A 72,089-nucleotide genomic window follows, 5' to 3' on the forward strand; every position below is an offset into this window, starting at 1 on the left:
TTTGTCTCACTAGTAACAGGGAAAGATTTATCTTTTTTTCTCACAACTTTTTACATGTTTGAAGGCTGCTACCATCCTTCTGTAAAATACCCCAAAGTTTTCCATAGCCCTCCAGTCCTTCTTGCTGCACTACCAAGCAACTGGTTTTGTTTGTTTTTTTGTTTTTAATTTTAAAAGAAGTACAGTGTCCAAAGCTGAACATGTTGCTTTGTTTAAAGCTAGTCCCACTTCTGCTGAGTAGGCTGGAAGGGCAGTGTTATTATCTCACACCTGTCACACCTATTTATATGTTCTCGTCTACTTTTCCACAGCAGCATGGCACTGCCAACTCATTTATAACCGGTGATCCACTGTAACACTGCATTCCTTCTTTTTACAAAACAACTATCCAATAAGTCATTTACCACCTCATATTTGTGCAACTTGCATATTTGTGCAACATACTGAGCCATTGCTCTTGCTTTTGCTTGTCTGGAATGGCCTTTTACTTATCTACTTATCACTTCTCTAGTGTATCATCGTTGTTCTGAATTTTCATCTTTTTCTTCAAAGGGCTGGCTGGCATGACCTACAAACTCAGCAAACTGACTCTCTTTTTTCATAAGCAAAGTCATTAATGAAAATACTGAATAGTACTTGACCCATGAAAGATCACAGCGGAGTCACATTTAATTCAACTTAAGTTTGACAGTGAATCACTAATAGCCACTCCTGGAGTACAATTTTGCAACTAGTTTGAGCACAATTTAGAGTAATTTCATTAGGATCCTGTTTCCATACCTTGTTTATGAAAGTATCTATGAAGCAGTCAAAAGCCTAGCACAGTAAACCTAACATGTTCTCTCTCCTGTTTATAAAGAAATGCCAGCCTGTCAGGCTAACACAATATAAAAGTCATTGGGAATGTGCTTGGAGATCCATTGTGGCTTTACACGTTTTTTGCAAATAGAGTATGGGTAGCAACTTTGGAGAAGCTGAAGTTACACTTACTGACCTACATTTGACTTGATCCTCTTCTCCATCCCCTTTTACAGTACTGTTTCTGCATTCACCTTTCTCTGTTTGTCATAGCTCTGACTTTCTTTTTTGAACACAGTTAACAACCCAAAGATCACCTCAAACACCTTCCTAAACCATTTGAATAGATTTTGGAAAGACCCACTGATGTGAAACATTCAGTTCATATTCTTTTAGTATTCCATTCTGAGGCGTCGTTTCTTTTTTTCTGATCTTAATTTGTGCAGGTGTGCTGATCAGGAGTCCAACCAAATTTCCAGTGGGAAAGTTTCAAAAGGCTCTCACTAGTCAGATGTCTACAGAGGAAAAAAAATAAAAGAAACTTATTCCAAACTAAAAAATATCTTTATATATATAGTAGCATATCTTTTTAAACTTTCAAGATATTTTTTAAAAATAGTAAGTTAAAATTGTAGAAGTTATAAGTCATGGCTGTTTTTACTTACTTGAAATATAAAAAATGTCTTTGGATAAAAAATAAGCATAAACCAACCTGACACAAAAAACATTGTGATTAATATAAGAATTTAGGATTTCTTTCATTTTTTCCCTACGACATGGATCACAGAAAACCTACTAGCAGAAATTTTCCACTTGCATACCATCCTCAGTACTTAGGCTATAGTTTCTACATGATGAAATAAGACTGACAGGCCCAAAGTAGAGCTAAAAATTTATGAGCAAAAAAATCTCCAGAGACCATTACCTGAGCTGTCTTATCTGTGGGTTATACTGGATCCCTATGGCAAACTATTGCTTTCCCCACATTAGAGCAGAAAATAAAGCTGTATAATAAAGGAAAAGGCATTGCAGAAACAGTCTTTTCAAACATATCACACTCCAGAAATAGTTCAGCAAGAATAGGTGCTGCAGCTGCATCTCTCACACACACATTTGTCATAAGCCAGCTTTGTGCTGCAGCTGCAATCACCTGAAGCACTGAGAAAGATCTGTGTCTGAATACAACATGGCACAGTGATGAACTGCAGAGTCTCTGACCGAAATGGTTGTGACACCATCCACTACAAGATCTCGCCAAGTGACCAAAACCAAAACAGTTCTTTTTATATTTCTGTGCACACAACAAAGTCTCTTAATAAGTAAGCACACAGCACTTCACAGAGGTATGAGCACACCACCCTGCTTATTGAAAGCAGAATTTAGGAGAAACACATTTATAATTACATTAAAGAAAATAAGAATGTAGCCTGCAACTCCATTATCTCAAAACAATACCCAGAGGAAAAAAAATCAGACTTTGCAGGTGAGAAAATGAGAGAACACATCCTGACATGATTGTCAAGTTTGGACTCCATATGTAGGACAATTTCTCTGGGAACCCACTCATGTATGAACACATGAGTGACACAGGGGTCATGGATATATTTCCACATGCAGGTAGTAATGATCTAGGTCATATTTAGGATTTATGCTTTATTGTATTTGGTAGATAAAAAACAACATACTCCATAACATCTCAAGATAGTAAAACTTGAACTCTCTCTCCCTTTCCACTGCAGTGCACACACCTGCCTTTTCACCAGGACATAGTAGGAAAGGGAGGATGGGCACTGCTACTGCAGTATCTCGGCCGCCCCAGCTAGAAAGAGATCCACCTTCTGCTACACAAACCTTCGGACAATAGACCTCCTAGCACCTCAAGCTCCTTAAGTAGGATATAAAAGTACACTTGTAGCTGTCTTGCTTCAAATAAACCCATAAAGTTGCTCAGAGTCATATTTCCTTTCCTAACTTTTCCTGGAAGGAAGTAGCAGCATCTACTCCTCACAGGGCAGTTCCCATCTTCCTTTGTCCACCACCTGAGGCAGAGAAGCATTGCTATGTCTCCACATCACCTCCGTGCCCACGCTCATGAGCGCAGAAGAGATGTCTGGCCTAGACATCACACCCAAATCCAAATGTGTATTTGCTTCTCAGCAATAGGTAGGAGATGCATTGTTCTGCTTTGCTCCTTTGGGCAGATGTGTAAGCCCTGGGAATAATCTAGCCAAAAGAAGTTAATTGTCTGCAAACAAGCCTTTGCAGGGGTGTGATGATCCTCTCCATTTGTGGTTTCTTAGGGTTTTTTTTTTTTCAACCAAGCATTTTCAATGGGCTGAGGAAAGAAGGTGTGGGAACTGGCAGAGGAACTGAGCTGTGGGGGTTGATTACAGAGTATTTTTAAGAAAAGGTTATATTTACTACCATATCAGGTGTACACAAATAACACAATCTCAGAAGTCTGAAATGGAAAAAGTAAATAACAGGTCAGAGGTATCCCATCCCTCTGCTGGCACCAGATTGTTATCTGCAGTTTATTTTCCATCTTCATTTTTCATGGTATAGGTGATTGCTCACTGCCTCTGAAAATCAGGCCCTACTGGGGCCTCAACTACTTCCCTCAGGAGAGATGAGGTAATTGTTCTCAGATATCAATAGACAAATGCAGCATCCAGAGTTCAAAAGGACTTGATGCATCATACTGCAATTTCAGTCATAACAGTTAAAATATTTTCTAATTCTGATGGTGCACTGCAGAATAGTGAGCTCTGCAGACCAAGCACCTCCAGTTATTCAACCAACCCTTCAGAAGTACAAGTTGCACCACCAGGAAGTTATTCCCAAAATTCATCTTTGCAGCTTCTCTTTTTTAAAATTATATTCTATCACTTATATCTCTTTATCTTAGTGATATAAATAAAAAACACCAACCCCCCTGACCCCATTTATCAGTAGTTTTGATCGCCTTTCTTCCCTTGCTCCCCAGGCATGGATGTCAGAGTTTCAGAGATCCTTGTGACTCATGTGACCTCACCACCACCCTGTGAGGACACTCACTAGTTGGAGGTATCTTTCTCAAACGAATACCCTGTGTTACTGACGCCCCAGAAAACTCAGCTGTGCTGCTTGGCAGAGAGTTTGCAACAACCCTGGACTGCCACATTTTGTGTTAGGAGAGTTTCATGCCCCAGTCTCACTGGTCCCTGGAGATTTGTGCTTTGCTAAGCATAGAGAAACCCTTTTAAGGCCAGAGAAACATCATTACAAAAGTAAAACACAAAGTTATCTCATCCCTACAAAACTAAAAGAAAGGTGTGCTAATTTATATATTTATACACATCATAGGTTCTCATACACGTGCACAGGAAATTTCTCCATGAAGCAGGTGATCACTTGAGGTTTCACAAATGGGCTCACACTGATCTCACTGAGAGAGCTGTTAAAGGGTAGGAAGTACTCTCCCATTCCTGTTCCTCTGACACCAGGTTTCCAATTGCTCCCTTAAGATGGGACCAATGATCCTCTGACCCCAGCATATGGAGATGTAACAAAAAGACTTACCCTTCCCCATTTCAGAATAACTTCTGCCTCTGGCAGAGCTGGTACAAACACTAGGCACCAAACTGGCGCAGAGAAACAAGACAAGGGAGCCAGGGCTGCCCTTTCAGCAGGATTTCAAGTCAGCTTGAACAGGCTGTGGCTATTATCTGCAGTCAAGCTCAAGGTGTTTCACATGGTGGATGAGCTGGGACATATGTTTGTGATAAGGCTGAATTTCCAGCCTTGCCTTCCTCCAAGCTGAGGAAAGTCTTGCTGGTGTACACCCTTTTTGGGGTGGGGGATCTGCTTAAAACCTCTGTGGCTATGGGTCCTCAGTAACTCTTAACCTTGATAACCAAACAAAATATCAGTTTTCAATAGCTCTCCCACAGTGTTGCTGGTTTTTACAGTGTGACTTCTTTTTCTGAAACATAAAGAGTCTTTAAAAATGCTGATGACCCTTGGGCGTAGCTGCATGGAGTTATTATCTTGTGAAACCATTTATTTAAGGTGACAGCAAAGCTTATTAGCTGGCTTTGTTCTTAACCTGAGTATAAACAAATGTGTTATCCATGCACAGTGAATTAAATTCTTTCTACACACCAGGAAAAAAAAAATGTTTTAACACCACCACATAATTTTTCATTGTGCGTGTATTTAAAAATTGCATCAGATGAAAAGTCTGGGGAATTAGGAGGGCAAAGTGTGTATGTGTCTTACAGTGGCAGCAAAGTAAAAAATTGGATTAGCTTTATCATCAAACTCTAAACTGTCTTGAAAGTAAATAGAACTTTTATTAACCCTTCACCTCCAAACCTACTGGAAAAGTAAAAAGTGTCCATAAGGGAAATGTGATTGCATGACAGCTGCTGGGTATGCCATGTGTCCCCATGCAGAGTGCCCTTCTATGTGAAATGCCTCCTGGCATGCCAGTGATTTCAGTCTGAACATGCTGAAATGTTTCACTCATGAACTATAAAATACTGAAAAATATTGGTTTGGCATGAATAACTGGTGAATCATCGGCATTTGTAATTGTTTGGGGGTATGGAGGTAGTCTTGGCTTATTTGTATTCTGATTTCACATGAGAACATTGATATGAAACAGCAGTAATTGAATCTGATAAGCTCTGGTGAGCCTTTCCCCAAGAGAGGAGGTATGATTTAGAGAGAGATATAGGAGTACAGAGGGAAGGAATTCTAGAAGGATGCATGGAGAGTTGCAGGTTGCCTCACATCACAACCCAGAGATTTTATACACTCCTAAAATGAGTGATCATCATCTCAGGCAAAGCTAATTACCTGAGACATTTTGATTCTATCTGCTTTGAGCAGGATGAAATTCAAGGTGATCTCTTTTTTTTTTTTTTCCTTTTTTTTCCTTTTTTTTTTTTTAATTAATTGTCTGTCTATTTAAGCTTTCTTTGAAAATGCAGGGATCTTAGACAGCATAAGATTCCAGAATGTGAGTATTTGGTGGTGAATGTTGTTTCTCCTTCTGTCAGCGTTTGAGCACAGGCTTCATGGGATGATTGCGTTGAGAAGCACCATAGTCTACAGCAGGCTGGGCAAGATCAGACCTGTGGTGCGAGCCTCCATCCTCTCTGAACTTCAGTGACTCCTAAGAGAGCCCCTAGTTACAGATTTGGGTTGCGCTTGTGAATTTCCCCAACTTGGCAAATTAACAGCCCATAAAGATGTGAACTGGAGCCAAAGGGTTTGGTCTTAGCCCATGAAAGCCAACTCAGAAGACAAACACTTTATATCCTCTTCCAGGGAAAGGGGAGTTTCCATGAGTACAGCCAGTGATGTTACAAACCTCACCACTTGGGAAAAGGGGATGTGGGAAAAAAATGGAGGCAGAAGCTGGCAAATAGAGAGCAAAACTGGCAAGACTTGAAGAAGGGACAGTCCTCTCCCAAGCCACTTCAGTATCTCCAGCTGGCAGCTGTGTCTTAGCATCTTCATGACAGCACCTCCTCCAGGAAGTTTAGCAGTGCCAGTAATCCTCTGACCTTTCTGCACTGCTCACAAAAGAATTTGGGATGCATTCTTAAAAGTCTTCAGTCTCCCTCTGCCTTGGCACATCTGAGAAATGCAGATGAAGGTGTACAGTGGCACTAGACTTCAGTACAGAGTGAGTCCTGCAGCCTCCGCAGGCTGCAGCATGGATTCAAACACAGCACTTCTTCTCACCCACAGGTTGAGATGAGGCCATCCTGTGCCGTTCCCTAGGGAGCTGTGGAGTACAATAATCCCTTCATCACACAATGCTGAAAGCTGCATTATTGTCCAAAGCTTTCAAAACACAGACAGGAGCTTTAGAAAGCAGTTTTAAGTTGTTGTATTCAGCCTCTCAACATACTCAGGTATAAGAAGGATGTTTTCACCATCTTCATGCTGTGAAGGTCTCTTCACCACTCCTACAGAGAGATGGGGAGGCTCCTCTGCAAAATTCACATGATGTGTCACTGATTTATTTCCGCTTTCACATTTTGTTCCCAGGGACAGTATAAATGCTAAATAAGGAAACAAAAATTTAGAAAGAAGAAGCTAGAGTTCGCCTATGTGCTTTGAAATACCTGGTACAACCATACAGATGATTCATCTCCTTCTTCATGTCCCGTGTTGAGATTGACTCTTATTGTTGAATTTCAAACCAAGATGAAAGCAAGGAGGGTATCACACCACACTGAATACAAAGGGGACAAATTCTTCAGCAGCTTCTGTCATTTTTCATAATTGAATTTTTTTTAGGTATACAAGATGATGCAGTACACACATTACTACAATTTCTTGTTCTTCTAAAAGTTATAATTAAAACTTGTAAACACTAATTTATGTTTAATTTTTGCAACCAACCTCTGATGGAAAGACTATAAATAGACTGACTTGGATGTTATTACATTCTTTTGCACATACAACCTTTGTATTTCCACACAGAACTTTTGGTGCATTAAGACCTTGTCATCGACTCAAGTTCCCCCTGCTTTATTTGCTTCTCTCCCTATTATTTTCTCTAACTCTCAAGGACTGAAGGAGCTAAGTATCTGGGGAAAGGCTGGTTGTTGGAGAAAATTCTTGGTTTGCGCAAAGTTTAGGACTTAGATTGCACTGTGCAAAGCTTCATCGGCAAGAGAGCAAATACTGAAAATCCAGATAGATAACCTATCATTCAAATTATTTTAACTAACCCATTTACTGGAAGTTATTAGTATTGGTAATTCTTAATCACCTTTTTTTTGCTCGTTTCACTTACCAGATTTCACTTTCACAAGATTTCACTTACCTGAGGCAATTCTCACTTGTCCTTCATGCAGACATGCATCCAAATTTATATCACATTAAGATGTAGGCAGACTGTATACAGCACTCCTCTTATTTATTCTCAATTTACATAAGATTTGTAAACTGAATTTTGCCTTGAATTTTTATTTCAGGTCACCTTAAAATGCAGCTGAAAGCTGAAGTTTCCCTCAATTTTAAGTGGCAACTAAAGAAGAGTCTCGGTTTGCTTGGAGTTTTTTTGTGCACTTGTGGGGGTTGTTTTTGGTGTGTTTTTTTGTTATTGTTGTTGTAGTTGTTGGGTTTTTGGGGGGATTGGGGTTTTTTGTTTGCTTGGGGGTTTTTTGTTTTGTTTTGTTTTGTTTTGGGTGGTTTGGTGTTTTTTTTTTTTTTGTCGGGGGAGTTTATTAAGTGCGCACTTATTTGCATGTTTACAAATAATATTCTCATCTGTGTTTGTCTCAAATATTGGCCTCAGCTTGCTCGAAACAAAAGCTCCAACCATTTACTGGAAAACCAGCTGTGCGTATTTAAATCTAAGTCTGAACTTGCCTGAAATCTAGTTCCAATTCCTTTTGAAATCTAGTTTGGGACTCCCAAGTTCTCAAACTATGACCACTCTTTTGGGACACTGATTTTGCATGCTAAACATGGGGTTTGTACCTGTGCTCGAAATTCAAACATTCTCCTACTTATGTGGACATAATATTGGAGCCCCTTTGAAATTACAGGTTCAAAGATAGACAGATTCAATACAGGCTGAACACTCCTAGAGCCACTATCCTCAAACACCCATATGCATCATTTCAAAGGCAGGGGAAGCACTCACTTGCTTAAAATTATGCACGTTTGCAGATTATAGAGTGTGATGGTGTGACTTGTCCCATTGCAGTGAAGCTCCTGGTTGAGATTCCAGCCCAAGTCCAGACGTGCTGGCACAGCAGCAGGCTCAGCTCTGTGGGTCAGACTGGCTGCTCCGCACCACCTCGTGCTGCCAGCCCAGAACACCCAGCAGGACACCACAGGGGCTACAGGATGGCCCCTCGCTGGCCACACACGGCACCCCTGCACCCAGCTGGCACAGCTACAGCCCCCAGACTGCAAATGCCACACAAGTCTGCCTGACTTGCTTTTAACTGTAAGGCATTTTTACTTTTTTACCTCAAGCTGCAGAGCAGATCAGGAGAGATGTCCCCTTTTCATAGCCACCACTTAGATGGAAAAACAACATGAAGGATAGGATTTCATCGTTTTAGCTGCTTTGATTCAGTAAAGGAAACGTTCAGTGTGAGTAATGGCATCCTTAATCAGCCTAGCTCTTACACACACTTCAAAATACCTTGAAGTTAAATCAGTGCTGAAGTAAGGCCTTTGTTAAGTTTAGCAGCCAAACAAGGAAGGCAATCTAGCTGTGTTGACATAATCCATTATTTCAGTGAGGCTTGGGAGACATAAAACAGGTTTGGAAGCCCGGTATCTTCACAACAGATCAGGTATTCAACATACTAGTAAATTTAAGCTATTGGATTTTGTTGTAGTTACAGCAGTCCTTTCATCAATATTGAAATATTCTTCGGTACTGAAAGAATTCACATTAGTCACTTCCAATCACAAGACATAAAAAAGGGAAGATAAACATTAATCAAATAATTTCTTTCATGAGTGTTTTATTTGAATTTATATCATATTCACAAAAATAGAAACAGTCTTTAGAAGTATTTTGTGAATACATTGTCTCCAAGCTGAGATTTACAATAGCAATAGTGAATATCTAACTTGGATTTGGTTCCACACGTAGACATTGAAGACGATGCTGTGAGAAGCAAGCAGGAATTATGCAATGTGCTGCAGAAAGGAAGATGAAAATGTAACTAAAAATTTTAATGTTTATGTAGTTCAACAGCCTACATACAGTTTCTCAGGATGTTTTTAGAGCAAGTTGCTCTAATTTTGTGCAGAAAATATTGAGAGTGCTCATGCCAACCCTTTGACATTGTGATTTGCATGTAACTGTATAAATACAATATACTTTCCTATCTAGAGCTTTATACATATGAAAAATTATGGTACAATAAAAATCTATACACATGGTGCTACCAGTTCAGCAGCTGCTAACTTAAAGGATACATCTAAAAATATGATTGCTCAGTCTCTGAAATACAAAATAAAAGAGCAATCAGAAATGCTTTTTGTTTAAATAGCAATTTACATAAAAAATTCATCTCTTCATTTTCTCCGTTTGCTTAGGCCTAGTAAAAAGACACTCTTTGGTTGGTTGCATCTGTCCTTGGCAAGAACTGTAGTTTTAAACAGTCCTTTGTGTTTGTCTTAGGCAAAGGTTAATATATTTGTAAAACAGAGTAAATGTTGGCTGGCTTATATTCCAACTTTGTGCTATTGTAATGCTGAATGACAGGTACCTACTCCACTGCAAAGTTCTGCAGGGTAGAAACAGAAACTTGCATGACTTCCACATGCTGAAAGATGTGACAGTGGAAGACCATTTATACTGCACCCCAAAGTAAACCACTCTCTCAATTTACACAGTATGCTTCTAAGTACAGTTTTATCTTTCAAAACCTTTAAAAGCAGGTTTAGCTGCTGCTCAGCAACCAAGTGATGACACGCATATATCACAGGTTCATTTTATCTCCCAAGAAATTGTGTGACAGAACTAGAAAGCAAATTCAAGAACTATTACAATCCATTGCTATAGGATGTATATTAACCTGAGATAAGGTACAACTACATTGCAGATCTGTGATTGTATCACCGATCTCAGGTTCTCACCCAAGGTGTGGAGGTGGTATGAAGAGCATAGAGCAAAGGGCTACAAATAACCATCAGGCAGGGGGAAGAAATGGTCTTAGGAGCAAAGCGAAAGTGCTCTTCTCATCTGGTGGCCTGATTCTTGTTATATGAACTACAAAATGATGGTAAAGGAAGTGAAATGTAGCAAATTAAGCTAAAAAAGGAAATTATTGAGTGGTGCAAAAGCAAGCAAGGCTAGCACAGACAGTCAAAAAAAAAAAAAAAAACCAAAAAAACACCCAAAGAGAGATAGACTGAGAGAAAAAGAATGCTTTGAAGTGCACAGGCTTATTATTTGATTTGTAAATAAGATGAAGCTCTCTCCACCCAGGTTATGAAAAGTAAAAATTGTCATGTATGGGTAATTGATGGTGACAGCTCTGGCTTACACAGTGTAGGAGGTGGTGTTATTGTTTAACATGCCCTACATGTGTAGATAACAAGTCAGGCTTTCATGTTTGCCTACAAATTGTTGCTAAGCACTTTTTATACCCTTCATATTGATACTTCTGTTGTCTCTTGGTTTCAGCTCTATTTCCTTTTATGACAAACAAAAATGGAATATTCTGCAACCTCCAGCTGTATCTTGCTGTATTTCAAACTAATATGGATTCAAACCCATGGGATGCCTCAGGAAATAGATAATGGATGGATTTAATATTCCTAATTTTCCTTTCTCTTTCTTTTTCTTTTTTTAATCTTGGACTTCTCAGTCCCTGTTATTGCCTTCCAAATTCCCAATCCCGGAAAAAGTGACTTGAAATTGATCTTGGCTTCACCTCTGTTAACAACACCAAGACAATCCTGTTTCTAGACTCCCACATCTTACATACTCAGTGACCTGGTGAAGTGCTGCCTCCTCTAGTTTTTATTTTCCTAAGTTCTGCATATGCTCAGTGCCAGCAGAAAGCATTTGTGAGTTAGAGAAAGGAAAAGCTGCCAATGAATGCTCAGCGTCTGCATAGAGCTGCTAGAGGTGAACCTAAAATACTGACCCAGATCTGAATGCCCCTGAAATCTCAGTGTCTTTTTGTTGATGGGATTTTTCCTCCAACTAAGAATCCCAAGCACAACTGACAAATACAAGTACAGCATTGAGTTAGACTTGAGGAAAGCAAAGGGAACTAATATTTTACACACGGTTTAGCTTTGCATTTCTCAAAGGTTTTTTAAAAGTATCTGTCCAAGTGAGATTTGACCTTCCAGGGGACCACACAGCTTGAAGTAACTGGGGAGATTGCTTCCTCATGCCAAGGGATTAATAAATGTTCTGCTTGCCCACCACCTCACTGCTCCATATGGCAGAGCTTTGAAAGCTTTAATTAGATGTGCAAGAGGGTGAGAGGATTAGTAACATTCCTACTGGGAAACCAGTGCCTTTTAATAAGTTTGCCCAGTCAGAAAACAATCTTTCTTCAACAGCTTTTGGTCCCCAAGACCGATGCTCTTCCGTTGACGTTCACCCCAAAGATATTAGTGAACAAAAAATAGCTTTTTTCCTGGGGTGAGCTGAATGTTCTTTGAAGGTTAGGGAGGACACCGAGTATCAGGTAAGGTCTGGCCCCAAACGTCTGCCCAAAAAAGAAGGTCTCAGTGGTGGAGGTAGTATGGGTTCTCCAAATAAATGCTGACAGCCACCTTGCAGAGCCACTGTCCTTGTGGCTGGGATAAACCAGCTGAAGAGGAACCCATTGTCTAATTCAATAAAAGCAGCTGAAAGCTAGCAAAATATTAAAACACTCAGAAATCAGAGGAGGGAAGGAACAAGTGGTATTGGCCAAGGAAAGCTATAAACCATCTGACTATGGAAAAAGGCTACTTGGCTCAGAGATGCTTTACTGTTTCCTCCACTTATTGTTGCCTTCCAAAGTGGATTATCATACTCCCTAAATGCCCAAGTATTTAGCTCCTTCCCTTTCTTTACATGACTCATAAATCACATTATGCCTGTATGATTTAAAAAAAAAAAAAAAAAAAGAGGAAAACTTCACAAGAAGGGAAAAATAATCATAATTCTATAATGTTAACTTATATCACAGAAAACTGTGTACATTTTTTCCCCATACAGGACATACTTCAAATAAAATAATTTTAACACCAATAATGATAATGTTTTTTCTTCCCGACAGAAGTAGAATTGTTTTTTCACCCCAGTTTGGTACATAAATATAAGAAAATAGTCTTTGAATATTTACATCCATGTGTTTTAAATGTTATTTCTTGATATATATTTAATTTTCATTTTCTCTCCAACCACGGGCATTCTTTCCAAATTTATACACTAATCTCCGACCATCCACGCGCTCAAGGATTTCTCTTTTGTAATAGTATCTGTTAAAATAAAAACAGAGAAAGATATAAGAGTAAATTCACCTATGGTCCACCACTGCCAACTAGACAATCCCTTAGCTAGCTTAAAAAGTCATTATTTTCTATTGATATATACATATCTATATATATATATAAAATACCTAAGATCATTATAATTGAATGTCAGAGAAGGAAAAGGGGTGTTTTCTTTTCTCCTTTATATTAATTAGCTTCTGAGTTTGAATTTCACCATGTTTCATGTCAAAGCATATTGCTAGCTTTATCACACACTCTTATGATATTTCACGGGGCTTTTTTCCAGATAAGCCAGGATCTGAAAATCAGACTGGGAAAGAACCTCAGCCATTGAAACATTCTCAGGCTTCTGCAACCATATTCCCTCCCTCCACTGGCTGTTTGGACGGAGCAAAACAAAATTTATATATGTATAAACAATTATTTGTGTTACATGTATCATATAAACTACAGAAAGAGAAGAAAAGAACATAATGCTACAATCTCCAAACTAGTCTGAGACTGTCAAAGAAAGCAACTGCTGCTGTTGACAAATCTTTTTTCAAAGTCAGACAAATTCTCCATCCAGTTGGTCTGTGTTTGTGCCACAGTCTTCCTCAGCAACATCCAGCTCACCTCATAGCCCGGCTGAGTTTCTCATAAGTCATGCTGCTGTTGTTCTTCTTCTTTCCCCACAGCTGAGCCACAGCTTCAGATTTTAAAAATCTGAAGACACCTTCTGATCGGTCTTCCCACTTGATTAATCCTGGGTTTTTCTCAGGATTGAGAAGAATATCTCGAATAAATTCCCAAAGATGAGTTCCTCGAGGGTCTGAAAAAGGAAAAAGGGTAGGAAGGAGTGTCTCAAGAGCTCTCTGGGCTATGCTTGCAATTTTTCTTGTCATCCACAGAGGGTGAACACTCAGGCCATAGTTTCTGGAATACAAGACCCCCACCTCAGAGATATACAGGTGAAAAACACTGGCAGCCTTTCAGCTGCAGGTAAGTGTTGCCTTCCAGCAGTCTGAGCCCTGTGGCAGGCACGTAGGAGCCCCAGCTACCAGGGGAAGCAGAGTCCAAACCACCCACTGCTTCCGTCTGCCTTTGGCACTGCACTGTTTCTGCCCTAAAGAGAACATATTTAAGCCTTCCCCTCATCTCATTTGCCCATTTCTCCTGATCCCTGTCTACAGCACAGCACGTAGCCTGGTATTATTGTGTGGCACATGAAACAGCAGAGATTACCATGAAGGAGGCACTGAACCTCCATGCATTTAAAAGACAGACAGAAGGCATGGGAGGTGAACTGCCATTCTGCATGAATGAGTAAGTAAGCAGTTGTAGAGTGGATAGAAAGACAATGACAAAACTGGCCAGACAAAATTGTATGTAAAAAGGGAACCAAAAAGTTTGACAATGGTGTAGAAAAGATGAAAACAGATCTCCAAGTTCAACAGGTAGACCTCTCAGTTTAAGCACAAATACGTCTCAAAGTTACTATAAAGACAGCACCAGAAAGTCCAGGTCAAAAAAAAAAAAACCAATTAAATAAATCCATCAAGTCATATGAAGTAGTTTACAAATGAAGAATAACAAACACAGTGACAAGGTGAGCCAGAAAGACAGCAGTCCTTTGGTCTGACTTCAAAAGTATGCAATTAGACCGAATTAAGAAGGAAACAAGCTAGTCAAAGACATGAAGGTAAAGACGTGAAAATGGGTATACAGTGCAGTATAAGTAGAATTAGATTTCAGTCAACTAATCCAATGTTTTTCTTTATTGTTATAATTGTTTTCTGGACTTGTTTAAATGTGGTGGACATAGCTTATCAGTAACTTATGGTCATGATATCGAGCAGTACTGAAGAAACTGGAAATGAAGGGGATTAGCCCAAACTGCCGATGTGACCTGTTTTGTATGCCCAGGCTGTGACTGAGATGTTAGAATCATAAAACGTCTCAAGTTGGAAAGGACCTACAAAAATCATCAAGTCTTACTCCCTGCTCCTTGCAGGACATCCTAGAACTAAACCACATGACTAAGAACATTGTCCAGACACTCCTTGAACTCGGTCAGGCTTGGAGCTGTGACCACTTTCCTGGGGAACCTGTTCCAGTGACTGACCACCCTCTGGGTGAAGAACCGTCTCTATTGTGCAGTCTAAACTTTCCCTGGCACACCTTCAGTCCATTTCCTCATATCCTATCACCAGTCACTAGAGAGGAGATCAGCACCTCCCTCTCCACTGCCCTCCCTGAGGAAGCTGGAGACTGGGATGTCTCCAGCCTTGTCTTCTCCAAGCTGAACAAGCTGACAGGTCTCAGTTCTTCACCAGTGTTTCTTCAGATCAGTCCTGTCTAATCCTTTCATGAGCAACCTTTTTATAGACACACACACACAAACACACAAAAACCACCCAGATATCTGTGTAAAAATAAAAAGTTTAGGAGCTCTCTTGGGGCAAAGCGACAGAACAAGAGTAAGAAAAGTCAGGAAGAGACATAATCTGGGGGTCATACTGAAACAGAATGAACGCAAATACCACAAAATGCAGTGAAAGACCAATTCTAGTAATCAGAGAATTAAATAGGATGGAAAAGACATACATAGGATATTTTCAGCATTAAAAAATCTCAGTAAAGTACATTAATGGAATTATGTACAGAAATCACAAGTGTGGTATCCTGTCTTCAGAGTCAAGTTGAATAAAAACCAACAGAAAATGTAGGTGAGGGGAGTGGAAAGACTGTCATATCAGGGCATAAGAAGGCGGCAAGATTGAGGCACAGGTGCTTGCATGTGATGTTGTGCATGAGAAGTTCTGCAAGGAGATGCTGAGCAGGGTCTGTGGCATGTGCTGCACCTGGCCGGCACAGGAACAAGCACGACTGTGCCCACACACAGGCCCTCCTGATTTAATCCTGTGTCTTCCTCACCATTCCTTTACTCCACTCCACCAGCCCAGTTCAATATATGGCAGAGGAAGGTAGTTTCTGGTTGCTTCCCCATAGGCCCTCACTGATAAAAACAATTTGAAATGTTTAACAATACTGAGTCCAAAAATGATGTAAACAAGCAGTACTAGACAGGCAGATCCTTTCAGAATTCAATCACAATAATGATTTAATGAGCTGTGCATTCAAAATGCTTCCTCTTCCCTCCCAACTATGATCTGATCTTCATTTGTTTCTTTTTCCTTCAATCAACTAACCGTCCATTATAAGCATGGATGTTGACTTACTGTGCTTCTTGGTGTGGGACTTTGGGGTATGATCTTGCGATTTTTTTGCGTCTGAAGAGTCTGCAGAGAAGGAAAATTAAGCCTATTTGTAAATTTTATTAAAGGCTTTCCATTGACTAGCAGGTTGAAAGAAATAAAACCACAAAAAAGAACAAATATCTCTTCTAAAGATAATCACTTTTCGGAAGGTAATCTAAGTGAGGAGGGAGAGTTTTGTTTTCTGTACTATATGTTAATCAGCACACTTCTCAAAGAGACCATTGATGAATAAAGAATGAACGCAGAGGTAAACATTTGGCTTTTGAAAGATAAATTTGACTAACAAATACCTCACCTCATGTTGTGTGTGAGAGAGAGAAAAATAGGATCATCACATCTGTAAAAGGAATCCTGAATTGTCCCATTATCTTAGTCTTTGCTGAAGCACGTATCTTTGGGGGCTTATTTGTTTCTGAAGAGATGATCTAATGGGAAATGTATGTGCTGGTACCAATGCACAGAACACCTACCTGACTAAAACATAATGAACTGGCAAAGCACAGTTGTTCAGGGCGGCAGAGTGGGGGAAAGGGGCTGCGCTGGTAGGAGTTTTTGGCAGCAGGACAAGCATATATTTTTCTGTGGCTCAGAGCCATAAGAACAAGCCATTTCTCATCAATGGTACTTTATCACCTGCAGCCAGCCAGAGGAGGAATAAGGTTTCTGGCACAAGCATTTCTTCAGAAATGAAAAAAAAAGAAGTTCCGCCTGTTCATGACTGTAACTTACCTCGCAGTCTGCACGTTCAACCCTCCCGCCCCTAAACCACCGCAGCCTGGCTCTGCTCTTGTACTTAATGAATAGCTTTCATCTGATTGCTCAAAGTCTCACAAAATCTGTGGGATAGACCTGAGAGGGAGCCCCTTCTGTGTTTGCTTTTCAGCATACCTCGTCCCTGAATCCCATAAAGCAAAGCTTAAGGTCCCACGCATGTTTTCCCAGCTTCTATGAATGCACAATTATCATACTTTTCATGGAAACCAAGCATTTGCATGGGAAAATGACTCACAGGAAATATTTATTTGCATAGGAACTTGTCAGATTTGCACAAGCTACTGCAATAACTGCATGTGAAAAGGTAGATGCAAAGTTATTCACACACTTGCTTTATTCATACATAACTGGAAACATAAACTGAACAAGACGGTGGGGATAGGCCGAACCTCTGCTATTCTAAGTCTGATAAATTACTGTCCTTGACCCCCAAGCAACAAACGTGCTCTGAGTCATTTTGCCTTCCCACTCTCAAAAGAGCAGGAACCAGCCTGAACCTCACTGAGCTTGGAGGGGGGTGTGGTGTGGGGGAAGTAAAATGAGGCTCATTTCACTGCCTTTCCTCAGATTATGATTCCCCATATGTCATTAAAAGCCTGTGGGAACTCCAGGTAACGACTGCAGGACCCAGTTCTTTATTTGCCCTCGTATAAATCCTTCTCATTTTAAAATCCCACAATTCGCTTGCAAATGTTTGTTATGCTCCACTTAGCTGGAAATTTATTCTTGGAAGTTCAGTTGCCTTGTGCCTAGCCAGTGATTTATTCTGGATTTCAGCTGTGTAAATAGCCTCCTGCTCTGCCACAGCTCCTACGTGGAGATTGGTTTCAAACATGCCATCTGAGGAGGCTGGGGCCTGACAGATGAAAAGAGTTATGATGCAGTTTCAACAAAGCCGTCTTGCAAAACTTTTGACAAAAGGTTACACATTATTTGCATATGATTCAGGAATGAGCCATTTTTTTACGGGATATACAAATTTAGTTTTTACAGCAGGCTGTGCCCTTGGCGTGCCACCCTAGCTCTAGGCTTAAGCAGTCAGCAGATAAACACACCGTGCCAGGAGATGGACAGGTCCCCATCCCCGTCAGAGAGCCCTGAAAGCCTGGTGGCCATCTTGTGAGCGTGTGTGGAGGTGGTGGAGAAAGCAAACAGGGTGTTTGGCTGGGGTTTTTTAAGGCTTGGTGGTTTTCTTCTTCTGGTCAATTTTTCATTCTCCACCCCACCCCCCCCCACACACACACCCTCTCTTTTTAGTCCGTGGCTGAGTGCATTAGTTTAAACTGAATGTCACTTGGCAAGTCCAGCTCAGGAGGCCGGAGGAGCAAGGCACAGCAGGCACAGGGGCTGTCGCCAGCGCCCACACGCAGCAGCGCAGCACTGCACCCAGTGCAAGGCTGCGTCTGCGGCAATGTGCTCTCCTTTCTTACCCTCCCGGGATTTCCACTGCTTTCTCCCTCAGATCTCAGCTTAACGCCCTCCTAAGAAGAACCCACCTTTCCCTTCCCGCTTTCTTGCTCCCTTGCCACCTCTGCTTTACTCTTTTCCCACTGCCTTGCTCTCCTCACCCCGTCCTGGTGCCAGCGCCCGGGGCCAGGGCCCACAGGGCCTTCTACACGTGTGATCAGACTGCACTTTGACCAGCAGCACTACAGCAAACAGGCTTGCTCTGTCTTCTGCTCTTTCACATTTGAACTCTCCCTCACGGAAGGGAGGGGAGGTTCAGCGAGCAGCCCGCTGCCAGCTGAGAGAGGCTGCAGGAGGAAGCCCTTGTGCCGGCATTTTGGGCACGGTGCTTGGCGTGGGCACAGCGCTGCCCTACAGCTTCCCCAGGCCAAGCCGAGCCTGGCCCCAAACCCAGCAACCTACTCAGCATGAGTCACGGGCTCACCGGGTAACACGGCCGCTTCTGGGGAGGAACGGGGCACCTGTCTGCCCATACCCTTCTACACCACAGAAAAGCGTGGTGGAGCTGGAATGGCATGTCTTTCTGACACTAATGTTTACCCTTTTGACTCGGTCACTTTAAACGATATGTGGAGATCAGAGATTATTTGATAATCTTTCTCTTGACAGAGAGAAGACAGAAGCATTTCTTTAAAGAAAGCTATTGTAATAATGACAGTTAATAAATCTGTCAAAATCACCATTGCTTGGTTTAAAATTACTGGAGGCTCAGATGCAATCCTACAGCAGAAGACCACAGACACTATTACATGTCAGTAGCTCTGGGACAAGTGACAAACAATTAAAAATATAATTACAAGTTTCTTACCAGAAGATTGGTGACTAGGTGTCATCATGGAAATCTGAGCACGACAGAATGTTTTACTGTCCAATAACTCTGGGAATTAAAAAGAAGACATTTAAAATAATAGCCTCAGACAACAATAAAGCCACCTCAAAATGCATGAAGTATTGTGATGTTAGTTACCTACTGTGCTACCATAGCCACTGTCATAAAGATAATTATCTTCTTTCCAGGACACCATTAATGATGGATCTGAAAGCGAAGGACCAAAAGGAAAATCAGATCACTAAAAGAATATATTTTAGCACAGAGGAAAATGTTGAGCACTGAAAGAGTTAAAAATGTGGTGGGGGGGGGGGGGGGGGGGGGGGGGGGGGGGAATAGCTGTCAAGGGAACCAAGAAGTGAAGGGGCTATGTACAAAATTATTTCTTTTCACTCAAATTATGCACGGAGTTTTTCATATCCAGGCAAATGTATTTACACAAAGCACTGACTTTTAGGAAAAAATGTAGTATGCTCTTCCTTTTCCTGACTAGTATATCATTTACGCCTGGCCTTGGAGGAGGTTTCCAATGCCAGATCAACTCTAATTCTACCCAATCCAGTCCTGAATTCTCAGCCCCTGATGATTATGACAGTGTGTTGGAGCCACAGAGATGAAAGTGTTCTCAAATATCTAGTAAAACAGAAGGATGGTTATGATGAGTATTTATTTCTACAATGGTAGAACTCGAAAGTCCTCTCTGAAACACAGCTTCATGTTTAAGCACATAGTGAGAAACATCAAAGCCTATTCCTAGATGAAGGGCCATTTTATTCCAGGCACACTAAGTCCCCATCCTTAACCTAAAAACCACCTTCATGATTAAAGAGGAATAATTTTTAGTGACCTTCTGGTTATATGGATCAATACAAGCAGAACAGAAGTATTGTCTTTATGACCTGTACATTGGTCTAGAAATTACTGCCTTCACAGTGCATTTTTAAGGTCAGAAGCCTTAAAAAATCTTTTTCTTTTGAAACCAGGTCAGAAGAGATGAGATATAAGGTTCAAACCTAGGTTAAACCTAATTTTTTTCATGTTCATATAAATGAAATCAAAAACCCCAAAATGAATTACAGCTAAATAATCATGTTTGGCCAAGTTACCACTTATGACATAGGAATTTAGCAGGCATGCTAACTAATAGCTGCATGTTTGGGCACCCAGAGCTTGCGTTCCTACAATAGCACACACCCTTTACTTGCTTGGACACCTGATCTGCCTAATGTTGCCTCTGAACACAGGCCTTAGCCAGCCAGAACATGGGGACAGTGTTCACCTTCCCATTTTGGCCTTTTTCAGTGCCCGTGTGTTTGCAGCTGTGATGGTTTACTGGAGTAAGCCGGGTTTCTCCTCAAAACCACCAGCCCTGTCCCTGCTGCCTCACAAGGAGTATCTTTCCCAGCAGCCCTAATCCACAATTCCTGCTCCCCCACGTGCAGAAACTTAACCCACTCTCACTGGCCATGGTTGGCACCACCAGAGCCCCACCAGGCCACTCCTGATTCAGCACATCCAGGAGAACCATCAGTCAGTTAGTCCTTTCTAAGACGTGCAGTTGAGGTACTTTGCCCTCATCTCTAGTAGGAGGATGAAATAATATCATACTAGGATCTCATAAATCAGGACTTAAAGGGTTACTGGAGTTACCTCTATGGAAAGCCACAAGGCTGCCTCCCGCACATCTCCCCTATCACACAGGCACAGGCCAAGAGTGGATTGCAGGTAGCAATCCTTGCCTGCTGCAAGGAGAATGTGGGTAATGTTCCTGGCTGGAGAGGCTGGGCTCCAACAGGTTAGGTGGATAAACAGGCTGACAGTGTTTGTTGGAGACGCCACATGCAACAGATCTGTATTTGTTCTGCCAGCAGATATCAAAATGTGGACACACCTACATACAAAGAGGCTGGGACTGGTGGGATAGAGAGTGTGTGGATATGGACAGGTGTGATCTGGCAGAGGAACAAGGAAAATAATTGTGCCTGAAGAAGACGGTTGAATCAAGCTGGAGTTCTTTTCTCAGTTAAACAAAGCCTTGGGAGGAAAGGGATCTAGCTACAAACACTGTCAGAAAAGGAACTGCAACAGCAGAAATGCAGATTTGATCAAACAAAACTACTGCCTGTATTTCAGTTTCATTGAAACCTGTGAAGAAATTAAAGTGTAACATTTTGTTTTCTCTGCAAGCTGTGTTTTTTTGGAAATCTTGTCGTGTTTGAAACATTAACAGCACTTCTCAACAAAATATTTTTTCTTCCTTTCTTTCTTCCTTTTTTTTTTTTTTTTTTTTTTTTAACGGAGCCTATTGTTAAAATAGTTGTTTTGAAATCAGCTGAATGAAGCATAGAATGAAGTCCTCTACAAAGCTACCTCCATGGAGCACCTCAAACTATTCCAACTCTGACCATCAGTGTATACTGCTGATACTGCAGAGATCTCCCAGGAAAAGTGGCCACATGCATGCAGTATTACCTGAAACTCCAGAAGTAGGCACTGACTGACATTTGTATTACTTCTTTAATTCTGCATGATACGCTTTCCGTTTTATTTACTGCCACTTTGATTTGTCTCCCCTGGAAGAAAGGACCCCACTTTTCAAAGGACAATTTACCCAACTGATACTCACCTGTTTGCTCTGTCTTCACAATGACATTATGAGATTGGTACATGTCACTTCCACACTGACCTGCAAGAAAGCAAATTGGCAGATAGGAGGTATAAGCATGAGCGCAGAGGAATTAAATTGTATTAGCTTCCAAGCAGCAACTTCTACACAGAGACAGAGGGCTGATTTTGGAGCAGGAAATATTCCCTCTCTTCTTCAACCTTCAGATTTCTGCCTTAAGTCATATCCAAGAAATTTAGCAATACAGTAAATGAGCTATAAGCAGAATAGCAAACATAGCAAATATAATCTGCCAGGCAGGTTTCTGGGGAAGTTAAGGACTTCTGAAGATCTCAGAATTCAGACCAATGTACACATGTCTCTCTCTAATATCTATTTACCATTCCATTTTAGGTGCTGGAGGTTGCTGTAAAGCAGTTGTCCTGCTGTCCCAGCTGCCTGAGTGAATTCCTGCAGGCTCATACTACACAGATGTTCCCCATTGATATCAAACTCCTGGAAAGGTATGCAGTTGGCATCCAGTTGGTTGGTATCAAGGAGGTGCTGCAGCCACTCCCAGACTTGAAACTTAGTCCAGTACTGCGGGTGTATTTCGTGCCACTGGGTTCCATAGAAGCTACTGGATACTGGGAAAGAAAAAAAAATATTTACTGTCTCTGATAGCATTGTAGTCATCAGCAATAAGATCTATAGCCAAATTACACATCTTGGAAATCTACAGATCTAGACACTTTTCTCAGTCCTTAGCATTGGCTCAGTAGCTATTGCTGGAGAAGATATGTGGGGTTTTGGCCTCAGTTAAGAAAATGGGCATTGTTTCATTACACACCTCTTGGCTGATTGATTTGCAGGAATTAACTCATTAATGTTGCCTAAATACACCAAAATTCTCTGAGGGAAGATACTTTACAGAAGTATTGTTGAAAAGCGATGTGTGGGAAAATGCTTTTATTGCATCAGAAAATGATGGAAAAGCCTTGCAAAATACTCATAAGGCAACGTGGAAACTTTCTTTGAGTAAGAACTTAGTAGGGGCTAAATATGAATTGTAGGGTTAAAAAAAGGAAGGTTAAAAGCACTCTCATACTGCTCCACAGTAAAAGCCTATCAGTGTGGGCCATGGTTTCATGACAGAGTTGGCATTCTGATGGTGCAGGTTATTGCGGTAGTCGTGTAAGATGGTTTCTGAATGTAGTTGTAAAACTCATTTCTAGTTATGGAAGCTGCCTAATTTTCTTGTTAGAATGTCTGAGTCTTTTCTTGGCAATCTCTTAAACTGCTCTCAGTTGTATGTCATTGCACGACAATAGTTTGCATGTGCAAATGGAAGAAATTGTACATGGGACAGGATCATCATGTAAGATAAGAGCAAGGGCAGGACTGCTTTGGTCTGTCCTCACAGAGTTCAGTGCAATTTATTCCCTGGGAAAAGAGGAAAACTGACTACGCCAGACAGAGGTGACGGTGAGATAAAATGTTCACAAGTACGGGAAGGGTTTAAGGCTGAGGGAATGAGAGATTACAGAAGAAGGAGAGGTTGCCATGGCCTAGCTCTGCAGTGACCTCGCTCCAGGACATGGCACCAGTCTGTTTCCAGTCTCCTCTAGAAAAGAATTAACCACACAGTGAGAAATACTGACATCGGTGGATATTGCTAGAGGACCACAAGCACCAGTATTGGCACATTTTAGGAAATCACCTTAACTGAAGTGCACCAGACCCCAGGTCTCTTCTCCTGAGGTATAGGACAGTTTCCAGGTAACACAAAAACCATCCCCACACTTATTTAGCTTTCTTTATCAATAATAGCCAAGGCTTGTGTAAGTAACTTAGGGAGTTTGCAGGACTGTTCCTCATCCTCCCATTAAAGGATTTGGGGAATGAATGTGGAAATTATTAGAAGTGTGGTATGTCAGAGAAAAGTGTTTGTTGGAGCTGTTGAATATCCCCTGAAAGGAGGTTGATTTGTATTCTTATCACTTCACAAGAATGAAGTGATTTCAAAGGCCACTAGATTCGTAATGTTAACAAAGATACTTTAGAGAAAGTAGCTTAGGTAAAAGTAAGTGAAGTGGTGAATTACTGCACAGACTGGTCTGAGCTTTGAGCTTCCTGTTCCTCTAAAATGTAAGTGAATCCTAAGGAGTGTCACCCTGGAAATTTGATATAGATCCTCACCATTTCCCTCCATGAAATCCTGTGGAAGAGTGAAACCCAGACATGATTTTTTTTCTGTATGACACTCTTCTAGACCGAGAGTACATTTATCAAGTACAAGTTGACATATTCCTGCATATTTAGAAATTACACATTAAAAAAATTAAGCATTTCATTAAGTGGGAACTTTATGTTTTGTGGTAGTATTACTTGGATCAGAAGGACAAGAGCAGCATGTGATTGTCCACTTAAGATTTTAAGTTTTATCTGTCCATTGAATGATGAAAAGAATTCTAAAATTATGTCAAGCTCCTGTAGAGTTATAGGTTTATATATATATATATATATATTTATATTGAGAAAATATTTATGAATACATTTTTATATACAGATATACAATCAGAAAATAGTAAGAAGAAAAAAAGAAGAGAAAAAATCAAAAGCCACAAGCTATCTAGTGTTCTAATATCAGTCTAATTAGAAAGCTGCTAGTAATTTGAGCTGAAAAAGCAAATATAGCAAAGGAGCAAAAATACTATTCCCCTGGAAAGCCAGAGGGGTGATTAGCATTAAGCAGTAATGTTGGTTCAGAGGAAGCACGAGGGGTAAAGGTACGAGAGAAAGAATTCTGGACTCAGAAGGGAGAAGCTTTGGCACTTTCAACGCCATTCAATTTTAAGAAAGAGAGGCCAGTAAGGAAATGGACAATAAACTGGTCCCTTTTGCAAGTTCAGCTTTTTACAAATGAAGTAACAAACGAAAATTTTTCTTACCAGAAGTAAAACTCCAGTAAATTAGTACTACTGAAAAAATAATACTCGTACATGCTTAAAGGTGTAGCAGCCCCTTTTCCCCAGCCTCCCATAAGAGAATACAGCTCAGAGCAGTTGAATTTCTCTTACCGTTGCATGTGGAATATCCGTCTGTCCAGGAAGGCTGCTGGTGGAGTAGATTGCTGCTGGAATTGATACTCATCCTGCCAGCTCCTTCCAAAATCATGATCTGTAAGTGAATCAAATAGCTTGCTTAGTGAGCGGTGTCTAGTCCGAGAGGTAAATGGCAAAAAAGGCAAAAAAAAAAAAATCCACGGAAGGTGAAGCAAGGAGGCCAATTCCATTTGTAGAAGAAGATACAACTGAAATCAAGAACATGTTGACACAACCCCTTTTCCACTGCCACAAAATCTCCTTATGATAAACATTACCATGATTAATTTGCATACGCAAGAAGCAAGTTTCTACAGCTGCCCATCCATAAATGAATAATCTGTAATCAGAAAAGAAGCCGAATGAAAAGAAGAGGCTCCTGACAGAGCAGTACATGAAAACTTCCAAGCTTTGAAATACTAAATAGTTTTACTTTTTTTTTCTTCTGCTTTAAAGAAAAATGTGATTTAAACATACTTTTCCTTTTTCTTTTTGTTTTTTTTTAAGATAGAGGAAGAACTTTCCAATAATTGCAGATGAAACTATACAGTAGACTACAAGGCATGCTCAGGAAATCCTTCACACAGAAGGATACACATAATGTTACAGGGAGGTAGCCTTTCCAAGGGACTGTCTTGTCAGCTGACCCAGTTTCTTATCTGATCTACGTCAGCAGTGTCTATAACGCTTCTTGGTAACAAATATCACAGATCATACATTTCAACCCACCAAAAAAATCAGATGGTCAAAGATCTTGTAAATAAGACAGCCATGGTTGGAACAGAATCAACATTTTGGAGTGACACCACCCCAAAACAGCATTCCCTCTTTTAAGCAAACTTTCCTTTCCATGTATCTTAGCATTAGCACTATGAGTAAAATTGTCCTTTACTTTTTTATATAAAAAAAAATCCTAGTTGTATGATGTTCTAGAAAAATATTACATTTATCACCTGCTTAATCATTCCAATGAAAGTATACAAAATTCCCCAGTGATGGGTATTCTTGATGTTTTACATTATCTTTCAATGGTGTGAAGTTGTATTTAAAAATATACATTATAACCAAAGATATTATGGAGGAGATTGGGAAAGTAATTTGTTAAACATTACAAAGGCTTTGGATTGTAATTCTTATATACACAGGGGGAAAAAAAGAAAACCAAACCCCTGTTCAAAAATATTGAAAGCCGCAAAGTCTGTAAAAACAAAACATTAGACATGAGGATGGCATGTGCATGCAACTAGACTTCACCCTAGAATTAAAAAGGTTGTGAAATACAAAATGGGCTTGTGAAGGGTAAAGTCACTGGTCTTGACTGTTTATCCACTGAGGCCAGTGAAAAAACATCCGCTGAGAGCACATCTCTACCTCCTACCAGTTCATGCCAGCAGCTCCCTTTTTGGTAAAAGTGAAGGAGTCAATAGAAACACAGCCTTGGTTTTAAAGGACCAGTCTGAAAATTACCTAGTTTGGTATTTAAAATAAATCACGTACCTTAAAATTTACAAGTATCTGTTTCTCTCCCCCCACCCCCCCCACCCCTCTACCCCCTATGTATTTAGAGAGGGAAAGGGAGAGAGAGGGGTTACTGACAATTGCTTAAAAAGCCAAAGCCTTAGGAAGTTTAAGGAGGTTTATCACAGGGAATGGTACTTTAGAGTGAAAACTCGTTTAGGGCTTTTTTTTTTTTTTTTTTTTTTTTTTTTTTTTTTTTTTTTTTTTTTTTCCCCCCTTTTCTTTTTTTTTCAGTAGCTACGCAGAATGGCAAAATCAAATGGATGATTTGGCAGTCCCTTTCCACTTTTAATTCTACCCAATCTGTGATTCTCCTCCACTAGCAAGGAGGATTTAATTTCTCATAGTAGGTATATGGGGTTACAAAATATTAACAATTGAGAGAGATACTTCTTGTCCTATTCTGGCCAAAGGAAAGATGACTATCACATTATTCAGTACATTCATACAAGTTAGAAGAAATTTTTTAGGCCCATATAAAGGCCAGGTGACTTGGTATTGTGAGTGAGAAGGTGTGAGGAAACATTGGAATTCAGTCTCATGATTATAAACATGTTCAGCCTATAACGTATATAAATTATTGATGTGTAAGAACTTTTAAGCAATAATCAATGTTTGACAGTCAATACATACACTTCTGAGGTTGTACAGGTTCGTGATGTATCAAGTTAGTTCTTTAGATTTGGTTTAAATTATTAAAGACAAGTATGAATGAATGAAATATTAATGAAAAAGACCTTATTTCAGTATAAAAAAGTGGTGAGGTAGAATACTAGCTATTCTGGAAAAACAATAAAACTTGAGGATTGGGATAACTTCTTTTTAAAAAATTATAATATGCACTTCATATCCACTTTATAACTTAAATCCGTTGATCTGAAGTCACATTTACAGAAGCTACCTCAGAATTAAAAGTACTCTGTTATGTGGTTTTATATTCTGCAACTTCTGTAGTTTCTGGAATTCTACACAGATTTCATAACTTGTGCAAAAGGCTTACAAGTACGTCTGGGAAAACATGTGCATATGAACTGAAATTATTTCTGTGTAATTTTGTCCTGAAAATTCAGTTAATTTTTTCTTCTTCATAAATAATCAGGTGAATTTCCAAACCAAAAGATCCTATGACACTTTGATTTGGGAACTGAAGCTATGGACAGTTAAATAAACCAAAGCATGTGTCTTGCATAGTTTTTCCAACCTAACAGCATCTAAACCAATGCACATTAGCGGTCTGAAAAGAAGAACTCTGACACCCTCTTCCTGAGGTCTGGATTTTAGGGTTTTTTTCTTTAAAATGTCCTCTCCCTGTCACAGTCCAGCAGACAGTTGCTCTTCACCATATCCCTGAACAACATTAATATTATTTTCAAATAATGTCCATGGAACTTGCTTTACAATTTAATCAATCAGTCATCCCGGTTTTGGAAGCTAAATAAATTATCTCAACCTCAATAATTTAATTAATTTCCAGTATCACCTGTAGGAACAATTGTGCCTAAGAGGGAGAATTTACAATATGACATTAAACACAGAAGGAGGACTGGATTTAGCTTTAACCTAAACTTCACCGAAGTTCTGCGTATTACTCAAGGAAGAGGTTTTTGGTGTCTTGAAAATTTTCAGGTCACCTCCTTTATCTTAATGCAAGGGTGTTCCTTATTTGGAAATCATTCCAGCACTTTGTTCAGGAGGATTATGAAGTCCTACTAACAACTTCCACACCTTTGCTTGGAAGCATACAGCATTATGCTCAACAATATTTTCCATATGAAAACTAAACTGGGATTTTCTTCATGTCATCCTGTGTATGCCTTTCTTTGCTAAAAATTCATGGCAGATTTATGCTTATAGCAGTGGCTCATCCCATACTTGAAAAGATTTTGAGTCAGGATATTGGAAGCAGTGTGTTCCTCATTAGTCCAGGGCCAAAGGCTCAAATCTCCCCGGTGTACAGACAAACCTGGTTCAAGGGTGTGAAACCTCAAGGGGAAGGACACATAAGATGTTCAGTTTTCTTTTAATTATATTCCATGTATCAAAGTGAATTGTGGAACTAGTGAAGCCTGGTTTCCTATGAATGTGTATCTTGTGGTTGGATTCTCTAGTGTCTAGTAAGATGTGAGTGCTGATTGAAGTTTTTCCCACGGTTGGGGCATTCATAATATCTCATTGTCTCAAAGCAGTGAGCTCAAGCGTCACTCTTTCTTTCAGATCAAGTATTAATGGATTTTCCTTCTGTACTTGGCAAGCAGTTTTCATTAATCCTGTAAAAACTTCATATCTCTGGGACCTCTACCTCCGTATCAAATTTAATTAAAATTGTCAATGAAACTGAAAGATTGTTACAGGCCAAACGTAAAAGCCAAAACACAGAATTACCACAAAAGCCTCATTTCCTCTGGAAACCATATTAAAAGGGATTTTAATGAGCTGATATTTTGGGGGGAAAAAAAAATCTTGAGATATGTCCCTCTACTATGACATGGTACATTATAAATGAAAGCATGGATGAAATATCATTTGAGTATGTAATCGCATGTATTTTTATAGACGTACACACACACACGTCTATGTCTGTGCATGGCAGGTGTCTGTACACACAATCCCATTCTGTTCCCCTGAAGAGGTGCCATCTCTGGAGTTACAACACTACACAAATAACACTTTACTCAGCCAGCACAGTTAAATATAGTTGTGCACTGATGTTCAGTAAAATTCTTTCTAGAGAGTCCTATTAGAAAGGATTAATGAATTAAAAAAAAATATGTATATCTTTCACCAACATTCATGATATCAGATGGAATTCTAAGACCAAACCCTGAAAGCCTCTCTTAGTAAAAGCTCTCACTGGAGTCTGAAGGAGCTTTGGCTGAGCCACAACCCAGCAACTTGGCAGTAGCAGGAGGTCATTTTCTCTGCTCTTCTTCTCTTCCATTACCACCTGACCACTCTGAGTAAACAGCAGTAATGGAAAGAGCAAGGAGCCATGGCCTGCCTATGGAGCAAACCCAGCATTACAGAAAAACATATTTACAAATCCTTGAACCTTGAACACTATATAGTGCACTCTGTGCGAATTATTTTATTGCACTACAGGTGTGCTCTGAAAATAAATTACTCTGACCCCCATTTCCACATTCAACCCAATGAATCTTAACATCCATATAAATAATTTCTCCTTTCTTTGAACCAGAATCTTTCAAGAACAGCTTATATTAAATGACACGAAAATTCTGAACACAGGAAAGGCAATAAGCAGTACAGAGAAAGTGACTGATTCTTGAAGTAGTACAACCAGAGTGATTGTTCTGATACCAGTTTGTATAGTTGCTCATGGATACAACTCTGGAGTGAACTAAGAGCGCATGGAAGGAGATCCCATAAGAGCAAGGGGAAGGCCCCTTCCCATAGGGGAAGGGGCCCCCAGCCCTCCTACTAGTAAAGCCTGCACGAAACACAACGACGACGTCTAGGGCAAAACAGACTGAAACTACTAATCCATGACTCTACCTGTAAGCTATGCAAAGTCTAAGAGTGACTTCTAGCTGAGACAGGCTCAGTGCAGCTCCTCCTGGCGTGTCCAAAAGGGTGGATCTCTTTTGGCATATTTACCTGTGGGATTCTTCCCCATTTTTCCCCTTCTACCATCATGGCTGAACTTCAAATGTAGTTTTCACCTGGGCCTATTTTCTTTGAAGTGTGTTATGTACACAGTGAAGACACAATCCCTGCTTTTCAGGGTTTGGAGTTTATGGAACAAGTATCTACAGAGTATGTTAAATATTTTAGATCATTACTGCATCTTGGATTACAGTCAAAGACTTACACAGTAATCTAAAATAAATAATGCCAAGTGATAATTGCAACTGAAGAGTAACAAAATCTGGATTTTTAATCCTTTTCTTGAAAAATCAAAAGTGGTCAGAGTTTCGAGATGTCACAAAGGACATGTATGACACAGCACGTGGACTTGTTCTACATATACGGCTACTTCAGAAACATAAATGCCTTGTACTTGTAATGTATATGATCAATTAGCTGCTTTGCATTCCAACCAGCTATTTTACATCTCCAGTGGTGGTAAGGGCAGGCACAAACTGAATATATGAATGTTGAAAGCCTGTTTGCATGTTACTGTGAGCCTTGGGTCTTCTGTTATGGGGTTTTTTATTCCCTTTCATTTAATGTGCATTGCTACAAGGGCTCCAGGGTCGTAGTCTGAGCCAGTGTGTCTATACATACAGCTATGGTTGACCCAAAGATTGCCCTGTGATCTTTATCTGTCTAATTTGCAAAGGTCTCAGGTTCATCCCTGGTGTCTGTGCCAGACTCCCACATAAGATACCATCCTTGCCATGGCTCACTTTCAGATGTGACCTTTTCTACAGCATGTTAGCATCTCTTCTAGTAGTTGTAGCTAGCACATGCTTCCTTGTTTCCATACCTATAGTGCCTACAGAGCAGAGAGAAGCCTCAAAAGAAACAACTCATCTTCAGGCTGATTACTTACAGGCATCTGCTTCACAACAAAAAGCTCAACTTTGGACCACTTTGCTATGGCCTGCAAGGTACCATTCAGATAACAGTCTATGCAGCTTGACCTGTTTGATGATAACCTCAAGACTCACCACTAAGAGAACAGAAAAACTCTTACAAAGCTTTGACGAATGTTCATATGAAGAAACACTCTGATCACACTCAGCATTTCTTGTAAAACATACCAAGCATTTGATGCATTTCATTTTTGGTCCATCTCATGTGCCTTTGGGCCACAGTAACAAACTCTGTTTACTGAATCACATTATGACTATAAAGTTCAAAGAATCATTTTTATAAGAAAATTTTCTAAATAATTGCCAAAATTTGTAGTATCCAGGATTCTCGTTTGGGTCTTTGGGGCCAATCTTATTTCCTACTACACCTCTTTGAAGTGCACGATTCTATGCTTACGTATTTGTGCAGTATAGAGCTGTGGTTCATATGCATAAACCCACCTTTGCATGTGCAAAACTGGTGAGCTCTTGGTGAGCTTTCAGAGACTACATTGAGACCTTGATCATTTACTGTTGTGGGCTTTTGGAAAGGAAGACTTTGGTTTATTCTTTTGTTTCCTTTGAACCTTGTACATTAAATGTATACATGAAGGTAAACTGAAAGACCAGAAAAGGGAAGATGAATAGGAAAGGAGTGTTTAACATATACCTACATTACAGATAGGATCGTGATAAACAAAATCAAATAAAGCTTTATTGGAATATTTTATTACTAAAGATCTTATTTTCATGATGCACTACAAGGCAACTTTTGTAAGAGATACGTGGTGGTTGTTTAAACATGTTCGTATGGATGCTTCAAAATCTTGCATATATATTTTAACTAAAGAGAACCTTGGGTAGAAAAGTTAGGATCTAGATCTGTATCTGAGCTATCCCCTCTGCTCCAGGGTTTGGGTTTGGTTCTTATCTCTCTTTTAACGATGTAATTTAAAGACAAAACCATAGTTCAGTTTCCTTTTTGAAAGAGAACAAAGTTCACGTTATGAATGCGAGGAAAAAAAATTACTTGATGATATGCAAAGTTTCATAGGTTGTTTTACTCTGACCCCTTTTTTTCCCAATAATCTTCATATGAACTAACTTCATTTTTCAAGGTACTCATTAGTAAAATGAAAATAAAAGGAAGAATTTTAAAAGAGGAGGGTTTTTGTTTGTTTGTTTTTCTAAATCAGTAGCAAACAGAAGGCAGATTGTGAACAGAGTCCTCGAGGCATAGATGTGTCTGGCAGTGTTAACTACCAAGGGTTTGTACTTCAAATTTTCCCTATTGTCATGTTACTTTAGCAGAGAAAACAGTGAAATGGAAACTGCCACTATATGGTGTTGCAGATCCATGCTTTCCTGTCACATCACAGGTTAGATGTGCACCTTCTTGCCATGCCACTAGTTTTTCAATATGAAAAGGATAATACCATCATTTATTTTACTGTCAAGAACTTCATCCCCCTTTTTGCAGAAGTTCTGTGCACAGATCCATATAATATTTGTGAAATTGCTATCACAGAGCTGAGACAAAAGTGAGTCAAGAAAAGATTTTATTTCTTGTGATAGACATTTGAATTATATTTGCAGTAATGTATTCTTAGAATGTTTGGAACAAGTAGATAGATTCACTAAAAACTGGCTAAAAGTAAGTGGGCTATTTTCCTCTATTTTTCAGAGTTGGCTTTGACTGGTATATAGCAATGCTTTCGTTACTGTCTGCACCACCTCAGCAAGTTCATGATAATTTGGGTCAACCATTTTTTCTTGAATGTTTAGAAGTCATTTGCCATAGATTCATCAGGCTAGCCTCAGGGATATAGTCTTGGAAACACAATAATGGGAAAAACTGCCTTTGCTCTTTATTCTTCTTTCAGCACTTAATACCACACCTCATGGAACAACTCCACACCTCCTTTCATGTCCTTCCTATCTCTCTGGTACATCCTTCCTCTAACCAAGAGCCAGCTCATCTCCCTAATCTTCTTCTGCTAAACACCTTTCTTTTGCTTACAATACACTAAATATACAAATGGCCAAAAAGCACTCTAGATGGCCCTGTAACTTGACAAGCCACACGTCTATAATTACGCGTGAACCTCATCAGCTAACAAAATATTACCATCATGTTCTAACACCTTCTCCTCTTCCCTTGGCTCTGGTTCCCCAACCACTTCCCTCTACCTTCCACGACAGCTTCTCTTTGTATTGCTTTAAAGACTAACAGCATATTGAGGGAAATGTTTTCCATACTGCTAATACAGCCTGTGTGACTGTTCAGTTGTTAGTGAATAATGACAATAATAACAGTAATAATTGTGTTTGTATTCATGTTTGGCTCTCATTAGATGCTGACTCTTTGCTGACATAACAGACACTCAGATATATGCTGCTGCAGCAGCCAGTATTTCATGTGGAAGTTCACTTTAACCACTATCACCACCAACACTTCTCTTTTGTTATGGGACTAGTCTGGTTTTCAACAGTAACAACCACTAATTTGCCTTTTTAAAAAAAAAAAAAACCAATTGTGCTTTTTTTGTCTTTTCCTTTGTGTAAACTCTCTTTCATATATTTTGTTTTAATAAAGGGCATCTACCTGGAAACTGCAAGGTTCCTCTTTAGGGCTGGTTTCTGAGCAAGAAGCAAACAGAATAAGGAAATTGGGATGGAGACCCAAAACAGCCAAGTATCCTCGGGAATGTGCAAATTTTCCCATTGGACTACTGCTTTTTACATTAATTGAGTCATTCAATCAACAAACTGATTGTGCTTCTTCATTAAATATGTGAGGTACGCAGCAAATTAACTAGGGCAGAGAAGCTGAAAATTAAGCATGAATTTTATGCTAAACTATGCATCTTTCTGGGGATCCAACCTAGTTGATAGAAGTACTTATACCATGTTACAACCCACTACCTGACTAACCACAATATGATCACACCTTTTTGCTGATGGAATAGGAAAAACATATTTCAAAGAGGAGATGTAGCAGAGGCAATGCAGGGTTCATGGTGGGAAGAGTCATTTCTGCAGAGCTGACAGAGAGGGTTTATTTGGCTATTAACTCCTCTACCACATTCCCTTGTACCAAGCTGGGACTTGCTGATTCCACCTATGAGATAGCTCCATCCAGGATGCCTGCTTGCCCTGCATTCCTCCCCAGACTACCAAGTATCCCAAGGTGAACCTCTGTCTGCAAAGGAAGTTGTCCCTATGTGGGTGGCTATCACTGAAACAGCCCAGTGGAGCCCACTGACCCTGTTTCAAAAAGCTGCTGTCAGACCATTACTTTCACTATCTCTCAGTCTTTCACATTTGTATGTTTTTGGTAAACATTTGCTTGGAGCCCAGCTGTATCCATGCTGTTTCTTCATACTGTATTTGTTGAGAAAAGAGTAAGAGATTGCAAGAACTCTTCCCCGGCATCCCACTCAGTGGCTGCCCCAGGGCTGTCTGCTTTACTGCTGGTGTAACAGCAGGTTCACTTCCCCTCTGCTCCCAGGATTGTGAGCCTCCCAGAGCCACATGGCACTGGGACAGTACTTTACATATATGCCACCACCTGTTTATGCCCACTGTCTTTATTAAAAGCAGCCAGAAAATGGAGGAATGAGGTTTCCTTGCTCTGTAGCCACTTTCTACAAGTCAAGATGTTGTGGAAAATGATGTCTCCGCACTTCTGTTAAAGCCAAGAGCACCTTCCCACCTTCCTTTTCTCCCTCCTGCCTGTGGTTGGAAGAGCAATGCTTCCGTGGCGTCACTCCTTCTCACCTGGCACAGCAAGAGCTGCCCATCCTGTTTCCATTGATTTCTCCAGTGGTTGCGTTAAACAATACAATGGAGTATTTATGTGTCAGTGTTAGGAGCAGGTTATTAAGTAAAACCCACCGTAAATAGAGCCGTTAATTCAGTTGCTGGCATGGCTCTCTGTTATCTCCTCAATACCTCCCAGAGGGTATTAGTCTTACCCTTTCGTTTGAGTTGGCAGCTGAGTTATTTTTTTGCACCTGCTGCTCTACTCCGATAACAACACAGGTCAGCTTTGATTTGTTGGAATATAAACAAAAAAAGCGAAGCCAGGCATCTGCCTCAACAGCCAGGGCTGGTTTGACGGTAGAGCTTTTCCCTTTGGGTTTTGTACAAATGTGCTCTTTCAATTCGTACGTGAACTCTCTCCTGTTTCACAAATCGTCCTTTGGTACAGAATAACCTGGTGTCAGAAAAAAGCTCAATATTCCATCAGTGGAATCAGTCAAAGCAACACTGTTCTAAGGCAGAAGTATCATCCAAAATACACAAAAGAAAAAGCAGATAAGACACAGTGGTTCAAAAATTACTAGGAAAAAGCAGCAAATTAAGTGTAAACAGTAAAAGGAACTTTCTTAAGAAAGAAAACCTGAAAGACTGGGAGGGTTTGCTTTCCCACATAAACCCACACACACTCCATCTCATAATTTACTATTTCACAGGAAAAAAATATAACATTGAGTCCATGAGAAGTAGGTACTCAGTTGGGAACGAGCTACTTTTAAATTCTTCTGAGAATTAAGCCTGCAGGGCTTATCTGCTCTAATAGTATCTATGGTGATGGAAGAACTGAAACACTGACAACCACGGAGCAGAGAAGGAAGAGTCCATACACACAGCAAAGGCAGTAAATAGCACAAAATATAGAAATTAAAGAAGGAACCAGCATTGTATCCACATTACAATAGGACAACAGAGACACTGAGCTGAAATTATTCATTTAAGTCACATAACAAGTCAATGGAGAAGTCAGTCCAACTCATATCTTCCAGCTCAAGCTCCATTGCCATCCATTGCATCCCGTCTCTGGGAAATCTTTCAACATGCAGATGAGTTAGGTTGAATGTGGTTTTTTTGAGGGCAGAGAGAAGGTATTAAACAAAAGAATTCTCAAGAAAAAAAAAGAGACCTGTTCAGACTGAAAACAAGATTCTTCTATGCATCACGGCTATTATGTGACTAGTAGAGATTTGAATGATAAGTTAGCCAAACAATTAAACCTACACTTGAAGTATTAAATCAAAAAAACTGCCCTTGACCTATGTATGATCCTGAAAATGAGCTAGAAACTCCTAAGCAGAGCTGGCTGAAATTCAAAATTTCTGTTCTGTGGAACTCTGGGTATTTCTACAGGAGGTTTTCCTTCCTTTTTGTTTGTTTGTTTGTTTGTTTGAGGTTTTGGGTTGGTTGGGTGGGCTTTGTTTGCTTGTGTTGTTTAGGATTTTTTTTTGTTGGTTGGGTTTTGGATTTTTTTTTTTATTTTCTCTTTTAATCACAATGAAAGAAAATAATTTTTTAAAAGAATGTTCCCTGGCAATTGGGAATCAACTAACATGTAAAAACATATATTCAAGTTGTTCAAGGATCAAATGTGCAACTCTGTTATGTGGAACTGTTTGTAAAAGACAGAAATGTGAAGCATAAAACTGAGGTACACAGGCAGTAAAATCACCCCAGAGCAGCTGCGCTGGGAGCAGTAAAAACACCTAACATGGTTGTTGTGCATCTGGTGACCAGGGAACCCTCTGCAGAGCCCAACCACGCTAATCCTGAAATGCAGACAGTCTCAAAACCAAACTAGGATGTGAAGTTTGTGATCCCATTCATTCTTTTTCACTGAGTGCCTTTATTCTTCATCTTTCTGCTTATTTCTTTTACTTTTCTTTTTAAATTTTTCCTTTCCTTTCCCCCCCCCTCTCTCTTTAATTTTTTGTCTTTTAATTAATCAGACTGACTGACCAGGACAAGTAATTTTTCTTCAATACATCATAATTCTGTAACCAGTAAAACAGAGTAAAATATCATCTTCAAGTACCTATATGTGGCACAAGAATGCCAGGTCCTACAGCAACTGTGGAGTATGTAGCTCATCTCTGGAAGGGAGGCTGGAGGCATCAGAAATCAGATGCTTCCTCCAGTTCTTTTTTTCTCCCCTGTACTGGTGTGTATCTCAGTCAATAATGTAACTGGAAGAGATTTCCCCAACAAAATCAATGAAAATATTTCCAGACTATTTCAAACAACTAGTTTCCTCAAAAGTTGAATTTTTAACCATGCTTATTTTAACAAAGTTCTGAGAAATCAGCATTATCAGAGATCTTTGTAACAGCTTTTGCAGGTGTTGGGGAGTTTTTTCTTTTTATCTTTAATGATTAAATCTTCATTAGATTTTTAAACATTGAAGATGTGTCATAGCATAAGGAAGGCTGATGCTTTAATCTGCTGATTATAGCCCACAGTTTGGGGAAGAGCAGCCCTGGGCACACCAGCTCTCAGGCTGCACATGCATGTGTTCCTGCAAAAAGCCCTACTGTAGCACAGGACAAAACCCACAGGCATGGAAGTGGAAAGCAGATCTATCTAGGACTCCTGGCATGAACAGCCTCTCACTCACTACTGGATAATGCCAGTCACTCACTTATGTCTACTGACACAAACAGACGCACCAAATATCAATAGCTGTGCATTTTAAAGGATTAAATCAAGGAGCTATGCAGATTAGAAAACAGAATTGGTTGAAACTGGGAAAAAATATTTGAATTCCTCTTTTAAAAGTTATGGGAAGAAAGCCTGTGAAGGAGATAAGGGATTTGCAAGTCTTGTGAGGAGCATCTGAAGGAACTGGTGTTTGGGCTTGAAGAAAAAAAGGTTCAGGGATACTTTATCACTCCACAACTACCTGAAAGGAGTCTCGGTGTCAGTCTCTTTTCTCAAGTGACAAGTGACAGAATGAGAGAACATGGTCTTCAGTTGCACTAGGGGAGTTTTAATTGAATATTAGGAAACATTTCTTCACTGAAAAGATTAGCAAGCATTAAAACAGCCTGCCCAGGGAAGTGGCAGGGTCTCCATTCCTTTTAAAAATATTTAAAATACATGTAGATATGGCATTTAGGAACTTGGTGTAGTGGTAGACTCAGCTGTGCTGAGTTAATGGTTGGACTCAATGATCCTAGAGATGTTTTCCAGCCTAAACTAATCTATAATTCCATGTACTTAAAGCAAGGTGTTTGTTGTGACTATTTGAATCAGCAACAGGCAGACAAAGAAATTTACGCGATTGACTTTTGTCCAAAAATATTTAATCATTTAAGAATTTAAAGAAGGAAAATTTTCTGCCTATTGTTACAAAGTATTACAGCTCCATCATTAAAAGTCTTAGAGAGGGTAAGGATATCTGCAAGTCACTAAATGTAGAAAAAACTGCATCTATTTCATTTTGTACATTCCAATTTTGATAAGTCTGTAGGGCTATCTTACTCATCTAATCACCTATTAATTCAGTCTTCTAAAACTTTTTCATCCTCCTCTGTCAGGGCAGGTGCCTGGGAATATTAAGAGTCTTTTATGTGAGTACTATGTTAGATCTCACTGCAAAAGAGATGAGAACAACACCCTTGAGTGTGTCAGAATTTGACTCCCTGATAAAGCCCCTCCGATCTATGAGACAACTGCTTAACCAAGCATACTTTTAAAGTGCATCATCAAGATGCAAGCTTTTAAACTATTGTGTAATAATAATTACATGTTGCAGTAAAAATCATTAAGAAAGTTTGGGGGTAATCACTATATCATGGACTTAGTCTGATTCCTGACCATAGCATTTTGGGCAATTTTACAAGGGTTCTTTAACTATATAGCAACATAAATTAGTTAACTGCTCACTGCTAAATGAAAGAAAACCTGGAACAGTTTTAAAAAAACAGAACCAATTCTTCTCGTGATGGCACTACTAATTTAGGTAATAGAATATATTTTTACACATAGTTGCTTAATCCTTACAGACTTTCAGGCGCTCAGGAGACTATTCTGGCTACATATGATTGTGAGTTAAGAAAATATCTCAAATGTTTATGTCTGTATCCTTCCTCCATAATAGGCAGGAACCTTTATTCCACATTTTTGTAGCTCGTTTAGGGAAAATTACTTTCTTTCCACCACCACAAAGCAATTCTCTTTTATTACCCCACCTCATTGATCTATAACCAGTGATTACCCAGCTCCAGTTGGCTGTTCTGTCTACTAGTTCTCATACTCTTTCCTGTGAAGTGCATTTCACAAGATCAGCAGAGGACTAGGTAATGATAATCATGTGCAATGTCAGCTTTTGGAAAGGCAGCTTTTGAGGGCTCTTCCTCAGAGGGAGACATGCAAAATGCCGAATGCCAGTCGATTGCTCCACTGGCTACATGACTCCATGTTTACTCATTCTCACCTGTCTGCAGACCAACGACCAACAAATGCCCCAAGTATTCTAGGCATTCAGTGAGGGATTTGGGGAAAACTGCAACCCCAGTGGAGCTCAAAGGAGCTCTCATACTAAGACTTCTCAAAAACCAAATTAATCCTTACTTTTTTGTACACCAGTTATGAGAACAAGTCTTTCTTTGCTTAGCCTTTCGATCAGCAGTGTTACTCATGAGTTTCACTGTTAACAAGTTTACAATGTACCCTTTTCTTGAAAATTTAATTAAATACTTCCTGGGATCATCAGAGTCTATAACATGTAAGCTGCAGTGGGCTGAGGCAGGGACAGTGAGAGAGAGATGCAGCCATTTGTGGTTAGAGGTCTTGAAGTGCCCTTGGACACCAAGTGGCTGAAGCCAGAGCACTTTGCTGGTGTTGAGCTTCACCAATGCTCACAAGGTGCTTATTATTACGAAGAAAATTCCATGAGCTTATGGCTGAAATTGTAGAAGTGTGGCTGAAATGGTAGAAGTGAAGCTATGAAATGGGACTTCATTAAACGTCACAAACTATGCTAGCTAAAAAAATAGTGTTTCTGTTCATTTCCTCGTGGACAGCAAAGCCTTCACATTTCATTCTACCACATCCCAATATTGTGTGTCATTCGTAATGACAAATGACAACTAAGTTTGTTGCCGTTTTCTTTGTGCTGCTTGTTGGAGGAATGCCTATACCTCAGCAATACCCACTTTAAAACTGTAGGAAGGCTGAGGAGAAAGAGAGCCCCGTAAGACCACAGAAAATCCTACAGAGGGTGGGTACATAGCCCTCAGATTAAGAACGGGTCATTCATCTCTATCTGTATCTTGATCTCAGCACTCTGATGAATTTTGAAGCCAGACAGGTCTGTCCTGGAGCACCCACTTTCCAACCAGTCTCTCCGTACAGTAGGTCATTGCCCCAGTTCACAGAGATGGTATTTATAGTATTGCAGAGAGAGGTCAGACAATTTTGTGAGGATTGAATCTGAACAAGTTAACAGCAACAGAAAGCATGTGACTGTAAACTCCACAAGACAGATCCAGGCTACATTATGGTTAGTGAGAAGTTTTCCCGGTTTGGCCTTGTCACTAAGTTAAACGTATTTATAAAAAGCGTGGAAGGGGCGGACAAGGAAGGAAAGCTAAGCGTTGATTCTGGAAAGGTGTCATGGCTCGTGAGCAGTTCTCTGAGTTTGCTGAGTCAATAAAATCATTAATCCTTTTCTGTGAGAATTGTACATAAATACACACTTCTTCAGCAGGTGTAGTATTCCATCCTCACAGGGGAGTTTGGTGCAAATTGCTGTGGGACACGCAACAGACTAACATGTCACTCCTGTCTGAATACAAATGCACTTACAGAATTCCTTCTTTTTCCTGTCTAATCCCTCTCCATCTGTGCTTCTCAATGATTTTTTTTTAAGTTTGTTTTGTTTTGGTTTGGTTTGGTTTTTTTAAGTTTTTTCTCTCTCCACTGCTGTTTGCTACCTTGCATTTCCCAGACAGAACAAGAACAGATGTTAAGAAGAAAATTCATTGGGAATGAAAAAAAAATAAGGAAGTTGAGTGGGAGCCAAATGATTTTTTTCACCTGTCCAACTGTCCTATTGTCTGTTTCCATCACTGCTGAAAACCCACAACACCCTGAGACTATCTAAAGTAATAAGAAATTAGTATGGCAATACCACAGCAAATTCTCTCAGGTGACAAGAGGGTAGTAATATCCTGTGTTAAACAGACCACATTCTACTCCCTGATCTCACCACAACTGGGGTAAATATATGCTCATCACTCTACAGGTTGCTGTGAAGCGCAACTTAACTTGTGCTGGGGCAAGCAAGGAGATATTCTGATTGATAGGAGAGCCTTTAATATCAGGACTTGGGGAAAGTATGTATTTTTACCATTGTTATAGGCTTTACAAGTGACACCTGGAGCAGAAAAAAAAAAAAAAAAATAGAAATGCTAAATGCAAGGAAACGTTGACTCTACTAATGATAACCTTGTCTCTGCATACAGGACCAGTGCTCAAAGGGGAGAAGGGTGTCTGGAGAATGGCAGCTCTAAGAAAGCCTTGGGCACACTTCATGAACCCCTGAACTGGAAATCCCAGTATATTGACTCATAATATCTCTGTTTGGCACTCTACAGACTCTGATCCATCCTGACATCCAAATTTCACAGCTAATGTCAAAAAATTAGAGGAGAGCATTGAAGTGATTAAAGGATGGAAAAGCTTACAGTGAAACAGGTTGACATCCTTCACTGTACTGTAAGTTTCTCCATGGAAAGGAACAGGCTTTGGAGCTCAGACTAGCACAATTATCAGAGACTATGCTAAGAGAGGACTTGTCCCCAGCTAACTACACAAGGAGCAGAAATTTCCTACCCCGGGGAACTTCTCAATAACCATCAAAAGACAACAAAATCGGGTGGCTGAATGTTAAAGCAAGACTGTGTCAGACTGAAAATGAGATAAAGTATTTTTCAAAGAACGGTATTTAATTGCTGGGGCACTTAAAAACATTCTGGGGAATTTCCCATCACTGGACTTCTGGAGTTTTTTCTCAAGATTGGAAGTTTTCTAAAAGATAAGCGCTACTTGAAATCATGTAATTATCTCTGAAAAATTCTGGCAAGTCCTATGTTGTTATTGCAGAAATCACTTGGTTTTGAAAATTGTACAGGGCAGGAATTAAACTGTCATTGTGATATTTGTAAGTGAAACACCTTAATCCTGTTGTTTTTCTAGTTTTAATTGCAGCCTTTTTTTTTTAGTTTCTGTATTTGCATTAAATATAAAACTGCTATATTTTCCAGCTCTGGTATTTTCTACAGTGCAAAATCGATGTCAGACAACTGGCTTAAACTACACCCTGCAAATTTCCCATCAAAGCAAAACTTAAAGGAGCGCATTTTTTAATTTCACTGAAGTTTTCACAAATTGCAGGAAATACTGGTGCATGTTAGATCTGTTTAACATGATGCCAAGTGAGACAAGTATAAATAAAATGACTAAATGAAACTTTTACCTCAAGGTACATTTCTGTCATCGTGAGCTTGTTTAATTCTAATAATTGTTTGCTTCTAAAAAATGGCCAAGGTAGGAATGAAAGGATAGTTGGATGTACTTTAGAAGCAAACACAACATATACCTTTAGATGAAGTAATCAAAAAACACATTAATGATATAATATAATATTGAATAACTATAACAATATACACACAAGTATGTGCCTAAAATGTCTCTCGGGGTGAAATGCAAACATTTGTCACTAAGTTCATTACACATATTTTACAAAATCAACAGAGATTTGGAGCAACTTTTTCTTTACATTCTCTTCTACAACTACTTAAACAACTGTGCCTATACCTTAAGGGGCCAGTTCAGGTTCTATCAAAATAAAATTACCATTGGAACAGAAACAAATTAAACAAGCAAAGACACTGCGGGCCTCACACTATATTTACCTACCCAGTGCCTGAGCTGGATTCTGTGCAGTGTTTTTGCTTAGACAGAACTAAGATCAGCAGAACCTCCTTCACTACACAACTGCCAAGAAATTGCCTTGAGGCCGAAACCAAGACAAATTATAAATGTACTTTAGGGTTTTTTTGTTACAAACATCGTGTCCATCAACATCCTCATCACCAAAATGGACCAAAACATGGTCATTGTGGAGTGTATCCCGGTTCTGTGACACAAGAACTCTCAATAGCATTGAGAAAGTCCACTCTTTCACCCCTTGCCTGACTGAACAGATGACAACTCTGTTGACAAAAGTAGCAGATTTAGGACCCGGAATATTATTAGATACATCATAATAGAAACTATTCTCAGGATCTGGCCACACTCAAACATAATACTTAAATAGGAGATATACTTAAATAAGAGATACTAAAATATTTAAATAGAAGTTCAAACCAGGAAAGCAGAAATCTTTATCCCAACATTAAAAAGCCTTTTGAAAAAATGAACTTAGCTGCTGTTCCAAAGTGGGAAGGGAGAGGCTTAGTATAATGACCAGGAGTCCAGCAGGATTTTTTATTATTATTATTTTCACTGGTTATTTTAAAGGAAGTGCATTTAAGGAAAAAAGAAAAAAATAAATACTCCGAACACCTTACCTCATTTAGCTGCTGATTCTGGAGTGGAAATCCTGAACTGAGGCAATGGGAAAGCTGTCTACAGAACAGTAGGTTGGGTAAGCACAGGTACTAGGTTATGTCAACTAAAGGCTCCCAGGAGTGAAGATAAATGGATGTGATACTAATTTTAAAACATTTTGCTGAACACTCAAGCAGCCAATAGGGGAATTCCTTAGGTCACTTCCTGTTCGTTTGATTGGATCTGCAACGACAACAACCAAGATGAGGTTGAGAGCGTTTTGCATAAGGCCAGCTCAGTCCTCGGCATTCAAAGAGAACAGGTCTAACCGGGTTACACGCGTGGCTCCAGAACAAAAGAAAAACCTGGTAATGGATGAGGGATTGATTTCTTTGTAGATGTTTCTTAAGATCATCCCTTCATTTTTATTTTATTTTTTAAAATGGAGGTTATTTCAGGTAGGTAGGGAAATCATAATTAGAATGAGGAGAAGTGAAAAGCAGGAATTTCCTAAATTAAAATTAGTCTGGAAATGACATTAGGAGATGCATGGTGTGGAATAACGCACTGGTGACAGGGAGATGGACTGGGTGGGCCCATGTGATGGGCTCAGTCTTTTCTTTTATAGATTGAGAATCCTGAAAAATGCATAAAAGGGGAGTTTATTGGTCTTTCAGCTTCTCTGGGTATTTGAGAGTAGGTAAGAAATAACATGAGGAAAAAAAATCAGTGTGGGTTTATGGGGTTGAGTATGAAAGTTCAGCTATATGCAGGTAGTAGGGCAGAGAATCAGTGGACATGCTCATTCTAAAGTTTTCCTTGACTATGTGTGAGTTACTCCTCCAGCCTGAAACCATGAACCTGAGCAGGAAACCAGGTGCCCAGATGAAAATAGGAAGCCTCATCTGTTTCTCATTATTTCACTAGTCAAAAAAGGCACCAATGTGGAAACAGTTAAAAATGCACTAAAATGTGCGACGGTTCTGAGGTTTCATTAATTTGTATGCATAAAACAAGAAATGCTAAATATTATTATTCAGTGACTGTTCATTGGTCTGTGTGAAGTGAATTTTCTAGTCTTTGCTCATTTTTGGTCTCAAGTCTCATCATAAATCTTCCCCTGACAGATGTTGACAAGAGTTCTCAGTGCTGGATTACCAAGCACAGGGAATGAGTTGTCCTTCAGCATCCAGAGATACTATTAATTATTAATCAAGGCTCATTGTCAATGTAGGGGAAATATTTCACAAATATTATTTATGCTGAACCTGATTTCTAGATAAATAGTGGATCTCAGACTCAAGGAATGTCACCTTTGTTCCTATCATCCACACTAACACCAGTTGAAAACTAAGTTCCTTTTGTTCTCATAGATAAGGCGCACCTGTGTACAAGTGTTGCTTGGGAAGATTCAATTATTTCTCATTGAGGTTAGTCAAGTTCCATGGCTTCCATTGATTCTCACCTATCAAAGAAAGTTGTCCTTGGGGCAAAAGGAAGACTGTAAATACCCATCTTGGAGAGCTTCATTGTCTTGCAGTTACAACATCAAGGGTTGAGGTTGTCCCTGCCGACAGCTAGGCAACTATTTTGACAGCACTTAGAAGATTTCTCTAAGCATTCGTGTCGCTTAGTCCAAATATTTGCATACCAGGTCATGTCTTGGTGGGTATTTATAGCTTTCATCACCAAAATAATGCTTTTGTATCATATCAGCATGAATGGTCAGTCCAGAGCAGGAAAAGCTAAGAAGCAAAGAGCTAGCAAGCAGTAAAGAGCATTTCCCTTCCCAGGATGGAAACCTTTAGCAAGAAGCCCAAGTCTTACATTGTGCCACTAAGCAAAACATGTGAGATTAAACACTGAAATACATCTTATCTATGTGCTGCAGAAGCACCACAGGAGAATGTGACCACTGGATCTCAACACAGGGAAAACAAATTTTTCGTATTGCTAAAAAGGACATCAGCAAAGCAGAAGAAAAATGGTTCCAATGTGGTACTGCGACTGGAATGTCACTTTCTGTTTGTGTGACTGTTGGCCTTCTCTGTTTCAGCTCCTAAGGGCAGAGACAGCTTTGGTTGCTAAGATGCAGAATACTTCCAGACAGACAAAAAAGCACATTGTACCAACAGGTCTGGACAGGGTGAAGCTAGCTTGGTCGACACACCAGCATGCATTATTTATTACTGTGCTATTTTCAAAGGCAGAGTGCCACACAGGGTGGTGGCTCCCTAAATTTACTGCCCTACCTGGCCAACTATGCTGCCCCCATGCTCCCAAGTATGCTTATTGACACTTACATGTGGTTCAGCACAGAGAGGATTACAGGTGGCTTTTGGAGACAGTCAGACCTTTCCCTCTGCATATCCTTCTTTAGCACTGCAGCCACAAAATTAACATGAATTTGGTCCCCACACAGTTCTAGGTGGCAGAGAAAACATTAAAAACTTTATAACTAGGAACTTGGAGGCCACAATCACAGTACGGCAGAAGTGCCAGTGCAGATTCCTGGAATTAATTTAATTAGAGACATCAAGGAAATTACCTAAATCTGTCTAGATTCTTAAATTGGCGTCTCTTACTGTAATGTCTGACACCTGATGAAAACAGAGAACAAATGTATGGTAATTTCTATTTTTTCATTAATATTAATCTCTGCTTCATTTGTTAAATTCCAGTGGAATATCAAAAGGTGGGTATAAAGCTGATATGTAGGTTAGACATGCCAAGCAATTTGAAAATAGAGTATGAGATTCCTGCCTTCATTCTGCTGCAACAAAATCAGAAGTGATTCATAAACTTTGATCAAGAATAACACACTTTCTGTAAAAACATCACTAGAGAAGCCAGAAGAAATAGGACAGATACTATTTCCAAGCTGTGTTCTGTGTTGCAGGCAGATGCCACCTATTACTAAGGTTGCCATTACTTAGGCTTGCAAGACATTTTTTTCTTCACAGTTTGCTAAATTTTAGCCTTTAGCTCTTTGGCTAAATTGAAATTTTCCACCATGGACATTTGCTTTGCAACAAGATTTTGAGTAATTGCCATCCATACTAGTACATATTTTTCCTGACAAATTCAAAAAGGCTAAAGAAAGTGCTGTACTTTGTATTTATAGTAAGAAACATTACTGCCTTTTCTTTGGGAAGCTCAGGAACATTTATGTTTGAAGCACAGATTGATTACAACAGGCTGTCAAATTAAGAGTGTACTATTTGCCATTCCAAATAAAATACAACCAAAGTTAGCCAGTTTAAAGCTTACCGACAAATCACAGAATCACAAAATGGGGAAGCTTGGAAGCGGTCACAGTCGGTCTTCTAGTTCAACCTTCAGAGTCACCCTAGAGCCCATGGCACAGGATTGTGTCCAGATAGATCCTGAATATCTCCAGTGAGGGACACTCCACACCCTCACAGTAAAGTGGTTCTTCCCCGTGTTCAGGTGGAATTTCTGTGCATCAGTTTCTGCCCATTGCTTCTTGTCCTACTGCTTGGCACCACAGAGAAAGTCCTGGCTCCATCCTCTGATACCCTCCAGTCACATACTCACAGACATGGATAAGGTTCCCCCTGATTTGTCTCTTCTCGAGGCTGAACAGGCCAAGCCTTTCCTGATAAGAGAGAGATGCTGCACTCTCCCAGTTCTCTTTGTTGTCGTTCACTGCACCCACTCCACAAGCTCCAAGTCTCTCTTGTCCTGAGGAGCCCAGATCTGGACACAGCTCTCCAAATGTGCCTCAATCACCAGGGCTTTCCCTTGACCTGCTGTCAGTGCTGTTCCTAATGCACCCCAGGATCTCACTGGCCTTCTTGCCCACTGCTGGCTCATGGACATCTTGTTTTCCACCAGGACCCCCAGGTCCTTCTCCACAGAGCTGCTTTCCAAGAGCTGGGCCCCCAGCCTATGCTGGTGCAGGGGATTATTCTTCCCCAGGAGCAGGACCCTGCACTTGTCCTTCTTGAATTTCTGAAGGTCCCTCTCTGCCTGTCTCTCCAACCTTTCAAGGCCATTCTGAAGGGCTGCACAACCCTCTGGGTTATGGGCCACTCCTCCCAGGTTTGTGTCTTCAGGGAGCTTGATGAGGAGGCTTCTGCCCCTTCCTCCAAGTCACTGATGAATTAGTTAAACAAGACTGGGTCCAGTATTGACCCCTGGGGGACACCACCAGTGACAGGGCTCCAACCAGACCCTGTGCTGCCGATCACGACACTCTGGGATCTCCCACTCAGCCAGTTCCCAACCCACCTCACTCAGCCAACCCACAATTCCTGAGTTTGCCTATGAGGATTTTGGGGGAGACAGTGTTGAAAGCCTTGCTTGAAAGTCCAGGGAAAGAACACTGTTCTCCCCTCAAATCATAGTCCACATGATGGATTCGTGAGGCAGAGCCTCGTTCCCTCAGCTTTCTTTTGCAGCAATCATTCTCCACTTCCTGGCTTCACAAGGCTTTTCTAGCAGATAAAAAAGGTTATTCCTGTACATCCACCAGCTTGAAAAAAAGCAGATTTTCCAATGAGTCCTCCATTTGGTCCAGCAGCTATTCCCAGTACAACTGGCAGAGGTCTGTAGGGGAGGAGCTAAAGGCTTTGTTTTTGGGATTAATTAACCCACAGGCTACTCCATGCTGAAACAGCCATCTCTGCACACCACTTACTCAAAACGTAGAAACTGTACACAGGGAACAGATCTAAGAGAACATTATTAACATTGTGACAGGCTGGGAGGTGCAATACTTAGGGCACAAACTGGGGGGTACTCATTCAAATGGAAGCTACCCAAAACTAGGCATACAGGGAGTGGCCCTGAGCTGTATTTGCTGCACATGAATCAAACTTGTGCTGAAAACTTCTGTTCATTTCCTCATGAGTTTTCTTATGCTGTTCATCCTCATGGTATTTTAGGTATTATAGTTACACATGTATTTATAATGTAAATAATCATTTAATATATGTAGATTAGTGTATTACATTGTACTCATGCATTAGCACTAGCATTACAGTATTAACACAAAAACATTTATTGATCTTTATGAATCCCTAGTAGGGTGAGAAAGTAATAATTTATTATCCCTATTTTAATGGAGAATTCTAAAAAGATCAAGACAAAGGTGTTTATTAATTCAAGGTATCCATTTTGAGCTGCCTGAGCACCATGTATTTAAAACACTTAATATTCTATAGCTATGTAAAGTACTGAAAGCACAGCTACCATTCATTCTCATTTCTGATCTTAGTACTCAGCAGTTCTGTAAATCAGACCCCTTTTCACCCAGAAAAGAAGGAAAAAAATGGATTTTTTAAAAATATTATCAAATATTGGCCTAAGCATTTTGTCTGCATTTTTCCAAACATAAACAATCTCAAGAAAAATCCATTACAGTTTTGCTGATCACTATCTAGATACATTATAAGTAAAGAAAGTGATGATAAGGAGGTTGGCAATGGTCACAGCAAAATATGAGCTTTGCGGACAATTCTGTGAAGATTCAAATTTTAAACCACTACAGCTACATATTTTAGTATTTCTATAGCTTCTTCACACACATAATAGTCACCAAAGAGACCTTGACTTTCTGTTAGTTGACATGATAAACTGAAAATCATTGAGTAACAAAGTTCCTTGGTTCCATATATTCTCCCCAGGCGAAGGATGTATCCTGAAAATGCAGATATGCCCCAAAAGGAGTACTGGATAACCTGGTGAACAAAGGGATAAAAGCGAACACCCTCAAATTGCTTTCCCAGAAATCCATTTGCCATCTAGAAACTAACATTTAAACACCATTTCTCCTATTCCTGGAGAGGACCCCCACTGCCTTGCCCCTTTGGTCTCCTTGCTACACAGATCAAGAGTGGGATTTTTTCCTTGAAAATGTCACAGTGGTTTCTCTCATCATGTCAGTCTAAAGGTACAGGAAAGGCAAAATCAAGTGTGCATCTCTTAATTGAAGGACCTTTAGAAAGAAAGTTATGTAAGAAGCATTGCAAAGATCACTGCAAAACTGTCCATGCTCTGAGAGAGAGATTCATAAGAAAAAAAACACAGACATGTACACTGAGAAATAGAATGGGGACAGGGTAGAAAGAAAAAAAACCAGTATAAATAACGTATTAAGTTTTCCATGGAAAAGATAAGGGTAATAAATGGCCAGAATGAACTTTCTGGGCAAATACAAATTGCTTATACAAACACTGAAAGAAAGAAATGCAAATCCTATAGGCTTATGATTATTTATTTATTTATTTCAGTCTCCTCAGTGTGCAGGTCAAACCAACTCAATGCACCGTTGCTGCACAAGCTATTGGGAATAAACTTGTATGAGACACAGGGAGACAAAGATTAATATTAATAAATAATGTCTGTGACAAATAAAAAGATATGTAGCAATGAGGAGGCCATTAAGTGCAGGGCAGCATCAGTTATGCTTTGCTTCTGATTTGAAGGAAATATGTTAAAATTTTGTAAGGAGTCAACATTATCAATTGGTAAGAAATTATTTATAAGACTATCTTTTGCCTATGTGAGCTGACACAGTCCCCTGGATTTCTGTGAGATTTTGACAATGTATATCTAATAGTATTTTTGTATAGCTGTGTATACTGCCTTTTCAGGACTCCAAAAGATTTAATTTATTATGAGGCAATACTGACTGTGCAATGATGTCTCAGAGGAAAACTTCATAACTCTGCAATAGAGGGTGTTAAACAACAAGCAGGCCAAAATGACCTAATGGGTCTTTTTAATCTGTTGTGGTTTGAATCTCCTAGCAAACACTTTGAAGGTGTCAGAACCAAAGCAAAATTATGAGAACATAAAGAAGGCAAACACAAAGTAATGCACAAAGATTAAAAAAATAAAGAAGCACAGATACCATGAGATAAACTTTTAGTAAGTCTCAAACACATCTGCTGTTAAATTAATAAACCAGGACATGATAAAACCACAAGGAATCAGGAGAGGCATAACCATTCCTGGATGTTGCACCTCTCACTCCCAAAATTTGGTGAATATAGAAATTAGAGGTTTGTGCTAGGACCACAGAGATAGGAACAGGAGTACAGTTATAGAACTTAGAAGAGGTCTTGTGTCATGTGGATAAGTTGACATTGTAGTACAATTATAAGGAAAGTAGGAGTAAGCACTGTAAGTAGTGACTGTATTTCACTATATATAGAAAATATCAAACATTTTAAGAAACCTGCAAGTGGGTAAAATGGTGCCTAGACACAGAGTGCTGATTCTTATGATGAAGTATATCTTACCAAATTGAACTTTTCCTGGCTTAAGAGTGTTGGATTCCCTAGAAGCCCTGTGGAGTCATTTAAAATCAAAATGGTTTGAATATTCCCAAATTTAAAAACTGTTCAGAGAAGAGATTTTGGGTTGACCTAATCTCTAGATTAGCTAATTTGGGTTGTAAGTCTCTAATCTCTAGAAGAGACCTACAAGGAGCATGCATAATTTCTGTTATGTGCTGGGAAAGCAGAAAATTAAAAAATAAGGAAAACAAGAAGCTACGAGAAGATATTAGGAGCCAAGAAATTGGATTGAAAAGGAATGGCAGGGCCAGTTACATGAAAAAATGGAAATTGTTCACAGTGTAATCAGCTACTTGCAAGGCAGTCACCCTTGTAATCCATGCAGCATGGGAAAATGAAACAGAGATGAGGAATCAAGGACAACCCTGGACACAATTACCCATGTCCAGATTTAGATCAAAAGCAGTTTAAGGTCAGGATGGCACAACACCCGCCCTAACTGAGAATACAGAGACAGACAAATTGTGGTCCAGAGGAGCTGACTGAGACATTATGGATTTGACTAGTCCTGAGGGATGTGTGAGAGCACTGCTACTCCCCTGGGTTGCTCAAATAGGAATATGCCCAGCAAAGACCCACAACAGCATGAATATGTGGGTGCCCAAGATCTTTAGCATGAGCTTCTCAGCTCTCTGACATTGAGGAGCAGAATTCTGGATGAGTGCATTTTCATGCACATCTGCATGCATGTGAGTGAGCATTGCATTACTGAATGACTGCAGAGGGAATTAAACTGAGAAACTTATGCACATTTCTGTCTTGGTGTATAAATGTGAGCCAAGTGAATCTAAAAGAGTATATTCATGCGTTTGGGAAAGGGTATTAAAGAAGACTCCAAGATTTCAGCATTTAGAGTCAGCCAGTGGATATATCTGCCATTAGGTGAAGTTGGAATAGCTTCACAGAAATGAATGAAGGGGGGTCTAAGAACTATATAGGTACAAAGGACAATAAAAACCCAACCCTTCATGGTTTGAGTTAGCCTTAGGAGTCATACCAGAACAGATCTTTTGAGGGCATCTCAAAGCAAGCAGCTACCTGCAAGATAGAGATGCGAACAATTCATAGGCTAACTTCCAATCTTTGTGATTATGAGAGGATTTCCTTTGCCAACATCTGAGCAGGGGAGTGAGGGTTAACCCTTGAACATAGCTATAGCAGGCAAATCTTTCTAAACCAGTTTATCCCAGTTCCAGTAACTACACAATGTTCAGTGCCTGTGAGATGCAAATATCAAGTTTATGATTAACTGTGTTAAAATTCCATGGAACTGCAAGTACTTTTATTTGTTTGTATAATGAAATTGAGACAATGCACCCTTTCCTTACTATGCTTTCACTTTAATAACATTTAGAAGAAAATCTTTCACTGGATGCATGTGCTACACCTTTATATGTCCAAAGAGTTTTCTTCACATCCTTTAGTTGGAAGGGGAGTTACTTAGCACACTATCTGCCAGGGAATATGCACATCTGATGCATGCGTGACCAGGAGAAATATCATTCTAAGGAAGATGGGGGATAGAATAAGCAAATATTGAACACTGACCTCATTGGAAGTCAGCTGGTTCCCACTGCAAAATTTGCACTGTGGAGAGAGACTTTTTCTAAGCAGGAAAGAGAAAGGACTTCAGAGGCCTGGCTTATTCTGTCAGAATCTTTCAGCAGTTTGCCTTTTGAGGTGTCTCAGTCATGATGTCTGGGAGGGAGGCTACCCTTCTTGGAACAATGTAACACTATAAAGATGAAAACATTCCTGTTCATGAGGCTTTCCAAGTTTCAGTGGTTATGTCTAGAGATGAAGACTCTGCAGAATTTATTAGTGATGCCATAAAGGGAGATCTTGGGTACACCAGACTATGTACCAGGCTGTTGTACTAGCACTTACCATGTTAATTAAACTTGAGGGGCACAGAAGTTCAGCCTTTATCCTTGAGGTTCTGCTGCATTAGTATTTGAGATGGGCTGTCCATATCTGTTAGCCCTAATATTTTCCAGATGCCTTTTACTTGGCAAAGATTTCATGTTTCTTATCCTTACGTCTGGTACGTTGGTCCCAGATTAATGCACATGTACATCACTTTTTCCAGGACAAGGGGCCAATGTAATTCACTTCTGTGGGTACTTGTACTGAGGAGCTTCATCTGCCTCTCACAAGTCAGACTGCTCAATCTGGAAGGTGAGCATGTGAACGGTATCACAGGCACTGCAGTGAGGCACACTGACATGAAGCTGGCACCTCCTCACCCCTGTATAGAGTTACTACGCAACATTGCATTAGTCAGAATTAATGACTTGATTTATTTAGAAAGAAAAACCTTCACCCAGGCTTCTCCCATGCCCTTTCTGAAATGGCTTTTAGCAGCTGGCATTCTGCATCTGTGGGAGGAAAGGATGAGAGGAATTGTAGTGATTTTAGTAGGATTTATTCTGTGGCTTGCCAACTGGGTTCAGTGACCCACAGCAAAACAGCCCTGAATTTCAAAGGAGTGAGTCTCTCCTTGAACCTCTCCCTAAGCCTTGGAGCTGGAGTTGTCATCTCCAGGAAACTCCATCACTGCTCTCATGCCCTGCAGGAGATCCTTCTACTTACATGCAGACATATTAACAGGCAGCAATCCCTCTTGCAATCACCCCAGTGGTGGGAATCAGTCCCCCACTGATTAAGGAGACAGGTGGCTTTATCATGTACCCCCACACACATATACACATTGCAGAAATGCTTCTCCAGAGCATACCTGAGGGAAGCACTTACTGGGGCTGCCAGATCTGGAGGAAAGAATAGACACAGACTTTCAGTCAATTTCTGTACTCGGAGATTGCAGCATTGCTACTAAAATGGATTGGATATTCTGGGTTTTTTGCCAAGTACATAATTTAGATAATGGTCCTGGTGATCTAATCTGAATGGGGAACAGGCACAAGATCTGTAGATCTGAGCATTTTTGCATATAGACAGAAAGAGCACAAGAAGCATGTTCTTGGATCAAAACACAGGAAACACGGGAAAATATGTTATTATTCCCAAAATTTACAAAAGAAATTGAATGGAGAAGAAAAGGAAAGAGGTGGAAAAAGGGGGGAAAAAGCAAGGAGCATTCTCAACTTCATAGGAAATTGTACAGTTGCTTTCAATATTTTTTTTCTTCCACCATACATTTGATTGTATTTATTTGCTTTTTATTGATGGCCTGCAGTGGTCCTTTCTGGCCTTAACCATTCTGTGATTCCATAGGACATTTGAGGCTCTCAGAGACCTCAGAATGTGTCTAGTTTAGCCTCCCATTCAAACCAAAACCAGGTAAGTGCCCAAACCAAGTTGCTATAGGCTTTAGGGGTTTTTGTCCCTTTAAAGCAGTTTCTTGGTCAATCGAGTGTATTTCATGAAATGAAGCTACTGTTATAACTATCATTGTAACCAGTCTATCATCTAGACTAGTTTTAAACGTCCATTCCTCAGAATGGTGCTCATACCTGTTCCTTTACAGACTCTTTGGAGATTTATCACATTCTGGCAAAAAAGTCCATCTGGCTCAGTTTTGTCCTGATCATGTTGAAAAATATTATAATTCCAGTTATAATCCACTGTCATAGTCCTCTCACCATGTCACTTCATCTTCTAAACTGTACCTCATATCTCTTTTCACATCTCCAATAATACTGCAGGTAGAGGCACCTAGGCACCATAAAATCCATTGTCCACAAGGATACGAGCTGAAAGAAAGTAGCCACCTGTTCGTGTGCAATTGTGTGCATTAAAAAAATAGCAGATGCAAATTCCCTTGAAAATAATGGTTAATTATATGTGAGTCCAACCATTGTTAAATATTACCTTCAGCATTTTTCTCCACATAGCATAGTTGCATAAAACAGATTCCATTCCCAGCGCCATTCCATTCCCGGTCTCATCCGTGGAAAATCAATGGTAGTGGAGGCAGGTAAGCCGTGATATGTGCATGCATGGATTCATTGAAGGATACCACAAAAAAGAAATTATACTAGAAATTGAAGGCATATCAGCTGTCTTATTATTCCAAACATTCATCATATAAATACTGTAACATGTGAATTTGATGTGAGTTTCTAATGACATAATTCTTCGGGGAATGTTATTTGTTTATAATAAGAAGAAATACAGGATATGTCATAGAATCCTGGTGTAAAATAATTTGGTATGCAACTTCTAAGGCAGGAACATAATGTTCCTATTTGCTGTCACTGAACTGTCATTATAAAAATAATGAAAAAGGTGGGGGAAGAAGGGCACTGAGACTGGCAATGATCTATGAAGCAGCATTTGGTAACTATTACTATCCTTTCAGACGCAAGTAAAAAACCACAATCTGTGTATAAAATGAAGACCGCATTTTAGAATCACCATCAAGATGAGATTTCAGTAATTTAAAATTCAGAATGAATTTCTATTTCATAAATAGGCATACAATATAGATATAATTTTGACTGAAATTTATCTGAATAGAAGTGACCACTTACAATATTTGAAAGTGAACAAAAGCTTTAAACATGCTTTTGTGTAGAGAAAGCTGGTAGAAAGAATGATTTGCTATTCACTTCTGACAGAGTACACTGTTAGTAGCCAGGTTAGCAGATTCAAAACTTCACCTTCACTGGATTTTTTAAATGCCCTGTTAACATGAACTCTAATTCCCAGTCATAGGTTTCACAGCCTGGTAGCCTGGGAGCAGAGGAAGGATCCCAAAGAGTGCAGCGATGCTCTGATGATACTCAGTTCAGCCCTGGGGCTGGCTCAACTCTTGGGTGCTGCATTTGCCTATTTAAAACCAGCTCCTCTTTACTAATACCCAGTGGTGTTACTGCAAAGAGCTGCATCACCTGGCATTTTTCAAATTGTTTCAACTGCAAATTTTATAGGCAGATGAGTCCCTTGGACATAGGTATGAAAATAACAAATCTCCTATACGAAAGGACAATAAATCATGACTCAGGTGACTCACTCCCTACACAGAGGATGGAAAATGAAAGAACAAGCCCTTGAATAAGAACTGACTGAGACCTGAGTGAGACCAGTTACTGAGATAATTAGCAAAGGTCTTTTCATTTGTACATTAATGAACCAGAAGATCAAAGACTTTGGCTAGGCTTGTAACCACGACTGCAACGTTGTCTTGCTATGCAATAATGAACTCATTATTAGCTGCTTTCATAAATTACATGTGGTAGACTATTTTATTTTAAATACTGTATATAAAGCACAAAAACAACTACAATGTTGTTTTAGAAAATTTTAATTGCTAAGCATGCACTTTCATGTAATAAGCACATTCTTACTTTCAGCTGATTGCTGCTACCAATTTTGTCCTTTCACTGGAAATTTCCTGACAGGTGGCAAATCTTCTCATATTTTGTGGAAGAAAGGGGAAATAAGTGACTGAATGACCAAAGTCAACTTGAAGTATGCTGCATCACTTGAGAAAAATCTATAAAATCTAGCTCAGAGGTAGGAAAAACAGATTAACATGCTAAGATTACGTAAGATCGAGAAAAGTAAATATTCTAACAATCAACTTCACCCCGTCTTTTTGTGCCAGCATGTTTCTGCCATTTAACATATTAAGGGCAGATATGTCTGGACCCATGACCGCAGAGTTGATGTTTAGCTTGGGAAATTATGTATGTATGGCTCTGGAGTTGATCTTAGGAAATCTGAAATGTTTTTCTCTTTCTACTGTGGACTTTCTGCACTATTGAAGGCAGGTTATATGATATTTATTTTTCGGGTCTGGAGTTGTAAAGCACTGTATCATTTTACACAGCTGCTGGGAGAATAGATGTATAAATGTTCACAATCATATGAAAATGTTCACAAAATGTTGAGAAAAGTTTACAAGCACGCATCTGACTGAAACTTCCAGATAAAATCGCAGCAGTTCATGAAGGAGTTGTTGACTGTTACTGTTGGCAGTAAAATGTGATATGGAGAAAAACTTTGTCACAAATGGACAAGTTATTATTATGTGGGCATGTTAGTATATGCTCTCTTTTAAAATGGCATAAAAAAGAAAGGTATTTTATCTGTTGGCAAAGTTTCTGATGCAAAAAAATGATATATATATTCACATTTATTTATGACCCGCTCAGAAGATCTGACACTGCTGGGGAGAAGTTTAAGCTTAGGCATTAAGCCATCAGTTGCTACAGTAACAGCAATTATTCACAGCTCTGAGACATAGGGTAAACCTGACACATTGATTGCCACCCCTCCGCCCCCCCCCCCCCCCCGCTAAATTTTTTTACTTAATGATTTACCTTCAAGCCGATGATCGGATGATTCACAACTCAGATGAAAATAAGGACAAGCGAAATCCCAGCATTGAACAGTTTATTCAAAAACTCTTTTAGCCTGGAAATCGTCCACAAGGTAACATTTTTTCATGTGCTTCATTAATTTGAATTGCTCTGCAAACTTTTCTCAACCCCCACAGTTCTCACCAAGTATTCACCAAAGCTTTTGTTTCCAGCATGACTATTCATAATGTCTTATTCATCTGTGACCTCAGTAACATGCTATGGTTGTTTTTCTCCCTAACTGGATGACTTGAAAACCCACAAAGAAGAGGGCTGCAGGAACACTTCCACCGAAAATACTCGTACGTGTCAGAGCATGTCATTGCAGAAGTGCAGCTAGGTGGATGTTTATGGCTTGTCCCTATTTCACAAACACTATAGTAAACAAAATGGCAAAGCCAAATGCAAAGCCTAGCAAGTACGGTCCTGGGTTGTTAATAAAATATACGTTCCCAAAGCTCTTTGAATGACTTCAAAGTTCCCTTGAGAAAGACATGGAGAAACTCATCATTGCTTCACTAATGTGCAGGACCTGTACAGTATAGTTTTGGTGTGCTCTTCTTATGTCCTCGAGAGAAAAAGCGATGTGGTTGAGAGACCTTCAGCTAGATGTAGTTCCCCAGGAAACGCTCACAGCCTCTAAAAGACGCGTCAGCCAGAGGAACTTTAATGTCCCAGTGGGTGCCAAGGGGCACTGTCACTGCCAGTGCTGCAGAGTGCCTTCTACACTGCCTTTGGAAGTCTTTTGTGAGGATTTTAGTGATGAATGAGAACTTGGTCTAGACACTGAGCTCTTTTTGTTAAATAAACAGACTGTTTACTGTAGTCTCTATGAAAAAAAAAAAAATTTAAGGGGAGAAAAAAAAAAATTAAGGGGAGAAAAAAAAAGGCAAAAAAAGAGCCTCTTAACACCCAATACCAAAATCTAAACGAGGGGGACAAAGTCAGAAGACGTGTGCCATTAGCTTCAAGGACACCGGTAATCGATACCATGGCTCCATGCCAGGAGCATGGCCCATCTGAGCTGCATAGCTAGAGGCCTTCTGGAAAACACATTCTTCTTTTGTCACTTCAGCCCTGAATCACAGCTGTTCCTTGGTAACCTTTTGGAGGCAGAGTTCTCTCCTTCCTCAGAGTGTCCTGCTTCACCCCACTCCAGCACTAGCTTCTGCAGACGGCTAATTTCAGTGTTGAGATAGAACTAAGATGTTTAGGTTAACCTGCCACTCTATCAGTGCATGACTATCTTCATTATGTGAGTCTATGAAACATCAAAAACTGTTTCTCTCTGTAACTTTTAGCCCACTAATAATCACTAAGTATCAAGAGTCCAAATTCCTCCAGCCCAGCAATGGAGTTTTGCTTCCACTGTCCCCATTTGGCTGGTGTAGGGAGGAAGCAGGATCTGTAGACCTGTTCCAGATCTTAACATTGCCTTTTCTTCTGCCTGCCCATGCCTGAAATTGGTAATGAGAAAGCTATTCATTCCTTTGCTCTCAATGCAAAGCATTGTATTAGCTTGCTGTCACTTTGAGTGCTAGCTTATCTCTCTTCACCTGCAATTAAAATGTCTCAGGAAGGGCAGCACAGTCGTAAACTTCGTCTTGAGATAAAACCACTTTTTGTTGGATTAACTCTTCTGCACACACACTGCACAATTTGCATTCTTGCCTCACAAACAAGTATTTCCTGCAGTCCTGTTGTCCCATCTTTATCACAATTGTGACTGTTTCTAATTCAGTTTCACACCGACTACTCAATACTCAATTTTTCCTCTGGCAAAAATCATTCCCAGAGACGTATGAATCAAGCAGTTCTGAATGGGAAAGAAGAAGTAGCTTTAGCCACAAACACTCTAAAAGTTTGTTTGTTTGTTTGTTTCTCTTGGGTAGTGAATCAGATGAGAGCATAAATTCTTCTAATAGTTTTCCTTCTCCTATAAATGCATCATACTATTAAGGCAGCTGGAGAGTGAAGATGAGAACACTCCTATGAAATGTTACTGAAATAAAGCAAACTTCTAGGTAAAAAAAGAAGAAAGTCCAAAGAGGCTTTCCAATCCATACTAACACACTGGTCTTGAGCCATAACATTTACTGTCATTATTGAAATATCTGGCACAAAGATATGCAATGGCTGTATCACTAATCATAACTATGGGAGTATATCTTTGCTCCTTTTAGATTAAAAGTGGATCTGACTGTGAAGGTTAGAACATCCAGACATTTGAAAATGTGGGACATACAAACCTCAAAACAGAGGACACGATCTGATGCATCACCAAGACATCAAGGAAAATTAAGCTTAGGATGAGTCTCAAGGTCTGTGCAATCAGTCACCATTCCTGCACACAGGCAGCCTGTGAAGAGGCTGTTTCTAGGATTCTGCTGCTTGTGAGTGAGTAAAGTATAATGCTTTCTGCTATTAAAATTAAATATCTACAATTGCATATAAATAAGACGAGTAATGAAAAAACATATAATCATTTTTTAAAAAAAAGGAAAGTAAAATTTTCACAGTTGAAACTTTGTTTCCCACTGAACAGTGGGGAAAAAGAGGAAAAAGTAGAATGGAATTTTAGTTCAGCTTTTAGCAGAAGCCCTAGCTGTTTTTAAGCTGGGTCTTAATCTACAGCTGTAAGGACTTAGGGGAATTAGCAACATCGAGCAGGAGAGAATAGGATGCAGTGGTTACAATGCTTAGGTTTGTTGTAGTCACCTGGTTTCACTGAGGTTTTCTTTACTCATTTTAATTCTCTTTTAAATCATCTGTTGTTACAGAGTCCCTAAAATGCATTATGGAATTGCAAGCTAAAGCCAAGGCATACCCATTCAACAGTGACTCACTGTGCAACCTGGGCAAGTGTCTGTCTCAGGTCAGGAAGAGGTGAATGGGGCAGTGATAGTTCTCAGTCTCATAAAACACTTCAATAACTTCCTGTGAAAAGGAGTAGCTCTGTCACTATAATCTCTTACCTGCCTCCTTCCTAGCCCAGTAACATAGGAAGAGCAACTGACCAAAGCCCTGCAGAAAACAAACTCCTCCTGCTCAGCATCTATTTATATCAGATGTTGGAACCCGCACCCATCCCTTCCTGACACATCTGGTAAACGTGTCTCCTCCACAAGACAAATAATGCACCATCATGGGGGAGTGGGAGGTAGGGTGGGGACTGACAGTAGGATAAATAGACTGAGAGGGAGAAAGAAATTAAGGGAAAGCCTTACAGCAAAGTATATGTTCAGTTATTCCAGGAGTTTTCTTAATAGCAGGTCCATGAAAAAGACAGAGGGGACGGCTGTGAGCAGGTTGAGGATACTGACAGCTGAAGGACAGGGCTGCAGCTGGCTCTGCTGTGTCCACTAAGCATGCAGTGGCTGGAGGCTTGTCAGGTCCCAGAAGTATTACTTGTGGGTCAGTGCTTTTACTATTCTGTGCGGTGTCACTCCATACATCTAAAACGGCAGAGAAAAAGTAATGGGACATTATCTAAACTTTTTATACTTTTAGTAAAGAAACTTCTACAACATCCTTTTCTGGCTGTCTTCCTGGTCCTAGACAAAAGTGGAAGTTACAAGAGTACAAGTGATCTGCTCTGGGTGAGCCAAAGTGCCTTGGCTGTGGCTAGTGCAAGATGAAACCCTCCATAAGGAGCAGTGTCAAGGTAAGAGCAGCAAGTGCACTGGAAAACAGAGGATGCATACACTGTAGAATCCGTGCTGTTTCCTGCTTGACTCAGCCTTTGTTTTTAATTTGGTATTGTCATCCACTTGTTTACACTGATACAAACCTAGTCTGGAGAAACCAATCCGTGATTTCCAAACAGCTAACACATTCCATCAGGGGTCATAATCCCACGCTTGATTGATGCATCATGGCCTATAACAGTCATGCCAATGTGTGCAGTTGCACCCATTTCTTGGTTTGCTTGTCTCAGACAGTGCCACAAAGGTGAATGTGAATGTGAACAAAGCACTGGGCTGTACTGACGCAACGTGATTGGACTCGGCTGCAATATCACGGTTTCATAATGCAGAAGGGTTTGAAGAACCAAACAGACCCCAAACATACTGTGAAGCACAGGTGCAGGTCAGAGCTGGGAAAGCGGTGCTGGCCAGAGAGAGACACCCAGAGCAATGCGTCCAGGTATACAGGGTGGGTAGAGACAGATGCAGAGGGTCTGATATGGACAGGTGTTACACAGTGGAAAGAACAACCTCAGGACAAGGGAAGGAGCACCATCTGGTGGAAAACAGGTCAAAATTAAAAGCAGTGATTTTCCTGATCTTTTCTTAATCATCACCTGGCAAAGAGCAAAGGAATTACTATAGCTTCTAACCCACTTTGTACAATTCTGGGAACCCCTGATTTACTCTTCACAGAGTATCAGATCTGTCTCAATATATGTAATCTGTGCAACTCATCACATGACATAAAAATGAGTCTGTGAGTCTGGGGAAACTTGAAGTTTTAGGGTGGTTTTGATCTGAATTCTTAAGCAGAATCAGATCCTGGTATGATATGTTTTGGTTTTTTTAAAAAAGTCTCCTCTTTTCTCACTTTACCATTTCAATCAAACCTGTGGTGTCCTTGGGACTCCTACTCATGTGTCAAATATAGTTAAAACAGGTCAATAGCTAAAAAAGTTCCAAGGAGGCAGACAGAAAAGATGCACATGAATTTAGACACATGCAACCTTTCTTAGGAAACAAGAGTGCAAAGAAGCCAAATGTGAGCCATTAGCTCATCTGCTTGTTTTGCAATGAATCTCAGTCTAGTGATTGCAGAGTATTTCTGCAACAGTATTCAACATAGCAGCAAAAGGATATCAAGCAGCTATTTGGTATACAACTCAGAAGACCTAAGCAACAGTCATTAGAATTAAGAGAATGAGTTAGAAGTCAGGTCAATTCCACTGCTTCTGTAATTTGGAAAAGACAGAACATCTAGCAGTAGTTTCAGAGTTTAATATTGAGCAAACACCATTTAAAGTTTCTACAATAGTGAAGATCCAAGGGTCATCTGAAAAGAAATTTCAGAATCAGCAGCTTTGCAAATTACATTATAAGTAGGCTGTACCAAGTTTCTTAAATTGTTTCCTCAGTTGAGGTCAGTTTCTTTTCCTCACTTTGATTTTAACAGCATTTAGCTGTCTTGTTCTCTGTCCAGCCACTTGCTTACTCCCCCTTGCTGGGAAAAGTGAGAAAACTCATTGACTGCAATAAATACACTTTAACAGGTAAAGCAAAAGCTGCACATACTAGCCAAATCAAACAAGGAATTCATTCAGCACTTCCCATCTGCAGGCAGGTGCTTGGCCACTCCCAAGAAAGCAGGGCTGTGTAACATCTAGTTGGGAAGACAAACACTGTAACTCTGAACGTGCCCCCCTTCCTTCGTCTTTTTGTGGATTTATGCGTGATCATGATGGAACCTGACCAAAGGTGGGGTCAGCTGTCCTGGCTGCATCTTCTCCCAGTTCTTTGTGCATCCCCAGACCACTTGTATATGGGGTGGGGAGCAGTGAGAGCAGAAAAGCCCCTGGCCCTATGTAAGCACTGCTCAGCAGTAAGGAAAACATCCCTGTGTTGTCACAACTGTTACCAGCACAAATCCAAACTTAGGCCCATGCCAGTTACTATGAAGAAAATTTACTCTATCCCAGCCAAAACCAGCACAATGCTCTTTCATGTAGAAGAGAATATTAAACAGAAAATATTTAGTCAGCTACAGAATTATGAAGGTTGTCCTTGATAAAAGGACTAATGGTGCTACTCACTCTTGGATTTGCTTATAAATATTAATGATACCCAAGACTGCACATACAGTATCAAATCTATTTCTAGTTGCACTCACCAACATGGTATTGACAAATAAACACATGTTTCTCCAAGCTATCTGTATCTCACCATCTTACCTTTGCTGTTTACCATACTGGGAACCACTTACACAATAGTAACAATTGCACAAGGAAACAAGCACTTCTGTGTTTTCACAGTTCTAACGACAGACATACACAGTCTTTAAAATCCACCCTCTAATTTGGTTTAGGGATGTTTCTTTTGCGCTTGTGTATTTCTTCACTAAAAAAACAAGGCCTCCTCCTCGTTGTTGTTGTTGTTGTTGTTGTTGTTGTTGTTTAACTGGCAAATCACAGTTCAATGGACGAAGCATTCTTACCTGGATTTTAATCTTGGACATCTTCAGCTCTGAGAAGCTATTTTCCCATCCTGCTATTACCACTTAGCTTCACATATTTGAACCAGGTAGAATTCATCACTGTCTGTTTTGAACAAGAATGTAATTTCACATCATATTCTTTTGAAGTTGATATATTTTCCACAAAATATTACAAATTTAGACAAAAGGCAATTTTCTGGTGGAAAAATGCTGCCATGGCAGATTCCTCACCAGCACTGCATTCAAGTACTTAGGAAAAATGCAATGAGTATCTGAAAGAAATTTCCTAACCTCTTCCTAGGAACTTGGATCTTCCGTCTCAACAAGGAGTCATAAAGAGGGTGGTTAACCCTTGAGCTACATTCCTCACTGACAGCACTGGCCTCCTTGCGAAGGCAGGATACAGGGCTCCTACTCTTGCCCATGCAGCTTGCACTACATCTGCCAAGCAGCAACTGCATATTCCAAGGAGAAATTTCCAGAGGTAATAGTGAACTCAGGCCTGGAGCCATTGCTAAGAGAAGTAAGAATTTGACTCACTTGATAAAAGTATTTGATCAGTCCAGCCTGATCCCTCTTTCAGCCTGAGACCCATATCTGCCTGAGTACCTTTAATGTAGTCATCTTGCCTTTTTGCAAGTAATTGTGGGTTCCAGACATGTATGTGTCCTCCCAGAGACATTCTCTTCTTTTATTGTTTTTATTTTTAAATGGAAATAGGATTTAAACAAGGACCTACCTTTACCCACTCTGCAGTTAAATGTGAAGGCTTCATAAGTTTAAGATAAGTTCATTTTGGTTTAAAACTTCAGGCTTCAAGATTTGTATGTAATTATGTTATGAACTCAATGAACACAGATGGCTTGCTTATTGCATTCTTTATTGAAAATTCTCTATCCAAATTGACTTTGATGTTTCTCATTGCCACAAGATGTGTAATTCTTTCCTTGAACACATTCTTATTCTTCTGTTTGTTGTTTGGGATTTTTTTTTTCCATAATGAGCTAATAAGAGGGGTGGTTGCAAAATGAGTTTACGGGTTTCATATAAAGCTACTGCAGACAGTCAGTTGAAGCCATTGGAAGCTAATTGATTACGATGCTTGACAAATTTCAGATCAGAGTTCCATTTTGTGAAGTAGTTACATACATTGGCAGATAGATAGATAGATAGATAGATAGATAGATAGATAGATAGATAGATAGATAGATAGATAGGCAGACAGGTGACAGAATTTTAATGGAAGGGTATTCAAATCCTTGGAGCTCTAGAACACTTAACAACATCCTGAATGAGCAGAAAGGAGCCTTTGCCATTGATAATTCTCCATATTTTATCCTTGTTCTATAGGCATTGTAAACAGGACTTTTAAGCAGATTGAGGGATCCAAACCTGCTTTCTCTTGAGGTTTACAAACAAATTCTCCTCTGAAAATTATAGGTCATGGATGGTTACTGTATTTATTTCAAGAAAAATATTGAAATGACAGGTGAACCACCTAGATGATACCTACCTTTCTATACTTTATAATACACGTGTCTTAAAGGAGTTGATTTATCTTAATGGCAATGACACTCTAAAATGTACCTCATCATGTGTCTAAATGAAAGACTGCAGCCACAGAAGGTACTGAAGGCTTTTTCTAGGCACAATTTACAAATAAAGGGATTGTTCTTATTTGAAAACTGAAATGGCAATTAAAAGTCCATTAAATGCTAGAGATTCCTTCCAAAAGGTAGGAAGGTTCACAGTTTTACAGGGGGGAAAAAAACCCAAAGAATAATATTAACTGGGACCAAAAACTGAAGCAAGAAGGATGAGTGGTCCTTGTGGCTGTAAAGCTTACACTGCTGAACACTGCGGAAGCACTATCTGATAACAACTGCATCCCACTCTCATATGCTGTCTAATCTGTGCGACAGCTGATGCTGTTGTAATGCAGTCTCTTGGTTATCCCAAAGGGAAAACTGAAGGTTTGAAACACCATTGCACACCCCAACAGTAAAAGTGTACAAAAACACTTTCCTCATTTTCTAGGGGTTTGGCACAATATAGGATGGCAGCTCCCCATAGCTCCCTGCCTCTGCCCTCCCAGGGCACCTCCCTGGCATCTCTTCCCTTACAGAAATGTACAGACAAATAATAGAGCAAGTGTTCTTCAAGCATGACAACTGATTACTATCTGACTTGGCTTTGGTACAGCCTGAGCGTGTTAAGACCTGACAGTATTTCAGTGTTGTAAAAGGAATTCAATGTGCAGTGAGGACGTGCCTCCTAAACTTCACTAAGAGTTGGTTTGGGAGAGATTTGCAAGCCAGCATAACAGAAAATTAATGCAAGGTAATAGGAGGAGTATAGCATGTGTAATCCTAGCTGAGTTCATAAAACAAGAAAAACATAGCAATTGCTGTAGAAACTAACATTGTACTTGCTAGCTCCCAGTTCCACTCCCTGGCTTTCTGGCTGTCTATTCAGAAAAGTGGACATGAATTAGTTAAGTGTGTGAAGTTGTTATCTATATTGTAAAGGAAGATAAACCTCCAATTCAGTGCTCTCATGTAGCCTTAAATCACTATAGCCCAACCCTCAAGAGTAAAATTATGATATTTGCCTTTCTTTTAACAAGCATAATTTATCCTACCCTAGCTGTCATTCTACCTTCTGTCAAGTTTTTGCAGAGTTCTAGTCATATACTCTTGCATTCTGATCCTTTCAGAATGTGGGGTGAATGAGGAAGTTCAGATGCCCCTTCCCCAGTGCCTCTTCCCTGCCCACCCAGACCACACAAATGTTCTTTTGGGATGTGTGAAGGGTTAAGAATTGTTTTTAATGCATAGCAATGTACATTTATCTGTTAATCCTTATCGCTCTATTCTTGAAATGTCAAAAGATTGTTTGAGCCAATGACATCGGCATCATTAAGATTTCTGTACTACCCAACATTCCTGAGGAACAGCAGACTCTGAAATGTTCATTTCTTTCTGGAAGCTGGCTAATTAAGGATTAATTTCACTGGTAGCTTTCACAGTCATTTCATGGAGAAATTCAACAAAATTAAACAGAAAAACAGCCTTAAGTGACCTTTCCAAATAGTCGTGGACTCCCACTATGCTTCTTTACAGACCAAATTACTGCTACCCCAATTCTTGGGATTAAACCAAAGCAAAAGGTTGAACGTGTGCATTTCTACAAAGAAAAGCATCACAAGACAATAAGTCAGGCACCGGTGTCCTGGTTGCTGGCTGCTCTCAGTGGTCCCCGGGCTGTACATTGAGTTGTCCTTCTCTGTGTTCCGAATGAAACGTGCATCCCTCTAAGCTTCCTGAACATAGTTTGAAAGGGCTTTTGAAGCAACACTTTCTCCCAAGGAATTAGTGCCGTGTTAATGGTGTACTGCTGTAGGAGGAAGAAAGTCTTCCAATGGAAAGAGGTCTACTTACGTGACCCACCATCTTAGACACCCTAACTCAGGCAGAACAATTGCTCTTTTCCTGTTGTGTCCTCCAGCTGAATTTCAGCCAGGATGAGTGAACATTTTGCCCTTCTATCTTGTACCGAGGAAGGTGACAAAAACTTGTAGAAATCCAACTGGTTACTGGGTCGGTTCCTTTCATTTGCAAGTCCTTTGGTGATCACGGGGCCTTGCAGGACTTAGTAATTCTCATAATGGAGTTTTCCAACTTGTGCCTCAAGTCGTGAACATTTCATGGCGTTAGATTACTATGAAGAGAAAAGCCTAAGAAACATTTTGTGCTTGTAAGAGGGCACAAAACACCTGGTGTTTCTCATGGACAAGAGAGGGAAGAGTTTATTTAACTGGAACAGTTCACAGGTCTGTGGTTGAGACAAATTTGCTTTTCTGGTCACTAAAACATATGAGTGGCCTTTGCAGGCAGTGGCAAAGGCATACACAGGTTTGTGTAGCAACTAAAAGGTTACTTTTCTGCACCTTTGAGTTTCAAGGTTTTTGAAACAGGTTCAAACACTTTCTGAAGTTTCATCTTTCATTGACTCCCTTAATCCCCCCAAGCCTGGCACCATTTCTCACTCATGTTTATATTTTAATCTCAAGTTTCTCACTTGAGAGCTATATTGTTTAAACCTGAGACTGTCAGCAATGGTGCATCTGGGAGTTTTGTTACAGATTTTCCAGCAGCTTCTCACGATTTGGGATGTGTGGGGGTGTGTGTTCAGGGAGGATGTGCATGAACTCTGCATGAGGCTGATCGCAGTCATGGTAGCTCATTTAGCTTTGCATATTTTGTCATTGGGCCTGAATGCCCATGAACTAACACGCCAAGTAGTACCAAGAAACCCTCCAGCCTGCTCTCTTTTCCAGTGGGCTGTGATGAAGTCCCAACAAGAAGTCTGAGGTCAGTCAAGAGAGACCTCATGGCCTGGTTGAAGGATCTGGAGCGCAAATGGTGTTCTCCTCTACCCTGCCAGTTGCAGGGAATAATGGGAGTAGAAACAGGAAAATCATACAGATGCCTACAGCCTCACCTGGCTGGGAGCCTGCTGTTGCCAGCAGAATTTTTGATCACAGGTCAGTTTACATGACACTGAGCTTTCTGACAACAGACAGAAGAAAAGGATCTTTGCTCAGGTGTTAGCAGATAACCCAGATTTAAAGAGGGGAGGGGATAAAACTGGGATCAGTAGGGATAAGCATCATGATTGCAGGTTTTCTTTTCCAGCCACCAAAATATTTCCAAGCATTCTGCCTATCCTCACTAGTACCCAGAGTCATCCTTTCTCATGGACCATGCTGGAGGTGTGCAAACCCAACAATGTTTCCAAAACTTGCCTAGCACAGAGGGCTTCAGCTAAACCTGCCACAGGGCAAACTGCTCCTCAGACCAGGTTGCTCAGGGCCCCATCCAACTTAGCCTTGAACACTTCCAAGGACAGGAGCATGGACTTTACAACAAGGGGGACTCAAGCTTACAGAGCCACAGAATCTGCAAAGTGCAAAGAAAGGTATAGCTTTGTTCAGACTTACCTAAAGCCCCATTTTTATGCAATATGCCCTTCTAGGCTCTGGTGAGTAGGAACAAAAAATTTTTGGCCTCAACTTAAGAATGATTAAATGTATTTTTCTAAGACACAAACAGATTTGTTAAACCAAGAAACCTATTGTGTGCACACATCTCTAAATCAGCCTTTCATATTGTCCCACATTTTTTAAACAGAAAAGTGGAAAGATTTTCAAGGGGCATCAAATAATCAGTAGCACCAAATGCATACAGGTGATGGTCCCCAGGTCAGAGTAAATATTAAATTATTTACCTTTGGATCCTTGCTTTACTTGCTTTTACCTGAGATCCTTACTTTCATGTAGAGGTTGTAGTAAGGCAGGTGTCAGTCTCTTCTCCTGAGAAACAAGTGACAGGATGAGAGGAAACAACCTCATGTTGCACCAAGGGAAGTTTAGATTGTATATTAGGAAAAAATTCTTCACTGAGGTTTTCTTCACTGGCTGTAAAGAATTGGAACAGGCTGTCCAGGTATGTGATTGCATCGCCCTCCCTGGAGGTATTTATAAGAGCTGTAGATGTGGTGTTTAGGGACATGGTTTAATGCTGGACATGGCAGTGCTGAGTTAATGGTTGGACTTGATGATCTTAGAGGTCTTTTCCAGCCTAAATAATTCTATGATCTCCTATGTAGATAGACATCTTCTTGCATATTGGCCATCTAGACTTCTGAGAAAAATAGGCACTTTTATTTTGTCTTTTTTTATGGGCCTTGTAAATTAAGAGATGAAAGCTATTTTTAAATGGAGATAATTTTTACAACACTAAGTTGATCTCTCCGACTGTTTTCTACCCCTTGAGCTGTCTCAAGGGTTAGATCAACCCTATTGTTTCCTAACTCCTCTGACCTTAGTCTGTAGGGGAATTCCCATCATATTTCAAAGGTCAAAGACACACCCTTGATTTTCCTCCCCATTTAGAAAGTAACAGAAGATTTTGCAAAGCATTTTGACCCTCATTTCTGCTGACATGAGAAAAATGTATGTCACTCCACCTGATACTCCTTAGCAGGGATACTTTCTGCATACTTTCTTTTGTTGGAGCAGCTGCCCACTCACAGCATCTAAAACTGGGAGGTGGCTAATGTAGTTAGAAGAAGAATGGGATCTAAAAGTAGAGCCATTTCACATCCCAGTGAACTGGATTTTGGGTTAAGAGACCAGTGCCTGTGGGAAGTCTATGGCCCTGCTTCCTTTCTGTCAAGTAGAAGGCAAGAGAGAAAACGAGTTTTCCCATAACGCAATGAATCCAATTTCTTGAGTTAAAAAGTTCACAAAGTCTTTTTGGCATCAAAGTGAATCCAGAAAAGCATCCTTTTCTGTAGAAAAGTCAAAATCATGCTGTTGGGCTGGCTGGAGAACCAAAGTTTCCCTTCCATCTCCAGCTACAAATGTAAGCAGCTGTTGCCACACAAAATACCAAGTGCTGCCTATTCTTCACTACCAAGGCTCTAGTCAGGCTTTGTTTTTTCTCAGTGTTTCTTTCTGTAGTTTTAATTTTAATACTAAAAACATTCAACACTGTCTTCTCACAAGAATTTCTGCGATCAGAAATTGTGCAGCATGTGAGTCTTTAACATATAGTGATCATTCCACATAAAGCTAAGGAGAATGCCAGTGGTTCCATCATTCTCCAGCCCCACTCTGTCTGGTGTAGAAAATCTTTAGGATGCAAGGGAATGGTATCTCAGAGGAGACCTGGGAACTTGTTCTATGATGCAGCCTTGTTTATACACGTTCCTGGTTTCTTTTCACTTACAGACCCTTCTGTCTCAAGTCAGTAGCACTGTTTCTATGTGGAATTACACACACACACACACATATATAAGAAAGGGAGAAAAAAAAAAAAAGTGGAAAATCTGTACCTTTTCAGGGCATAGAAAACTTGTGGGAGCAGCTGCTAAAAGTCAGCAAAAGCTTGGATAAACCCTGAGTGTGGCATGATTATTATTTAGAGGATTTACATGTGTAGGGATGAAGATGTCATGCAGTGTGTTCATGACATCGTCTGCTGTGATTGACCTTGAGTTGTTGGGTGTTGGTGACTTCTGGATGGAAGCAACAGGGTTAATCAAGTTTCTCTGCTTCTGTAGCTGAAAGAAAGGAAACTAGATTAGTATTTATGGTATTATCATCCCCACAGTTTCCACATCATATAAGTCAAAGTCTCGGGTCACTCATGATGGCGAGTGATAAAAAATAATAACAGGGTATAAACTAGGAAATATCAGATGAAGCCAGTTTAATAGACTGTGAACGAAGTCCACTTTTGCAAATGAAAATCAGAGATGTATCTGAATCAGAGACATTTCACTATGAAATTCTTCAGTGTCCATTTGCATACCCCAGCAATACTTCTCCAAGCAGTCTGAGAAGCACTGTGATTGACAATTTCTTTAAAAACTGTGAAAGACTGTGTCATGGACTAATCCAATGATAACTTCTTCCTGCTAACCACAAGAGTTTAGTCAAATTTATTTAAACCTGCAGGCCTTTGTTCATAAGCTGACCACTAAGGTTCAGGTACTTCTGTGCAAAACCAATTACACAGCATGGACTAGGGCTGACTTGAGAATTCACAAGTGCAGAAGCACATCTATAAGACTGTATCAAAAGAGAAGTCTTTTCCCACATCTTTAAAAAATGAGAATTTTATTTAAATATCTGCATGGAGTAGCAGAGAAAGGAGAGGACATCTCTTTCTTACGGCTTGTTTCTTAGGGTTATACCTATACCTTTATATTTTGTTCATATGGCCTTTGAGATCCCTTCTGTACCATACAGAAACTCCTTGTTTATACAGTTATTGATGTTTACAAGGTTATGAACAATTTCCCGTCTGGATTATCCCACAGTTTATATGCTGCTTTATCAAAGCAAAAGCCACATTGCAAGAAATCAGACGGTTGCTTTAGACAAGGTGATAAGCTGTTGCACAACCTTAAGTGTTTGGTCTCACAGACTGCAAACTGAGTTTCTGGAAAGATCTTTCTACAATGGAACTGCCACAGTGTAAGTGCATTTTCCCTACCGGTAGAAGCAAATCCCATCATTTTACCATTTCAAAAGAAATGTGAAGAGAGAAAGACAGAAGAAAGGTATGCAGCGAAGGAAATTAAAAAGGAAGCACAGGGTAGAGAGATTAGTCAGTTGAAGGAGAGCAAGGAGAGTGCAGTGGGAGATGGAAGGAGAGTCCTCTAGGTCTAAAGCTTTGCCAAAAGGAAGCCTGTAGGCTTTAGACATGTTTGTCAGCCATCATCTTGTGTAACAAGAGGTAATTCCTGCGGGAAAATGTGCTGTTCTGAAATGGCTGGCTGGGACACTGCACCCAGGTGGCCCTCCACCAGCTCCATTGGCACTGTTTCTTGGCATGGCCCCTGTTGTGCTGGGAAGGTAAAATGTGGCACTCCCTCTGAGTCACCTCTCCTTGGATTCACACTGTGCAACATCACCTTGCATCAGAGCTGCTTCTCCCTACAGCCATGTCACACCGCCAGTGCGAGATGCGTGTGACAGTAGCATGGTGAAGCTCATGAGGTACCCGTCAGCACATAATGGGGCAAAGAAATGCCTCCTCTTGGAGTGATACCTGCCTAATTTTTTTGCTCTTGCTGTTTATGCAAGCATCCTCAAGAGGCTGCTAATTAGATTGAGCTCTGGGGCATAAATACAAAAACTATTCCTATTTTATATTTTTTTGAAAGTATCATATTATGTTAGATGTATGGTTTTCATTCGCCAATTCATTTGCACTACCTCTAGTGTCTCTGATCTGTTTCTTCTAATCATGCCAAGCATCCTATCCATGAATCCTATGCAAATCTCTTAATGATCATTTCAGACCTAAAAGCAGCTGTTTCTGGGCTAGAACCCAGCAGGCTTTTGTGGGTCTAACAGGCGTGGTGCTCAGGCAGAGATGTCACCTGACATCAGGTGACCATTGTTCATTTTCTAACACCCACAGTGGTTTGCTCTG

General features: G+C 40.0%; 1 protein-coding gene across 1 annotated transcript; it reads right to left on the reverse strand.

Annotated features, from left to right (window-relative positions):
* Nucleotides 1–12,432: 12,432 nt before the first annotated feature.
* Nucleotides 12,433–43,339, reverse strand: EHF (ETS homologous factor). Its single transcript, XM_040067690.2, has 9 exons — nt 43,265–43,339; nt 24,796–24,895; nt 22,117–22,362; nt 21,737–21,796; nt 19,249–19,317; nt 19,090–19,158; nt 16,002–16,061; nt 13,396–13,591; nt 12,433–12,765 (listed from the first exon to the last, which is right to left on the reverse strand). The coding sequence occupies exons 2-9, from the start codon at nt 24,890–24,892 to the stop codon at nt 12,666–12,668; spliced, it is 897 nt and encodes a 298-aa protein (XP_039923624.1). The 5' UTR covers nt 24,893–24,895; nt 43,265–43,339; the 3' UTR covers nt 12,433–12,665.
* Between the last annotated feature and the right edge of the window lie 28,750 nt (nt 43,340–72,089).

Source organism: Hirundo rustica, chromosome 6 (assembly GCF_015227805.2).
Source record: "Hirundo rustica isolate bHirRus1 chromosome 6, bHirRus1.pri.v3, whole genome shotgun sequence".
Classification (NCBI taxonomy): domain Eukaryota; kingdom Metazoa; phylum Chordata; class Aves; order Passeriformes; family Hirundinidae; genus Hirundo; species Hirundo rustica.

What these genes read in the sequence shown, in the direction of transcription:
- EHF (XM_040067690.2), bottom strand. Translation starts at nt 24,892, where the DNA reads ATGATTTTGGAAGGAGCTGGCAGGATGAGTATCAATTCCAGCAGCAAT. An exon ending in TGTGAAGACAGAGCAAACAG is followed by an intron (nt 19,318 to 21,736) that starts GTGAGTATCAGT and finishes CTTCGCTTTCAG; the next exon opens with ATCCATCATTAATGGTGTCC. An exon ending in TGGCTATGGTAGCACAGTAG is followed by an intron (nt 19,159 to 19,248) that starts GTAACTAACATC and finishes TTTAATTCCCAG; the next exon opens with AGTTATTGGACAGTAAAACA.